At 33.6% G+C, this 72,089-nt stretch overlaps 1 protein-coding gene and 1 long non-coding RNA gene across 2 annotated transcripts in view; both read right to left on the reverse strand.

The window, feature by feature from the left end:
* The window catches only part of LOC127859003 (uncharacterized), a 7,145-nt gene extending 4,659 nt beyond the window's left edge, over positions 1 to 2,486 (reverse strand). The window contains exons 1-2 of the long non-coding RNA XR_008039233.1: positions 1,968 to 2,486; positions 1 to 808 (exon numbers count right to left, since the gene is read on the reverse strand). The exon at positions 1 to 808 is cut by the window's left edge and continues 206 nt beyond it. This is a non-coding gene — a long non-coding RNA (uncharacterized LOC127859003). The remainder of the gene's footprint in view (positions 809 to 1,967) is intronic.
* An 11,769-nt stretch (positions 2,487 to 14,255) lies between these two features.
* Positions 14,256 to 47,698, reverse strand: LOC127864050 (neuronal acetylcholine receptor subunit alpha-5-like). The gene is made up of 4 exons (XM_052403768.1): positions 47,566 to 47,698; positions 15,969 to 16,084; positions 15,646 to 15,744; positions 14,256 to 15,041 (listed from the first exon to the last, which is right to left on the reverse strand). Exons 1-4 carry the CDS (start codon positions 47,696 to 47,698, stop codon positions 14,256 to 14,258), a joined length of 1,134 nt encoding a protein of 377 aa, XP_052259728.1.
* Between the last annotated feature and the right edge of the window lie 24,391 nt (positions 47,699 to 72,089).

The following is a 72,089-nucleotide window of genomic DNA, read 5'->3' on the forward strand; positions in this document are numbered from 1 at the left end:
TTTTATTAACCCAGTCTGAAACGAGGACCTGCCTATCTGGGAGAGCACAGATGGCTGTGATAAAGCATGTTCCTGAATCACTTGGTATTCTCACAGTGTGCTCAGACATCCCCTGGACAGTGAACACATGGTTATGCAAAACAATTCTCACAAGACCTGATAGTTAAGACAAGTACTGTTCAATGTCAGTGTTAGCTTTCATACTCTCTGTCAGCCTTCCCAGACCTAATAATTTGACAACGTACTGCTCAGTGCCTTGTTTAGTCTGGTTTAATACCGAACATTCAAGTTTAACACTGTTCTCATTCAGGTATGATTCAACTTGTTGTATTTTGTCCATGCATTTTCGACTAGCTATAATGCAGAGTTTCTTTTTGTTGTTGTCACTGCTGTATAGAAGTAGTTCATAGAGTGCTTTTAATTCATGATGATGACGGATGCAGGTTTCAACACCAGTCTTGAGAGAATCTTCAAGTCTTAATAGTGTAATTTTTCTTCATTCAAAGTAATATTCTCTATATCAAACAAGGTGGAACGCATTATTTCATGGATTTTGTTTTGCTCAACTTTAGGTATTTTCTTTAAAGCTCTCCTCACAATTTTGTCCATAGAGGATTTAATTGTGTTTTTCATTTTCTGTACCATGAGTTCTTGCCCCTGGTATGAACTCTTCAGATCCTCGATTCCAGACTCACAGCAACTCTGCAGTTTCCTCGGTTTTCTCATATTGATCAGGAGCTTCTCAAACAGGTCTTGTAGGTCTGCTGCCTGTTTCTTTGCTGAGGTAAGTGTTACTTTTTGGCATTTTCTGAAACACAATAAATAATGTCAGTGATTTTGTGGAGGTTTGTTGGCTATGCTATATGGTATGTATTGTCCATGATGAAAATCGTGACCAGTTACTTCGGAGACTGATATTTGCCAACGGGTGTTATCCTCGAGGAAATTGTTAATAATATCGTAAAACAGTTATTATGAGAGGAAAAGTGTTTTAACAAATCATAATTATAATTGAATCAATTGCACGAAACTGTATTTTGTTATGAGTTCTCAAATGAGCATACTTTAATGTGTAATCCGAAACCCGATTTATGTTAACGCAATGGTAACAAGTTGTAGCTTAAATTTTGAAGCTGCTTTGTTGGTCCTTTGTCACGATAAAAAGAAAAGACGTATATGTTGGTCATGTATAACGTCTTATCTTGAGAATGGGAAACGTGTTTTTAGTGCATTAAATTAAAAATTATATCACGAATGATTTAAAAATTGACATTTCCTTAATTAAGTTCAACTCACACACTAAGTCTTTATAGTAACGGCCCTTTAGATAAGTTACTAATCAACCAGTTAATTCACTGTACGCTGATAAAACAGAAAATCCAGATAAAACTGGATTTACTCGATCAAAATACTCGATTAGACGTGCAATCCTATGAATAAAATCAATCACAGTCGGAGCGTCACAGTTGAACGCTGAGGCAATTTAGATGTTATCTATAAGGATGCGTGGCGGCTTTTGCCTTTGAAAAGGGCAAAGTGGCGCTTCAAAAAGGCGGCATGGCGAAGAGCAACGCAATAAGGGCCTGGAAAAAAACACTTAGTCTACTTTATTTTAAGAAACCTACAGAATCACCCTACAATGTGCCATACTACCTACGTTGTATGAACAGCTTGTCCTAATTTGGAGCCGGACCACAAATCTATTGAAAACCATAAGACCATACTTAATATAGCAAATTTAAACCAAGAAGCGCCATTAGCAGAATGTATGTAAACACAATACATACTAACCTCGCAGTTTCACACATGAGTACATTGTCAGTAATTTGACTATTAACGTCTGTATAAACCAGAGGAACAATTTTAATTCCTGAAGAATAAATGGACCCGAGCAAAAGATAACTAGTCTGACAAATAAGAAAAAACTCAAATTATGTTGTTTTCAAGGATTGTTAATGTTAAAATACCTGTGACTTAAGGAAACACATTTTGAGCAGCACAGCTAACTGTGATCTATGCAGACCGTCTCTAGTTGTTTATGACTGTGTATTCCACACATTAGTATAACAGCCTCCAACTCCTTTGAGACTGGCCAGTTTCTCATATTTTCCAGGTCGTACTTTAAATGTTCACTAAACAAATAATCATGATATAACTCATAGCACTCCCTACAAAAACACTGTTGTCATTTTTCACAGTAATACACTGCATATTCTTCGATATTCTTGTTTTTCTTGCATAATACACAACAGAAGAAGGTAACTCTATCAGACTGTGTCGCCATTTTGTTTACAAACTTTCAATTAAGTAATATAGAGCACGTGTATTCGACTTAAATGTAAATCTAAACTCCCTTAATGAAATAACATAGATGTGTTGTCACTTTCATAGCCCAGTGTCCACAGTGCAACAACAGAAGTATTTTAACCTCAATGTAACATGCACAATCTACAAATGACTTCCAACATTAAATTACCTCTAGATAAGCTCTGAAAACTTTATACCTGCTATATCACGTGACACAATGTTTGGTCAATATGGAGAGTCACCAAGGTTTAAAGGGATTTATTCAAACTTTTCTGTGTATCAGATAGACTTTTGATTTAAAGAAAAACTTTTATATTTTTTTTTTAAACAATGTGATATTGAATCTAGAAATTTGAATAATTAAGGGACTTGTATGAGATAAAGTCAGTCAAGTATATCCATTATCATTCACAGCTCTTAAAGGGACACACTAATAAACCCAGCCTACTTGTAGAAAATGAACAATACAATTTAAGATTTGGGGAAATTTAAATGTAAAAGACCTGTCAGCATTTGTCTTTTCTCTACTTTGAGGTAGTTATATTATAATATATTATAATATTGCTTGACATCAATGCGACAACTAAATAAATACATTTATATATTTTTTTATTAAAACAGAACTTTAGTAGATGTTTATAAAAACTAGACCGTCCTATTTCATGCTCATATCCGTAATCATATTCAACAAACCTTGTGTATCACAGCTCTGCTCTTCAAAGTTCCAGTCAAACAGTACGAATAGGTTTCTTCTTAAGAAAGTCTTTTGAAATACAAAGAGTTACAACTTTTTGAGGAACGATGAAATAAAGTTACGAACAAGTGTCAACTATATCCCTTCTTTTTAGAAAAAGATTTAAAAATATAGCCTCATACAGTAAATATTTCAGATCATCATTGTGCAAATTCAGGAAGATGCAGCAATAATGGGTGCAAAAGATCCATATTGCATAGCTTGGATGTTTATGTGACTGCTAAAAATATTAATCAAACTAGAAACGCCCGTCAGAGAGAAAATATTAATAAAGTTTAACAATATAAACCCGATGGCCTATGTATGTAGCCCAAAACAGTGAAAGTGTGTCGGATGACGTAATTTAGAAGAGATGAAAATCCAATATAATTAAAGGGACAGTACTGTGAAATAAACAAATGAAAATATTAAAGGAACAGTACTGTAAAATCAAATTGCCAATAAAGCCAGCTATGTCTATTTAATATTTTAGAATCGAACATATAAACATAATTAAATAAAGAGCAATTGGTTGAAATACAAGATGTCTATTTAATTGGACACTGAGAGTTGACAGAGGATATAGTGATTGCCTTTAGAAAGCTGGAGGTCCTGAGTTTGATCCCTATTGTGGGAGTGTTCTCACGGATTGTACTCTGGAAACAGACTAGAGAGCCTAACAATAAGCCTTAGGCTATCTATGCAATCAAGTTAAAAAATAAAATAAATTAAACTTACAGTAGCATTAGGCTATTAAACCTCATATGTTTCATATTCAGTAAACACAACTGTTTAAAATCTACTGTCAGATAGATCTCTTAAAGCAATTATATTTGACATTTTCATTGAATGGCTATAATCTGAATATAAAAAATAAAATACATTAATAATTGTTCGAATAAAAATAAGTTTAAACAAAATAATTTTCTTGCTAAATTAGATACCCAGTAGAACATAGCAGAAATTGTATTGATATGGACAGCAAGAAACAAGGCTTGTCACAGTTGGCGACTTACTACGCTTCCGAAGAAAATGCTTGTCAAAAAATAAGATGTATGTAATATCAGTTACAGAATACAAGTTATGGAGTGTACATGAACATTCATAATATTTAACCTTAAAAACCTTGACTATTGACAGAGGAGCATGTGAATTGTAGTGCTTTATGCCACAATTTGATTTTTCTCAATGGGATTAGTGAGAATACTAATAGCCCACTACATTGGGAGTCATAACACTTAACAAATTCTAAATCAGTACATTTCAAACAATACACTTTAAAATATTTTCCTGCAACAAATATTTTAATAGCAATGTTCTATTTTGCTTGTACTACCATTAAGCTTAAAATTACTTCTATAGGGAGATGTGTGACATGGAATGCATTCAATGCCTATTACCTTCCCCAAACTCTTTGCTTTGTTTCTAATTGACAGGTTAAAAGGAGCACTGATTGCTTTGTGCGTTAGAACTATTAAAGAACAATGTTTTTATTTATGCTTACTACCTTTTGTTCCCTGACGCTTCTTTTTCGGTTGGAATTTAAAACTGTAAAAAAAATGTAAGAAGCATACTTGTAATAACAACGTAATTTAAAAGCTATTTTTTTTTAACAAAAGTAACATATTCAATAATACCAATCAATATATGAATGATATGGGCCGATACAGAAGTAACAATTCATGTAGACTATATATTTGAAAAACTATTTAATGCCAAGTAAACATTACTCAGTTAAAATGAACTCAAACCTATTCAAATTCTCAGTGATTATAACAAATATTTTGACTTTTAAACTTCAATTTGGTTTAAGACAGATAACATTTGATCAACTCTGTGACAAACACATTTTAAACAGCAACAACATTCCTAAAAATTCAAAGTAAGGTGCTGCATGTGGACTCCGAAAATTAGTTTTTCACACACTATTTATCCGGGCCCACACTTCAGTTGTATGCATGTTATTAGCGAGCATTATTTAAAGGAGAAATGCCATTTTATAAACAAAAATGTTATTTTATAAATTCTCACAGAATTCTCAAGATGTGCAGAAACAAATTTAATGTGACAGTTACCTGTGACCTTTATCTTTGACCTGTTGCCCTCAAAAGCAATCGGAGCATTCTTGTTCTCGCAAAAAATGTCAGAGAATAAGATTCCTAAAAATACAAAACTTGTGTTGAATTAGATTTTTATCGTACACGAACTGTTAAGATAAAATTGTTTTTCATATATATTTTCCTAGCAATTCCAATAATATGGTACAGCGTTCATAAACTTTAATGCATACAAATGATATGCCGTGAAATGGTGAAGTCATAACAAGAATCACAATTAATACCGTTTATATGCCCCTTTAAGTGTATTGTAGACGTATTGGTTTTAATAAAACAATATATTAACCTAATACATCATTTATAATTTGTATTTTCACTATATTCAAATCTACATTTACATACAACAATAAATTAGTAAAGTCATGTCAAGAATTTTAAAAGTGGTATGCCCCTTCAAATGTATTCAATTATCTTGATTTTTGTTTGGTTCAGTATGAACTTATATTTGTTTGATATTGCTACACACAAATTGTGTTTTCACTTAAATTAAAATCTCCTTTTGCATTGGCATCCATAAAAACATTGGACTCATGTCAAGAATTTCACTTAATACCTTTGATATGCCCCGTTAATATATTGTATACATCTTGTTTTCAGTTCTTTACTGTATTATTCTTCTTTTGCTCTTTTTGCTACACATAATTTGTGTTTTAATTTACATTTTAATCTGCTTTTTCATTGACATACAGCAATACAAGTACTAGTATGCATTTTGACCTGCACCATGTACATGGTTTTCGCTGTGTTTTTAAATTGTATTTTAAAACATGCAGTGAAACTGCATTTTTGAAGAAACGACCCCGGTGACCTATTGTTTTCTTTTTATATTTGTATTAAGTTATAAATCATTAAACATTTTGGTAAATTTGGTACAAATCTAGGTGCAGGAAGGCATGTAAAAATAAAAATGGCATTGATGCATTTTATTTATTTTCATAAGTGAAATTCTATTGTTGTTGTTGTTGTTTATGTTTAAAATTTATTAAAAAACATTAATCAATCGATTCATGTTTACATAATTAATTTGCAGTCAAATTAAATTGGTATTACATATATTTTTTGAGAAAAAGAGGTTGTTTTCAACACTTTTCTCAGTGATTTACTCAAGTTTTTAGGTTATTGCCTTAGTGGTGAATTGTTCTTGTGCTGAAATATGCATGTTGTTCAAGTGCGAATAACACCGGTGACCCATGTTTTTTATTTTATTTTTCTATTCACAACAGATGGTTCTACCTAAATACCGAAAATTATCAAACTCTAGGTGCAGCAAAATTTGCATTGAAACTGCTGCGTACGTCCTTAAATAACAAAATTAAAAAAAAGTTTAGTGCAGATATGCACTTTTCAATAAAAAAACTTTGCCATGTTCTGACATCTTACACATTTTCGCTAATGAATATCTCCTGTACTAGTTCATTTAAAATCACACATTTCACAAAATTAATTTCGGGCTAGAGATTTTTGTTTTACCTTGCAAGCGATGTTTATGCCCCCGGTAGGGTGGCATATAGCAGCTGAACTGTCCGTCAGTCCGTCCGTCTGTCAGTCAGTCCGTCCGTCCGAAAACTTTAACATTCCCCATAACTTTTGTAATGTTGAAGATAGCATCTTGGTATTTGGCATGCATGTGTATCTCATGGAGCTGCTCATTTTGAGTGGTGAAAGGTCAAAATCATCCTTCAAGGTCAAAGGTCAGATATATGGCTTTAAAGCGGCGCAGTATGCGGCATTGTGTTTCTGACAAATACATCTCTTGTTTAAGTCATATATTAATATAAAATCACTTATGTTTTAGTCTAAACCAGATACATTTTTATAAAAAAAAATTCCTCTACTTGAAATCTTACTGAGTTTCGCTTATAAATATTTCCAGACCAATTTTAGTTAAAATCACAAACTTTATTTCGGCTATAGATTTTGCATTTCCTTTAAAAATAATATAAAAATAAAATATATATTAATTACGAAATAATACATGTTTAGCAAAACAAAGATATGTACTATTCAATAAAAAATGTCTGCCTGTCTTGTATGCGATAAATTTTCTAAATGAGTATCTCCGGAACTATATCAGATTTTTTTTAAAAGAAATAATAGTATTTATAACAAAGGCATATATCTGATTTTGTAATAAAATTGTGTACCTCGGCCACAAATCTGTCAAAGTTTCGCTAATTAAAATCTCTAAAACTATTTACGCTAAAAATCACTAAGCTTACTTCAGACTTTAGATGCTGATATAACCTTTAACATTATATTCGAATAATTACATTCAATACAAAAATAATTGTGTTTTAAGCACAGACAGAACTGAAAGGAGTACTTAACCCCCCCCCCCCCCCCAGCTATTTCGGCCTTAAACATTACTTGTTGTCACTGAATATTGTTGGAAATTGTGCGTGTTTTATTTTTTAGTTCACTGTTATTTGTTAACGATGTGAAATATAATTCAATAATGTTTCTAATCTTTGTTTATTGTTAGACCTTTGAACGCGGTAGTCTACCAGATTCTTCAGTACCATAATGTCACGTAGCCAATATGGCGCCGGTCAATTTATCGTTTCTGGGATTGTCTATTATTTATCACGGTTGTATAATACACGGTTGATATACTCTATAATACACTGGGGATAGAACATGACAGTGCACGGGCAAAACACAATCAATAAACCTTTCAAGTGAAATTTAATATATTAACAAATTGGTTTGTTGTAAACATGTATTCTCGAGAGTGAGTTGAACTTGATGAAAGGGTAAATCAGCAGTGCCTTCAGCGGATTGAACTTTCAAATCTTTGCAAAATGAGCGTTTTATGATCTGAATATAACGAAAATTAATCATATTTTATCTTTATTACTATCGAAAATGTAGCTTCTAACGACGATGTATCCAGAGACTTGCGGTAAATGTTACAAATCTCGTATGAGTATAACGAACGCTGTTTGATAACATGACTTAATGTTAAATATAATTATTAACGTCTCGAATATGTGTCTGTTTAAAGTACTCGGTATGTGTCGTTCTGCGATGAGAGGAAAAACAACTCGTGTATTTTATGATATTGCACGATTAAGTAAACGCGGTAAGGCATGGGTGTCACTCGATGTTTTATTACCGGTTTATCACAGCCTCGATTTTTATGAGTGGTTTGCTCTTTGTTGTAGTTTTAAATTAATTGATGACACGATTTTTGGAGACATAATTGTGGTAATAATCTTGGTATCAGTTTCGTGAATGTGAACAAAATCAATAATTTATTTAAAGTCAATTGACGGAGAAGAATACTTTGAACGTGTGTTAGCGGTTCTTTCGCTCAATACTTTTCTATTTCCTTATAGGGCTTTAATGTGATAATTTGTTTCATTCCGTGTTCATTATTCATGTTTTGGAAATCCCGTAATATTATACGTCTTGGGGATGATTTATCATACATGTTTATTAAATGTTAAGTTATTTTAGATGTCAACATGGCTGCAACATATAACTTGTTCGAGTGATAGCAATTGTTTCTATGAATCATACATGTAACATGTTTGAAATAGTATACAATCTTTATGTTTTAGTTGATGTATTTGTCCGTTGCTCTGGCTGGTTACATGTGTATGCTGGTTTAATGCTATTCTTGCGGAATCCATTGATATATACAATATTTGGATACGAATGATTTACGCATCAGTTTTATCGGTTTATGAATTTTATCACTAATTTTTTTACGTTTAATGCTTATTTAAGATGTGCACACAGGGTGCTATTTGATGTGTGTTATATATTTTTGCCGCATAGTGAATGTTGTTTTTTGTGCGTTTTATGCTTGTCTGAAAATAAACACAGTAGTTCTAAAATAAATAAATGCTGATTTGTTAATTTAACTCAAAAAAGAAGTTTCATTCACCATAAAATCTATGTTTTGTGAGGTAAGTCTCACATATTACAGTGTGTATGATATACATTCTCGTTACCCAGGAATTCTTCATATTGCAACTCAAAAGAAATGACAAACTGCGTATAGACTATAGACTATTTCCGTTGATGAATAAAAGTGTCTGTAATGTTTCTTTGTCCTAAAAAAGGAAAAAAAGCAAAGCTAGTTAAGTGCATACATAAACTGTGTCGTTATTGAAATGTATTGCAAACGAAGCTCTTAGGTATCGTATATTATCAATTTTACTATTGTGTTTTATATTAACAATAACTGTCCGGTCAGGTTATAATCTATTTATTTAGAACAATCAGACACATAAAAGCACATTAACAAAAAAAAAGTTCGAAATTTAAGATTCAACATGCAGTGTTCATGTTCGATTGTATTATAAGTTTGCCAGTTTTATGAGAAGTTTAAACGCCGAATATTTCATGTGATCATACAAACAAGATTTACAATTTCATGTGATTCAGTCCGGCTCATACATTTTCAATCATGAACACGACACAAATCACACATTAACAGGAAAAAAACCCTTTTGTTAGAGGAAAAATTAAATGATCTTAACACAAAATCAACAGGGCGTTAATTACATGTATACATTATTTATTGATTACAATCATAAGAACAATGTTAATTGGACTATCGTAATGCGACTATAAAATCTACACACAAATAACACAAAATACACACATTTAATTTTGAAAAAGTAAAAGGAAATACATTTGAAATTTTGAGAAATCAATTTTAATGCCTTTAGTTTTATGTCACATGATGAATACAATCGATCAACAAGATTGTTTAATGGAAGCGAGAGCCTGAATGCGCTTTCGTTATCACGAAGGCAAGTGTGCAGCATTTGTTGGACTCTCCGACAGCAAAACCGACTGGATGGAAACATTGATTTCAATATGGCCCGATGGTGTATTGAACTATTTTAATGAAATGTGTTGCAATTAAATGTTCCCACGTACTATTTTATTTCTTATTGTTTTTTAAAATTTTCATGCGTTGTTTTCCTATAATTTTGTGCTTAATAAGGTTGTTCATTGTATCCATTTTACATTGTAGGTAACGGGATCTTCATTAATTGTCGTATGACAAATTATTAAATTCTTAATAATTAATAGTTCTGTCCGTTCTTCGATTATCGGTCTTAATACCCTATATATATATATATGTATATATATAAATATAAATATAAATATATATATATATATATATATATATATATATATATATATATATATATATATATATATATATATATATATATATATATATATATATATATATATATATATATATATATATATATATATATATATATATATATGCAACGATATAGATAATCATTATAAATTAATAAATCATACAAGATACTATTTCCATTGTTCAAGCATTAACATTTTTCAAACATTAACATTGTTCTATCAAATCATAAAACAAAGAAATAATTAATTCATGAGAAAACAGTACTATTATTATTGCTAGTATAATACTTATGCAATAGCGACAATTATAAAAATATAATTTATATATTTTATTCGGATATTGTGTAGTTAAATAATTTTCCTAAATACCCTATATTGAATGCAATTAAAATGAATGAAAGTAGCGAACAATAGTTTAAGTATGAATATATTTATTTGCAGCAAACAATAATTTAAGCGTGAAAATAAATAAAAAGTTACAGAGACCTTACCTGAAAGATATACCAGAACAGCTCTGGGCCAGTCTGCCGAGAGCGTGTCCTTTAATATTCTTTCAGAGTCAATTTCTTGAAATCTGATCGGCATTTCCAAATACGTATCTCACGTGATCCCACGTGGTCTCACGTGACACGTTTACTCACTTACTTATTCATATTTATTCGGGTCAAAACCGTCGATCCTAAGTCATGGAACTTACCCGATTTTCCGGACATTTTCCGACGTGTTCCCAACATGGTAGAGAATTTTAGATCGGAATGTCTAACTAATTCTATGGTCGACTTGTATTTGGGTTTATTTTTGGTTCATTCATAATTAAAGTACACCAAGGTAACCTCCTAGGTGAAACATGCGATAGAGAAATATTTGTTTGCTGTTATTTTTCTTTTACATCTTTTGTTTATTTGTTTATTGATTCTATTTTCTGTTTACTTTCTGTTTATGTATTAAATATTTCTACAACTTCATAAAGTAAATGCATGATGTGAACTTTAAAATGGAAAATGTGTTTACAAAATGAGTAGTGCTTTGGGAAACCGGGTCTTAACGAACGTAAGTGTGTAAACTTCTATAAATTTGATATAATATTATCAGAAAATAAGCTGCACAATTCCTTACATAAAATTAAGCGTTTCTAACATTACACAATTACTATTATAAGATTTTGTTAATTGAAATTAATTAAAACTATGTTAATTAGGATTAATTAAAATTATTAAATAAGTTAAAATTAAAAATTAAGATATTACAATTATTTCATGAGATTGTAATTTTAATTGGATAACATCTTCCCCTCCTTAATTTAATTAGAATTCCTGTTCTAATATATGGGCTGTTTTAGTTTATTTGCTCTAAAACCATCCGATAACTTTTAGATGTATAGTATGAACGAATGCATACATAAATCTAACAATACGTTAAAACAGTTGACATATACAGATAGAATAAAACAAACTATTCTATTGATTCAATGTTAATACATTATTGAATCAACAATAAAAAACACAGCAAATACAACATAATTGTAAATGAACAATGATTACAATGACTACTAATTGGTTTATAACATGATAGTGTTTGTTGGGAAACAAAAGAAGTATTAAGTTCTATTTGTTATAATAAAAGAAGTAGTAATTCATTATTAAGCATAGCCAATTCTAAAATTCACTTATTTTGTTAAAATGTGTTCGTTTGTGTTCATACATACACTGCAATATATATTTAGCATATATACATACCTGGATTAACATCTACGCAAAAAGCCCCAGTCGAATCATTTGGAATAATATGATAGGAACAAAAGGAATGGTACGGTCTATTGCAATAATGGGTTCGCATTAATACATAGTACCAAAGGGTATTAATCTTTGTGAATTTTTTGCTATTTGGATAAAGACCTTCAATTTCTATTAATTTTGCTTTGCAATTTTTGAGGGATTCATTACAAACTCGACAATAGGTATCGTCCAAGTCAAAAGGAATCGACTAGCATTTGAGAGATCCTAGGTAAAGGTGAAAATTTTGTCTCATAAGTTATTTATTTGTTTCATGTCGGCTTGTAAAATGTCTGTAATAGAAAAGGAATATAAAGAGGGGGGGGGGGGGGTAGAAATTTGGATTAAATAAATCTTTTATAAGCTGGAATGGAAACTTTGGATACTAATCCAAAAATAGAAATGATTTCTTTGCATAACTGACAGTTTAAAGGGTGGGTTTCTTGAATGAGATGGTCGAAGATTTGGTAGTAAAGGATGGGTATGTCAAAATAGATTATCGCAAAAAGTAAGTTTGATACTAAAAGATTGGGATTGTTAAACATATAAGTAAATATTAATTTTACAGTTTGTTTTTGTATTTTTCTCATTTTTTAAATGGTTTTCAAGAAAAACATTATGTGATGTAATTGATTTGTTTTTTTATAACGGGATGGACATTTCTAAATTATCAAACGAATTTTCATTGTATTTAAACAATAATCTAAAGTAGGATGAATACAACATCAGAAATTGAAAAGTAATCATGGTTTCCATTCAAATTAATGTGTGTAACGACAATTATATGTAAAATTGACAATAGATAACAAAAATAGTTTACAATTTAAAATGATATTACATATACAATAAGAATTTAATAAAAATACAAAGCTAATATATAATTTTAAATTCACAATCTATAATGAAAAAAAAAAGTTTCGTGTCCGTCTGAAACAAAAACAGCAAAAATATGGTTTAAAAATGAGATAAACATGAAGCGTGTATGTAATGAATAAAATGGAAATATGTAACGATTGACATCTAAGATGAGAAAACATGTAAGATGAAGTATTTAATAACGAAGATTAAATAAATGCATTTCAATATTTTCTTAAGTGTTTATAATAGTTAAATGGTTAAATGGAAAAAATGACATCTAACATTAAATAATTGACATCAAAGTTGAAATCCATGCCAAATTTGACATCAAAATTGTAATATATGCAAACGTGTAAATAATTATCAATCAAACAAAACAAAAAGATAACTGATGTAATTATATATTTTTTAAAATAGAGTTTTAGTTAAGTACGTTCCTTAACTCCATTGTGTGTTAAAAATAATTCAGTGTGATAGTTGTTTTAAGCATTTGCCGAAGTTTGATGTATTGGTAAATGCCGATTGATAGATCAGATGGCATTTCCATAATTATATCTCCTGTAGTGTTTCGAAACTATATTTCCGAAGCGTTAATGAGAAGTTTTGGAAATAATCCAAAGCGTATGCCGTCAATATTCAGTGTGACAGGTAAGTCAATGATCCATTCTGATCGGCAAGAAGCTGAACTAACGATATTGTTATCAATACAATTTAAACAATTTGATATATGTAAAATCAAAAGAGTGCCATGTTGTCGTTTTGAATATTTGTAATATTCGAAGGATTGTTATCAGCAAGAGAACGTGAATCATGGCCAGAAAGACAATAAATGCTTATATCTCAGAGACTCATTAATATTGTTGGCAAATTCCTGAAATGGTGAGGGCGTGGTGGGATTGTCGTATTTGAGATGTTGGGCTGCAGCTGGTTTAAGCAATGTAAATGCAGTTAATAAGAGGCGAATTTTTCGTGAAAGGAATATCAACATTAGCATGTTTCCGATTATGAGTTATATACCTATGATTGAAATATTGAAAGTGGATAAACATGATTTAATTGAAATTTCACCGTTGATCATTGCTTCCGGTAGACTATGATTCACAATGTGGGTTTTCTTTACTCTTTTGACAAAGGTTTGCATGTCTATTTCTAATTTTTGTGGCCAAGTTAGTATTTCCTGTGTGTTTTGATTGAAAGTTTTAAATTCCGGTAATAATACCTTTATTGGATCCGTATACGAGATGTTTTCCATTTATTTATCAAAAAACCGTATTATTAAAGAAATGCTGGAGTAAAATGTCCAATTACATTTACAATTTTCCGTCTTACTGTCTAATAATCTGATCGATTATAGTTTATGGCTGATAAATAACACCATAGCGACGATGCGATGAGGATGCATGCAAATGTCACAAACAGCACGACGTCCAGAAAGTTGACGACTTCTCTCCACGAGTATTCAACGTCTCCCGTAGAGGCTGTATTAGACATTCTGCTTTCTGTAGCCTTTATTTCCGTCGGCACATATCTGGACGACTTTGCGCAAGATTTGTATCCAACGTCACCAGTAGAAGATTCATCCAACATTCTGCCGTCTGTAGCGCCATTGTCTGCCGGCACAACCATAGACGCGTTTGAACGAGATTTGCATTTCAAACATCGCATGAAGAAAATCATTATCCGAGGAATAGCCACATTTTCATCGAAACTGGACATGCGCAGAAGGGCCAACGCAAAGACGGTTGTAATTGTGCTGCAAGTGGTTTGGATTATGAGAAAGACCCCAATCAACGCTACGGAGTTTGAATTTTGTGGCAGCGATGCAGAGAAAATCGTAAGGAAGACAGCGAACGCCAAGAAGACCGAAATGGAGTAAGATGCTTTCTCTCCACTGTCATTCGGCAGCACGAACACACAGATGTTCAAAATTGCTAGCATCATCATAGGAAAGATGACAGACATAATAAAAAATAATGGTTTTCGTCTTATTGTGAGGGAAAAGCTTATTGTGCTACCCCAGTCGCCTTGCATTTCACAACTGACGTCAGTTAAATCCCAACCCGCATTTGGTTTGTAATATTGTGTCGCGAGTAGAGTAAATCCACATATCATTTCAACCTGAAAAAAACACAACAGATAATGCAAATGTACACGTTGTTTTCCGTTGTCATACGAAGCAAAATAATAAAAAAAACACACAGATAAGATATAGAGGATATGTGTTCATGTCAGTGTAAAATGCGCCACTCATGAAAATATATTTTCTATGATCACTCGTGAAATAACAAACAATCTTACACTGACATGAACAATTCTTTTATGCCGCTTTTTCAAGAAAATACTTAACAGCTGTTTCCCTATCGCAGGTGTCGTGCCTAAACACATTTCAATACACAAAATTCATTATACCAGCGAAATTCTCCGGTTAAACTATTTTACAATGTAAATTAACGGTGAAAAATCCATAAAACAAAAAGAAAATTTGTTGGATGCGATGGAAAATCGTTTTTAATTCACTCGTGATCATAAATATATATAAATCTTGAAGTAAATCTTGATATAATAATATAAAAATAGAAAAAGTAGTTCCGAAAATCTGTTATTTTCACCGGTGAAAATAACAGTTTGTTTATTTTCACTGCTGTTATTTCACTGCAGAAATGTTATATTTTATCATTAGGTATAAAAGAAAATTCAATTATATAGATTTCAGGCAAATTACCTCTCTCAGCGGGTAAACCCAAGACTTAAACTGCAGGTAACACGTCTGTGTATCGAAAGGGAAGTTTGTGATGTCCATCGAGCACGTTGATTCAAAAACCTCCAATTATGCAATAACAACACTTAACTTTGGTTCAATGATATGTCAACCGTTTGTGAACCCTTAATATTTATTTCTGATGTGATAATACCTGTTCACCAAAAGCAAATATTCACCATGATATATTTTATGTGAATGCCTTTGTCTTTAAATATTCATATGCGCACAAATATTTTATCATTAAAGTGTATGTATTCTTTGGTAATAAATCACTTAATACGCACCTGAAAAGGCTCCCACGTTACTGTCCCCACATAACTGTTGACAACATAGAGTGACGAAACACCGAGTTCCTTGTGCTCCAGATTGGAATTTTTCAAGGCAATGTCAGGCTTCCAGACTTCATTCTGTTCAGTGATTGATTAATAATTAAAATCAAAATAAATATAGTACACCATTTCTTTTCTTTTTTTTTATTCAATATAAAAACATACAATATAAATATGTGCATAAGCAAGAACAAAAGTGGTACAATACAACAGTAATCATGTCAAACACATATTATACATGATATGCTAGGATATACTGTTTTTTTTCTCTTGGTTGCATGTGGTGTATTCTGTTATTTTTAAATGTAATAATCAATCCTATAGATGAGTTGCGTAGAGTTAGGTAGAAGACAACTGGACTGGGTTATGAAAGGTTATGCGTTTCCATTTTTGTTCAAAAATATGAAGTTTATCGTTGTTGAGGGCTATTTCTTTTTCAATTTGGATCTTTAGTTTTAAATAGTTTATAAAACAGTTGAAAGTAGGTATTTGTTTTTTGTATTTGAAGCTAAATATAAAATATTTCTTTAATATGATAATGTGGTTCACAGTGTTATTAATTTCTGGTTTTTTAAAAGTATTCACACCGAAACTGATATTTAAGAGAGACAGTTTTAATTTTAATTGTTGTTTCTCTAGAAATGATGTTAACTAGTTCCATATAATTTGAATATGTTTGCATTCCCAGAAAAGGTGTTCTATTGTTTCAATGTGTTCGCTGCATATATCACACATTTGTGTTGGATAGGTTGCACTTAAAAAGGTATTTATTTGTAGCTATGATTCTATGGACATATTTATATTGAAAATTTCTCAGTGTGCTATCTATAGTTGTTTTATATGGCATGATAAATATTTGTTTCCAATTAAATTCTTGTTCCCCAAGAAGGCTTTGCCATTTATTTTGAATCTTGGAGTTTTCTGCAGGGTGTTTAATTTGTAGTTTGTAAAATATTTTGTTTGTTTTGTTTTGCAAGTATGTTTTCCGTGAATGATGTTTGAGTACATGGTGTGTTATTAGTATTAATTGTAGATTTAATATGTATGGGTATGCTTTTAATTAATGTGTAATACATTAGGAAATTGCTTGAAGGTATTCCGTATATATAACATATATTCTCAAAAGAATAGAAGTCTTTTATTCTGTAATCGTACAATTGGTCGACATATTTAATGTTTTTTTCAAACCAAAGTTTATAGAAAAAAGTCTTATTATTTGAAGTAATGTCTTTATTGTTCCATAAAATAGTTTTACTGGTGATTTGGGTTTCTAGATTATGAGTAACATTAGTCCATGCCGATAAAACATTAGATAGAAATATGTTTTCGTTTGCAATTTCATGCAAAATGGTTTTGCTGATGTTGCATTCAAAAAGTAAGGAGTCACCATATTTTTTTAGGATTTTCTGGTAAAATAATTTCCATTTACTTGTATTGGTATTAACTAGATATCTTTTAACCCAGCTGCATTTGATTGCATTCAAGAATGAGTCGATGTCCGTTAATTGGATACCTCCATTTTCTACAGATTGAATTAACTGAGTTCGCTTAATTTTATCAGGTTTACCGTCCCATATGAAATTAAATATTTCTGATTGTATATCTTTAATAATATCATTTGGTGGGTTTGGGAGAACTGTTAGTGTATAAATTAATTTAGGGAGTGCAAACGTTTTCAACACCGTGTTTTTTCCGATGAGTGTAAGTTTACGATGCTGCCATGATTTTAAACAATTTTTAAATTTTTGTAATTTAGGCAGTATGTTTTGTTGAACTGTTTCATTTTCATTGTTTGTAAAGGCTATTCCTAACGTTGTTGCTTCATCTGATGTCCAGTGGAATTTCATTTCTTTTTTAAGTTGAATATTACTTTGTTTAAATTTACCTACTCGTAGCACAGTGCATTTACTTTTGTTAAGTTTAAGACCCGATGCCATTCCAAAAAGGGTAAGCGATTCTATAAGATTATTGAATGAGTCAATACTGTCATTTAAAAAATAAGTTGCGTCGTCAGCAAATAGGGACTGTTTAATATCTTCGTCTGGTTCTAGCGATATTCCATTTATATGTTTATTTGATTGGATATAGTGTGATAGATACTCGATGCATATAATGAATAGTGAGGATGAGAGTGGACATCCTTGTCGTACCCCTCGTTCGATGTTAAAACTGTTTGAGAAGAAGCCATTGTTAATTATTATACTGTTAATATCGGTATAAAATAGTTTTACCCATTTAATAAGACTTTCACCGAAATTCATATTTTCTAAGCAAGAGAACATAAACGAATGGTCTAGTGAATCGAAAGCCTTTTCAAAGTCTGCAAAGAAAATGAGGCCAGAATTGTTTGGTTGGTTGAAATAATTTATGCATTCTTGTATCAGACGTACATTTTCACCAATGTATCGTCCTTTAATAAAACCAGATTGAGATCTTGAAATGACTGATGGTAATACTTTTTTTATTCTGTTTGATATACTTTTAGTTGCAATTTTATAATCATTGTTAAGTAGACTAATCGGGCGCCAGTTTGATAAGGATTCTAGGTTTTTTCCAGGTTTTGGAATGAGTGATATTATACCTTGTTTTTGTAGCGTAGTTAGGTTTTTGTTGTTAAATGAATAGTTAAGTGAATTAATTAAATGTATTTTAATATCGTTCCAGAATATTTTATAAAATTCAACTGTGATGCCATCAGATCCTGGACTTTTGTTATTTTGCATTTCTTTAAGTGCAAATCCACATTCATATTCATTAAGTAATCCGTCGCACAGTTGTTTTTCTTCTTGATTTAAAGCATGATGTGTATTTTTAAAGAGGGTGTTATTTTCAACATGTTTTCGTTTATAGAGGGTTTCGAAAAATAAACGTTGTTCTTCTAGTATTTGAGTTCTGTTTGTTATATCTTCGCCATTAACTACTAATTTGTGTACAGTTTTTTGTTCACTTCTACGTTTTTTATGATGTTTGCGAAGTATTTTGTATTTTTTTCATTGTGTTCAACATGCTGTGCACGTGCTCGTAATATAATTCCATTGAGTTGTGTATGATAAATTCCTTCTAATACTTGTTTTTTTGATGTTATTTCATTCTCAATGTCTTTGGTATCGTTTGTGTTTGTTTCATGTAATTGTTTTTCAAGTGTTTCAATGCTTTTGATGGTTTCAGTTTCAAGTTTGCGTGTTTCTTTTTGTTTCAATGATGTGTATCTAATTGTTGTGTTACGTATATTTCCTTTAATTACTTCCCATAAGGTGTTTGGGTTCGCATCTTTATTATTTTGAACTGTATTGAGTATTTCTTGTTTTATTTGCGTTTGGTATTGTGTATCTAATAATATGCTGTTATTGATTCTAAAGTATCCTGGGCCTCTTTCAGGCTCTATGTTGTGTATTTTAAGCTCAACTAGAGAGTGGTCAGTCATATATCCTGGTTTTATGTTAAATGTGTCAATAATGTTGCAAAGTGACTCAGATATTAAAAAATAGTCTAATCTACAAAATATTGTTGGTTTTGTGTTTGAGTGCCAGGTGAATTTGCTTTCGTTTGGATTTATTGTAATTTTCAATTATGTTATTCAAAATGTTTCTATTTTTAGAATGAGCATAAAGGTTTCCCCTCTTTTTATCTAATAATGGGTTAAGAACAGTATTGAAATCACCACCGATTATAATGTTTTTATCTTGGTTATTAATTACAAACGAGTGTAATGTTTCGTAAAATGTGGAATCATCTATGTTAGGGCCGTAAACGTTGATTAATGTTAATTGTGTTTCATGTATTTTGATATCTATACTTGCTAGTCTGCCAATTATTATTTCGTGAAAGTTATCCACTGTGATCCCTATATTGTTTTTAATCAGAAAGGCAATGCCTTGTTTATTAGTATGTTGCCCACTGAGGTAGATGTTTCCGTCCCATTCATTTTTTAAGGTTTGTGCTAAAGTATGTGTCAAGTGACTTTCTTGTAGTAGGCATACACTATTTTTTTTTTCGTCTAACCGTTTGAAGATTTTTATTCGTTTGTCTTTATTGTTTAGCCCTTTTACATTCAAAGTACATATTTTAATCATTTAAAAAGGTGGAAGGTGATGTGAATGATTATGTGTGTGTGCTTGTCCGGTTCGTTTTATTTTGAAAAATAGAGAAGAGCTATTCATCCTACACAATAGGTTAAGCGTAATGGAGTTATGGGTCAGATGAGTACTCTGTATGCAAAAATTCATATCCCAAGTCTCAGCAATGGATGTTTCATAAACAATACATTGTATTATGCTTAACAAAATCATACGTGAGAACGTATTTTTTCTCTATGCAACCATATATAGATTAAAAGAAGACAACAAAAAAACATTATATGTACAAAAACATTACCTGACGCCATTTCTTGTTCTTCCAGTAATTTATACATCCATTGGCTGCGGATTTGAGTCACTCTGCAGAAGCTTAAATTTTCCGTGTTTTATGACTTAGCCTACCGAAATCGTTCGATAATTTGAAAAAAAAACCTCTGTTTTTCTTTTATGCTGTGAGATGTTCTAATGGAATTACAATGGGACCATTTATCAGTGACGTGTTTGGGATTTTTAACGGCTTCTGACTTTCAAACCATTTTGAAAGTTTGTATAATTTATTGACCGATTTCGAAATGTTAATTTTATTGATATGACAACGTTTTATTTGTCTATAGCAGACGTAATACATACGTATAAAGATAATAGATGCAAGGAAGAGTACAGAGTCCAATTTATATATGTAGCTGGGAACGAGATTTTTTGGCGCTGACATCGCTTCCGAGAAAACGACTTTAACCTGTGGCTACCGTTTTGCATACTTTGTTGACCCACTTTTTGCGATAGTTTTAATTTGAAGCATAACTTAAAACAAAATGATTTACTCCGTGGAACGATAATTGTCCATAATTTCTTTTTCTATGGTTTACATTAACCTCAGCTTATAAAACAATGAATAAAGTGGGGAACTGTCCTACAGTGTTGATTTTCGGAATAATAATCCAACACCTAGCTATTGACCCTCCGGCTTGCTGGAAATTGCAACTGGTGACAGCATTTTCATGTAAAGTCTGCCGACACTTAAATAGGTAAAATGAGTTAACTATTTTCTGGCATAAATAACCTAAAACAGATCATAAATATATCCCTAATGCGCAAATTAAAACAACTTACTTGCTAGGTGTGCTCGCAGAATAATGATATTTGTTTCAAACACGTTAACGGTTCACAAGAGTTTTTGCAATGGAGTATTTTAAATTTGAAAATATGTTGGTTCGTACATCAAATAACTCCGGCATCCTCGGCAAGATAGATCTCGTGTCTAATCAACCAATCGCGCTACAACGACTATCTCCGGCACCTTGCCAATTGAAAACTTTGGCTTTCGGTCTGATTACGTTTTTTTTATCAACTTTGTTTTGAGAATTTATGCACAAACAACAGGAAAGTTAATGTCGACGGTAACAGGTGTTGTTAGGTGATTGAATTCGATTTTATTGACACACTTGAGACTTAATTTTTGACATAGAATTAGGTTTCGTCAGGAGGAACTTTAAGCTGTAGGTATGCACTCTTTAAAGCTCAAAGCATTCAAGAAGAACTATTTTTTAAGGTACGTTTTTTTCTTAGTTGTTGAGTTGTTTTGCTTCTACAAATTGCAAATTGTTTTCTGTGGTTATGGAATTTCAAGTAAAATGAATCTATTTCATTAATCATGGTGTGTGTATAAGCCGTTTTGGCTGTCATAAAGAAGATATTAGACGATATTTATTTGTGTGTTTTACCCGAAAGTTGTCAAAATCATAAACTCTTTTATTTTTATCATTTGTTGTTGAACTTTTTTTATAATGACAGTAATAACATTTTTCGTTTTAAAATTCAGTGCATATGTTTCCCAGAAAGTATTTTACTCTCACGTTATCAATTGCACGTCAATATATCACCCCTAAATTGTTGTATTAACCTGCTACATTTCGTTCATGCAAATCAACCCAAAGTTTTATGCTAAGAACTATATTACTTGGAGTCGTTCTTTAGTGCCAGTGTACTTGCAACGACCTCAATAAATTAATACTAACATAAGTATAAAATATATTAATTCCCGCCCATGAAGCAATATAAATCAATTGGAGCGTATCTAACTTGGTATACTTTTATCAACTTAATTAAATTCTGATTAACGTTCCCGAACAAAAACAAATAAAAAATACGAAACGCTCCACGCGTGTATTATTTATAATGAAGTTCAGTAGTGCTAGGTTGCGAGCTATAAATTCAATTAAAACCTGTAGATTGCGTCGGTTGATATCCGGTTAGCTTGGTTGGTACACGCACATCACACATAGGCGACCCGGGTTCAACCCCCGTTCCCGGCAGAAGGTAAGTTTGGTTGGTGGTCCCCATATCTGATAGAAGTGGTTTTCTCCATGTACTCCGTTCTCACTACACCACCTCATGATACACATCAATTGCAAATTTGTCAGTAACAACTAAAAAGCAGGAAATGGCAGCTAAAATTCTTCCCAACTCCCGCGATTTTAGTTAGTTACTTATTTAGAAAGGAGTCGTTGGACATACTTCGGGTCCGCAAATACTGCAGCATCAGGCGCAGAAAGACCTAATAAACTTCAAATTACACACACAGGCTGCTTTATTGAGTGGTTCCTGTTTAATGATTCTTATAAATGAGAAAGACTTATGGAATAAACAATAATTACCTGTGGCCAATATGCTTTCTCAATTCCATTATGATCGGTCCGATTCCATCTTAGAAACGAGTCCATCCAATTGAGAGACAGGAATGCCGATGATTTCATCGTTTGTTTGGCTTCGTTCAGCTCATTAATGGCAAGGAGATAAAGAAATGAGTAAATTTCTGTAAATAAACAAATCAAATAACGATGATGTAGACGTAAACGCGACACCTCTCGCAGCAATTGTTTTTTGTATACATGTACAGAAACCTACATGTATATAACACATAGCAGTGTTTTGTGCCAATTTTTGAGAAAATAAAAACAGCAATATATTATATTAAAGCCCCATTACAACTCAAAATCAACTCAAATTTCGTACGATATTTCGTAAAATAAAGTTAAACAATTAAAAATCAGTGTTCCTTATGGCAATTGCCGAAATTTCAACGCCAGATGTGGTCTGGTAAAATAGATGTTTGTAGATACAAAATGCTCGTTTTTATAATTATTTTGCATATTTAATTCCATTTTAATTTCCCGCAACGATATCTTTTCATACGACACATGAACACTAACATGGTACCATTTTAGTGTTTGTGTGTCGTATGAATGGATATATTCGCTGGAAATTAAAATGGAATTAATTGTGTCACACATAAATAAAAACGAGCATTTTGTATCTACAAAAATCTATGTAATCATACCACATCTAGCGTTGCAATTGTGGCTTTTGTTTAGGTGTTAACTTTTTTTTACGAAATACTTTACGTAATTTGCGTTGATTTTGAGCGTTGTAGAGGTTTTAATAATGATTTCTGTTGGTTAACTTCACAACAAAACCATGGGTTTTAAACAATTGTTAATATTCTGGAATAAAACAAAGCAAATCTCTTTTCTGCGTTTTATTTATGAAATTCATTTTGTGCGAAACTGTGAATACGTGATAATACAAAGTTTGAGAAGACGAATAATTGTATATGGGCTGTGCTTTGTGAAAAGGGGGTTTAATGCATGTCCGCAAAGGCTAATCAGGGACGACACTCTCCGCTTTTATATTTTCTGTTAAAAGGAACTGTCTTCTAAACAAAAATCAAGTTAAGGCCGGAAGTGTCGTCCCTGATAAGCCTGTGCGGACTGCGAATGAAACTCGGCGTTGTGCGAAGCTGTAAGACTATGATCATGATATCGAGGTTGTTCTTTATCAAACTCCATTATTCCGGGGATGTTATGATGCGTGCATTATTAAACACTATTACATTGTTGCACTAAACTAACTCGAGTATCATTCCTGTTGCGTAGTGACATTTATTTTTTACTTTTGATTACTTTTTGTATCACTTATTTGTTATAACTAACCATGCTATTAAGTCATTTGTAAAATGACCAGACACAAAGCGACTTTCAATGGTTTAATATATCTAACATATCCATGTTTTCATATGCTTGAGTTTGTGCATGGTGTTGAGCCCTTGAGCATGTGCCTGTCTTCATTGTTTGTGATTAAACTTTACCTTACCTTCTCGATGAACTTAAGTTTTCTGCAGTAGTGTGATATTTGCTTTGCAAACGTAACATTAAGATTACCAACCGGCACTTTAAGCTTATACTAAAGACAACGGTCTTTGGAGGTGGCCATAACTAGTCAGCAATAGACAATCCCAGAAATCGATAACTCCCTGACTTTCATCAAAAACTGGTTCACTAGAAAACGCGTGTGTACGCAAAGCCATAAATTGTCATGACCGTAACCAAGCCAATCATTTAATTAAGCCAGTATACGGTTAATTAAATATACAATATACATTCAGCCCATGATAATACATTTTCAAAACATAGTTACATATATATAGGCATGACATGTGATCAGTATTTAATTTTATGTTGTTAAATAAAGTATCAATTCACGAAAAGGTCTAGGATAATTGGATTACAGCATTTATAATCTCTTTACCAATTTTATAACGATAACATAAAAATCAACAAATCCGAATCTACAAGAGAGCGAGAAATTAAGTTTGAGTAATACATTATACACAATTAATCATTCTAATATTTATACGTTTTTTTACTAAATGCTTTAAGATTGCTAAGTTTGTGTTGAAACTTGAATTATCAGACTGAATTAATTCAATAAACCTTATCATGCTTGTTTTTTCCCCCTAATACATATTTATATAAAATGTTTAATATCAAATAAGGAACATTCTCATATAAAAGAGATATTCAGCCACAAGAACATTGCAATTTTTACATTTTCTTTCTTGAAAAGGTATAGATTCAGGTAAATGCCATATGCCCGATTCTATTTCTAATATATTAGGTGAAACCCTTAATCTATAAAGATCATGAACACACTTATTTTTACTGACATGTTTTAAGTAAGGTTGCAATGAAAATTTACAAAACTGTAACTTATTGTTCTTGAAAAATCATCAAATTCAGACATCCAATTTTGGATAAATGTATTATTTAATCTAGCCTTTACCAAAGATGAAAACACAATTTTTATCACCTACAACTTGGTTTGGCCATGCAAACTGTACATCTGCAACATATAACAAACAGATGTGTTCGTGGTTACGCCATGATTAACAAATACACTCGATATAATGTTAGCTTATCTTTTAAACGCCACTATAAAACATTTCTATAAAAACATGCATTTTGATGTGTTGATTATTTCTTGACGAAGAGTTATTTATAACTTTAAAACTTACTAAATGGTTCCCACGAGTTAGCTGTGTTGTTAGCACGAGTAACAAAATCGTTCCCACGAGTAAGCTATGTAAGCTTCCCACGACTTACTAATTCTAGTTTGCCAATATTAACCTGACACTTACCTTTATGAATGGATATATTTAAGTATAGTTACCAAAAATAAATAAGTTTCTGTAGAAGAAGTAATTTTAATTGATTTAATGTTACCTCATTAAGCATACTGTTATTTTCTCTTTAGACGCGTGTTAAACGAGCACGAACTTACACCGGATTGAACTATTGGAAACTCTCAAAGCGTATAATTCATTTTCATATAGTTAAAGACTGCAAGGTCAATTTTGTCAAGCGATGTCTCATTCTATTTCCAATACTGATTGTGAGAACGACAAAAATAAAAGCACGCACATGTAAGATCTGTGCGGCCGTGAATATCGACTTATATTTACAAAAAATCCCGCGTCCGCGAAAAAGCGCGCGTTTTATTTGTTGTTTCGGTATTTAAATTTCAGAATTAAATCATACAATGCCAGTTAGATGAGTATTGAACGTTATGTTATATTTAAGTGTACAGGTTATATTATATTTTATGTTTTTTGAAACACAGTCGATTATGAAATTGTATTCTCTACAAAGATATATTGTAGCATATTAATAAAGTGTACGTTTAGAATTCACTCAACATATTTGCATTTTTGAACATGTCATATTTTGCATAGATTAATATATTGTGAGTGTATTTCATAATAAATAAAAAAAAAAACAATATGTAGTAAATCATGCTGAGGCATGGGACTTGTCAAATGCGTGTTGCATTTGTTTGAGGTTTGAAATTAAATGTCGAAAGTTGATTAATTTAAACATCATAAATAATGAGCTCCAGCTACTAAAAAGAACATAATTTAACACTGGCAGATGTTTGGTCAAATAAAAAATATTTTACCTAGTCTACAGTGGATACATAGACAAAGCACCATATTTCAACCAAAACTAGTCTCAGTCTAAATTACTTTCTTTTTATGATGTACACGTAAAGGAACGTTTGAGCAAGAATCCACCGATAACTAATGAGGATTGGAACATATAAAGAATTTAAACTATATATCCAAACGTAGAAATATACATAATGCCTTATTTCTGCCAAAACTCGTCACACCCTATATTTCTTTCGTTAGAACATCAACATATTATTGTCATTAAACTTTCCAATTAGAGCGAGATCCATCTTGTTGGTAAAACGCAATGGAACGCACTATATATCTGTACTAAATATTCCACAGTCATAAGTCCTCATTAACGATCATGAATATTATTAAACAGTGGACTTTTTGAGCGAGATATATCCAGAAGTTAAAGAGAAGTAAAAAGAAAACAAGCATCGGGACGTTTGGACGTACAAACGGACGGTCGGACAATGCTTGATGATTTCAACTCCTTCGGGGCAGGGAGTATTTAAAACAAATGCTGTAAAAAAACAAGATTCGAACTTGAGAACAATTAATATGAAACCTTTAGCCTTAGCCTCTCGTCCAGCACAACTAGTAATATGCTGTTCTGCTAACTTAAAACTACCTTTGTTGTATTAAAGGTTAAGGCAAAATGACCGTTCACAGACAACTCCTCACAAACGTAACGTGGCCGAGTCAGGAACCTAACTAAACGATTCTTGGTTTTGTGTTTCAGCGATCTTTATACTGGACTAGCCAAAGAGTATCAGTAACAGGTCAACGGCTATTTTTTAAGTTAGACAACAAATTAATGACTGTATGACCGCTCTATGGTTTCCAAACTTTAGGAAAACTAATTGACATATAGTTTTACCCCTCAGTTTATTTTTTCCTTTTTATAACGTACATTTAAAGTTCATACAAGCGAACGCAACCAGTTTAAAAATCATATGTCTTGATTTAAAAATCATTGATCAATAAATAAACTAGCTATCACAAAAAGAAATCTGTAAAATATATAGATTATGTTGGCATTTGTTTAAAATAATTAACATGTTCCAATATATAATCGTGAAATAAATTGTAACGAAAAGAAACACTACCGGTTTTCTTTGACTGGTTGTATGCGGGTCGTATCCTGCAGTCGTATCCGTTCGTGACAAATAACTTTTGTTTCAGAGCCTTAACATCTTCTGTGGTGTAACAGGTTGCGTTTGGCTCGTGCCCCATCAAAATAATCGCAGCGAACATGGTTCTAAACATGTTCTGAAATCACGATGTATGCACACTAATAAAACACGGAATACAATTTAAGACGGTATCGACAATTTGGTAAAAAAAAAAATCAATATAAAATCGATTGTAGTGATCACGAAACGTAAAATACGTGCACTCATGTAACAACATATAAAATTGGAACAAGGACAAGAGGTGCAATATTTGACATGTACTATCATATAGTGGTCTTCTTTTGAGTTTGTTAAAATCCGGGATGGAAATGGATCTGCCCGCGTTTTTTTTAAATCGACCTTTTTAGCTTTTTATTTAAAAAAATCTAAATCCATTTGGCATCAGATTGTAATCTAAACAGATTAATCATAAAGTGCAATTGGATTTTGAAATCGACCATGCCTCATTCCACAGCTGAGCGATTGACGGCCACTTTGTCATACTTAATTAAAACAACAATTCGTGCAACATTAATTCATTTGTCAATTTACTGAAGTTATTAAATAAAACTTAACATTGGTATTCAGGTTCTTCATAGTAAAATACTATACTGGCCGATACCTATAACTGACCAGCTTTTAAGCATACTTATTCACTCTTTTTTATTTATCAATGTCCACTTAAGGTTTGCTTTACATATTAAAGTCACGTAGAGGTATGCAAACTTAAATTATGGAAAGGAACGTAAAAATAACGACACAATATGTTGTAATATCGGACGTAATCGGCGATTGATTATAAAGTCTATGCTGAATTCAAACACCACAATCGAAGATGTAAGGGCTAAAACGGGTTGGTTATGTCATGACGTATTAGATGCTACGCCGGTTGGTGTGATAATAAGCAAACACAACAAAACGATTGTTTTCGTATTTCAATGATCGCGCAATTTTCCAATAATTTTATCAGATTGTTTTTATTTGAATTACGTTGACATCATTAAGGAAGCTTAATCGTAATAAGGATAATTGCGCTATACCGGTTGAACTGTTCACAAGGGGCACTTGAAGTCTCTTCCGCAATTTGAATAAAACAGTTTGCATCCCATTGTTTCCAAACAACATGAAAATGTTCGCAATAATAATATCTTGACATTTCAGTTGTGTCTTTCTGTCTGTGCATCCGTCCGCCCGCCCGACTTTCCAACCGTCTGTCTGTCTGTCTCTCTGTTCGTCCGTCCGTCCGCCCGCCCGACCTTCCGCCCGTTTGTCTGTCTGTCTGTCTGTCTGCTTGCCTGCCTGCCGCCTGCCAGTCTGTCTGTCTGTCTTTCTGTCTGTCTATTTGTCTGTCTGTCTGTCTGTCTGTCTGTCGGTCGGTCTGTCGGTCTGTCATTCGGTCTGTCGGTCTGTCATTCGGTCTGTCGATCTGTCAGTCGTGGAGTCGTTCGTTTTGTCGGACATAAGTTCATCCATTAGTATATATATATTTTTGTGATTTTTTTGCTCAAGTTTTGCGTCCAGAAATCAATGTAGGCTTACCATTAAGAGCACTATTCTGTTCACGTAATTAATTATTATGACAGTTATAATTTAACTTACAATGATATATTGCTATTTATATTTGAAATCAATCACATAAACACTTTTAAGATAATTAGAATGATGCGGACACAACAAACGCAAGTAGGGGATACGACTTCTTGCATTTGAATGTACAACTCGTTATGTATTGGTTGCAGAAAATTTATAGAACAATTACTTTTTTATTACTTAACATGCTAAAAATAAGTCAAGTTAATATATTTACAGGTAGACATATTAAATATATACAAACAAACTTCATGTTTGCATTTGCATTCATAAAACAGTAACTTTCAAGAAAAAAGCGCATGTACTTCTTCGTATGGCCATCTGCCGAGACACACACGATACCATAACATCACAATAATGCAGTTAACTACACGTACTTCTTTTACATCGAAACACAAATTTCCATTACATTTAGAAAATATATTTATTCAAATCAACGAAAAAAGTATGTGCATTGTTCTATAAAACATGAGTTATAACTTATGCAGTATGTGTTATAAAGTAATGTAGGAAGAATACAACATGTACAAGATATTGCAGTTTCAATAAATATATATCATAATGCATAAAAAGATGTTCCAAAAATGTATACACGTATGCTATATACGTTAATTTAATTAATTGACTTAAGCATTTGACGATCAATAGCTTAACATTACAGGATCAACATACACTTGTCTGTTAATCATATTTACATTTAATATTCTAATTATTTTCTCAATATGTTATTTCGTTATATTAACGAATATTAAATCAGTATTAATTTCAAAGCCTTGTCTTTTTTTAAATCAAATTCTTGTTTCGCTTCGTGTATATTCACATTACCATCTAAGCATTAGCCTCGTACAGGAAATTTATCAATATGTTTATTACACGTTATTATTTAATGCAATGTTCAATACCCGCATGATTAACGACTGCTCGGATTTTAATGTTACTTGATTTGTTTTTAGTTTTATCTTGTCATTATAGTGTGCATGAATCAAATCATTCATTTGAGAAAAAACACGACATCATTAAATAAAATGATTAAAATACAATTCATTATAAATAATGCGTTCCTTTTCATTAATCACTATCCGTGTTCGATTGACAAATACGCTTTGCAGAATTATACTTTAAAACAAAAAGAAAACTGAAAAACACACACAATAAATCAATCGTAACAATTAATTCAAAACGCAATGCCATTCATGTCCAAATTGATGATTTATTGACAGGCGAAAAAGAAATCAAACATACAAACGATTACATTGACACAGACAGATCGACAAATGCAGACAGATAATTAGACATACACAGGCATATTATGCCCAACTGAAAGCCGTTTATATAAAATAGGTGACAGTTAGGGTACTTTTGGTGATTAATTTATTTAACAAGCAAAGTTTGAGACAAAATACAAAACAACATTTAAACGTACCGATACATTTACGAATGGACGGACTGATGCCCGACCACTCGGGCTGACTCACGAAGCGACAGACCGACCGATTGACAGTCGGATGGACGGACGGAGAGACCGAAAGACAGAAATAAAGACAGAGAGATGGAAAGAAAAACAGTCAAAACATGCTGTTTCAAGATATCATCAGTTCAAATAATGTTATGCACAAAGTTCGATTTAACCCTTTGAGTGTTGGAACCGAATTTTGAAGGCCTTTGCAAACAGTTTGGATCCAGATGAGACGCCACAGAACGTGGCGTCTCATCAGGATCCAAACTGTTTGCTATTCTGATAGTATTCTTTGAAAAAAATCGAAGAAAATGCTAATTTTAGAAATTCAGCAGAAGACATTTTAGCAGACGACAAATTTCCCAGCATGCAAAGGGTTAAAATTCGGAAAGGCTGAATGTGCCCCTTGGGAATAACTATATTGTAATAGCGCAATTATCCGTCTGAAGAGAAAGCTGGTTCCGCGAGGTCGATTAAATATTTTTTAACAGTTCATGTCAATTATTGGAAGATAACACGATCATGGTAATACAAAAACAATCGTTTCGTCAACTTGGCTGTCTATCACATCAACCGTAGGATATACTGATATGGTTTATTCAAGATACATTAGACATTAGTCCATGAGTACACATGTATGTTGACTATATTTATACAAACAAAATGCATGCAAGTGGTCATCAATAAATACAAGTTCATGACATGATTGATCATATTCAAACTATATTAAGTTCTATACATACATTGTTAAAAGGATACATGTATTTCAACATAATGTTAACATAAATAGCGCTATTGACAGCGAGAAGTCAACTTTTCTGACATGTAATTTACTCAAAATAATATTTATAGACATTTCTTTGAATAAATGCTTTATGAACATAATTTGCTAAATTTCTGTTAATTGTTTGGTTATCAGATTGCATTAACTCTATAAATTTTGGAATATTTGGTCTTTTCCAGTAATATTGCTTTATGTATTTTTTTCTAATATCATTGTATAAGGAACATTCAAACAAAAAATGAAATTCATCCTCGAAGACATTGCAATGTTGACATTTTCTTTCCTGGAGTTGTATAGATTCTGGTTTATGCCATCTGCCTGACTCTATTTCTAATCTATGAGAGGATACTCTTAGTCGGCACAGACTAAACCTAAACTTATCAATAGTAACATCATTTAAATAAGGCTGGAATTCAAATTTACAAAAAAGATTATAACTTACTGCTCTTGATGAATTACTCAGTTTAGACATCCAATTTTGTATAAAAGCATCATTTAATCTGGATTTAACAAGAGATAAAAAGCACTTATCATCACCTACTCCTTGGTTTATCCATGCATAATGTAATCCCAAGGACTGCAACAAGTTACAAACAGATTTAGCCCATGTGTGCATATTTGGTTTACTTATCAAACAGTTACACATATGTAAATATATACACTTAACATATTTATGGTTTTCTAACTGGGTAACTTTTAGCCAATACCTTATTACATTAATTGCACGTCTCACGATTAAGGATGTTCTACCAAGTTCTCCATACACAAAATTATTTTGAGTTTGAATTTTCACACCTAATAATTTTTTACAGAAACTTAAATGTACTCTCTCAAGTGTCATGGATTCATTTAAGCCCCATCTTTCTGAGCCATAATTTAAAATGGGTAAAACAAGTTGATCAAATAGCTGTAATTTGGTCTGAATATTGATTGAAGGAAAATTAAGTAAATATGAATTTAATTTAAAAACCGCTTTTGAAGCTTGTCCAGCAAGAGTTTCAAAAGTACTTGTAAATGATCCTCCCGTGGTAAATACAATTCCTAAATATGTAAAAGATTTTACAATTTCTATAACCTCGCCTTTATATGCAAAATTCATAGTTCTCCTTAATTGTCCCCCTTTTTAAAAAATCATAACTTTAGTTTTATTTGAATTAACACAAAGTTTCCACCTATCACAGTATTCTTCCAACAAGCACAAACCTTTATTAAGTTCTTCCTCCGATTCAGCCATAATAACAATATCATCTGCATATAGTAACAGAAATAGTTTCAACATTCCAATATCAATCCCATTAAAACCATTTAACATATAATGTTCCTCAATATCATTCAAATAAATAGAAAAAAGGAATGGTGATAAAGATTCACCCTGTCTCACTCCTCATAAACAAGAGAAGTCCTCATTACTTATTCTATTACCTAATTTGATTCTTGGTTTCACATTTACATACATAGATTTAATAATATTTATCATTTTTCCTCGAACTCCTAGTTTCAAAAGTTTATACCAGATAATATTTCGAACCAAATAATCGAACGCTTTAGTAAAATCCACAAAAACAGCATACAATCTCTTTTTTTCATTATTAAAGTAAATAATTAATAACACCATGTAATACAAAAATATTATCGATAGTACCCATGTTTTGTCTAAAACCTGCCTGTGATTCTATATATACATGATAATTTTCTGCCCAATTATTCAGTCTGTTGTTAATGACTTTAGTAAATAATTTCCCAAATGTACTTAATAATGTAACCCCCCTGTAGTTGTTAACATCATTCTTACTTCCCTTTTTATATAATGGTACAATAAAACCCTCACTCCACATTTCAGGGAAATGCCCATTTTCAAACAGCTTATTAAATAAAGTACACACAACTTTTAAAAAGCTACAACTGTGAATCCCAAATTTAAAAAATTCATTGAGTAGATAATCAGGACCACTTGATTTTCCATTGTGTATTTGTTTACAGGCTTTCATAACTTCCTGGTCAGAAAATGGTACATTTAATTCATCAAACATGATATTCAGTTCACCATTCAAATATCTGTCTTCAAAAAATAAAATATCTTCATCAGGTTGATAAAATGATGAATTTGGATCATTTATTGATTTAAAATAGTTTAAAAAATCTTTACTTTTTATTTGTGTTTATTATCTCTAACACTATTATTTCTTAACATTTTCCAATATAATTTTGCATTACTTAGTCTTGCATTTTCTAGTTTCATTGCCTGATTTTTGTCATAAATATTTTTCTTTTTTCTAATTGTACTTTTATAAAAACTGCTTGATTCCACCATATTTTTTCTATTTCATTTGTAGGAGAGTTTCTGTATGTATTCAGAGTTTTATAATAACTCCGTTTTAAAAATTTACATTCATCATCAATATATGCCGCATCCTTATTGTTTCCACAACATTTTTTGTCAGTACAATTCCTTTTAAATAACGGTGAGCTTATATTTTCAATAACTTCACAGAATGAGCTTAAACAGTTATCTAAATCACCATTATTTTGAGACTGTTCAATATTAATACAAAGTGTATCAAATGTATTTCTTATACTGATATATCACGACATACCAAGTCATGTTACTCTTTAAATTTTCATTTGGGGTATTTGCACTCAGCATTTACTTTATAACTATTTGATGCAATTACATTATAACATAAAAAGGTACTGGAAACGCCCGAAATAACAACATAATGTATTGTTATTTTTTCATTTTCTATTCCATCATTCAAATTTAATTAACGGATGAAAACAATGACACACTCGACTTGTTAGTTAAAAAATGATTTTCGTCATCAGAATATAAGCAAAAGTCATTCTCGTTGATAAACAACTGACATTGTCAGTTAAAGTCATGTGTTTTACGTCCATAGAAATAACTCAATACGATTAAGATTCTATTGTAAAATATAAAAAGTTAATTAAATGCATTATTATGGATTGTTAACCAAACGCATATGCATACTTTCACTGTCCTTGTCATGTACTGTGCAATAACGAATTATGTCGCAACATCATCGTAAAATGTTCAATAAATTTATTGCCATCGAACATATTGTAATGCCTGAAGATTTATCTTAAAACATTTGTTGGTGTTTAAATGGCTTAAATTCAATTTCCTGACAACTCAGAAACGACGTCTATCATTTTTCAAATTAGTTACCCTTCAGATATTTCTAAAACAAAACACTCACCATTGTGTAACGAGTCGCTCTGTTCTCACGTGGCTACTGTAACAATTATTTGGAAACTTTTCCAATTCCACACTATGCAACTGGAAAATTTGCGTTTGCATCCTGGTTTATAGGAGCGAAATTAAGATAGCTCCGCCTTAAAAATGTGGATATAACCTGTGCTATTCTAATTTGTCGGGCAACCACAGACAAGGTATGAAATGGAACCTTCATATTGGCTGACATCTTTTGTTTATCGTGGGCAGAGACTAATACTTGGTAATTGATGCAAACTAAACTTCGTGTAGCTGCAAATTATTACTTGAAATCGATTTGATAATGCCTTATTCTAAAATAAACGCAGTTCGATTCAAACTTAACAAAAGAACATCTAAATTGCGTATGTTTGTGCCTTTTGTATGAATAAAATATCAGTGTTAGTAAATAATTTATTATTGAATTCATGTAATTATTTGTATGTAATGTATTATTTCGATTGAGTTAGTTAATGCCAATCACAGAACAGTTAATTATTTCTTTCACGTTTATTCACTACCGCAGAAAATTGAAGGGTTTCCAACACCCTATAAAACGTGCAATTTATTATAACATTAACGTTCTTTAAACACTCGGAACAGAATTTCTTTACATGCATATGCAAACAATTCGTTTGGTTGTCATTTAGTTTCTATTTTTTCTTTCGCAACGCATACCAGCATGCATATTCCAGATGAACACGTTTTTTTTTTAATTTCTTTTAAACAGGGGTTTACCATTATATACTGAATTTAACTATCTCAATTATGAATACATGTATATGTACAAAGTTGCGTACTAAATGACGTAATGGCTACTTTTGCAAATTATAAGGGGAAGCTTATTATGCAAAGGCTGCACAAATGCGTTTTCCATCATGCACATCATGCACATAAGCACTCAAGTGAGTTGAGAAGTGAAACACGTGGATACAATGTAAAATCAGTGCATTTTTAAATTAAAACAGAAATCACCCGAAAACTTTGGAACTATCATTTGAACAATAAATGTTCTATAACATTGCACATATTAAGCAATAAATCGTGTTGTCACATCATTTTTAAATCTACGAATGCATGGTTTTCGTTTCGGATTGTATTTTTTTTATTAATTTATAATAATTTATGTACTTGTCATAATTTTATATATGTTTATTAATGTTGTTATCAAATTGCATGCATTAAAATGGATCCGCATGGGTCATAAGTTTTCTTGAAATGTTTAAACTCTTGAATCTTGAATCTATTTAATACTTAAACCATCTTTATAAATCTGTTAAATTTGCAAGCTGTAAACAGCTGAGAGATACTGCCAATATTTTTACTACATTACAAGTTAATACGATTCGTTTAACAGAATACAATACGACATCGAATTAAATTTGGAAACCACTTTTAGCGACTAAATACTGACATTATCTATCATTTTTTATTCTGCAATTGTTTAGTATTGGTAACACTTACACATCTTATATGGCATCGAAACTGTTGCTTTGATGATGGTTTTAAAACCGATCGGCCCCTGCATATCCCCTGGGATATGTTTGCCTACCGTCTAGTGGCCCTTTTTAAAGGTTTATGTGGGTTTGATTTGGATTGTAAATGATGTTTCAATTACACAAGTGTTAGTTTGTAATTTGTTTGCGAACTGTCTATTAATTTTCCCAAAATATATAATAACACATGTTTTATTATGTAATTTAGAAATACAGATTAGAATTGTTGGATTGCCATACACGACATAATAACCAAGTGTTCGTGCATTAAATCGCCCATAAAAAGGTGACAATTTATTTTGTATAAAATTATACGGACGACATTTCAGTTACAGATAAACATATATTGCATTTTAACATAAAACAGCAGATATTAAACATTTTTTTTTCTCTTTTTTATGTTGTGAACAGGTTCAACAGATATTGTTATAGTGAATTTAAAAAACCCTAGCAATTTTATTGATAGATACAATCGTGGCGTTATTTTAAAAGGTGATCATACGAGGAGCCAATAGTCCATATTATCTGCAACTGGAAATAATTAATATTTCACAACAATTTGCGGTGTGTGATATCTTAATTCGCCTCAATCATAATGTAATTTTCATTCCTTGTACAGATGACTTTCATTAAGTGGGTCCTTTGTCTTATTGTTTTTATAGTCAGTGTCAGAAGGCCCTTCTTGTATATACGTTGTCGTTTCAAAAATAATCTGCATAATGCTATTTTTTTTATTTGTATTTGCATTAAGTTCTTCATATTGTAAGGTAGAAACTACTCGATGTAGATATACAAAAGTAATTCGAACACGTCTTAACGTTTTATTTGCTCAACCTTTCACAAAAGTAAATCGTAAACAATCTTTCATTTTCACTAGTTTCATGTTAAATCATTATAAAAAATTCGGCATCTCACATGGCATATATTTATATCATTTAATATACGGCACGCTACAATGTCTTGCATATTTGGTGCGTTTCTATTTACGCATCTATTTACGTGGGCTGAACATATTTGTATAAATTTGTGTGTTTTATCTTATCTATCAAGGTGATATATTTTTTCTTTTTGTGTTATTTGATTGTGATCTTCTGAAACGCAATCAGGTCTAAAGTACGGAATCATGACGTTTCCATGGTCAGAGCGTGACTAATATTGAACTTCAACTTACCTTATGCGCCGCGCTAACCCAAATTGCTTAAAGCAAATAAACACTGTTATAAAAAAGGATTGTTGAGGGTCAGCATAAAATTGTGGATGTATTTTAGTACGATTGTACATAGGCATTGGGTTCAATCTTAAACAATATACTAATATACGTCGTAAGTAAGGGTCATTTGTATCCATTTCAACTTTTTGTAAAAACACGTTTCGATAAACTTTTCCATTCTTAAGAATTGTCCTTAGATTTTGGGATTTATTCTCAACAAAAGATCTTAATGTATACACTTATTTGAATATGGAGTGACAAACGTTGCGAAATAGTAAATGTTTCCCAATGAATGTAGCATACTTGCATATATGCTTTAAAAAAACCTAGAGTGTTTATGTTGCAAATCAACCGAACTATCAAGCATTCAATCAAAATTTGTTTCAAATTATTTCTAATAGACAACGTTCGTGAATCTGTTAATGCTCTCAAGGGCTCTTTATAGCCGTCTATAGAACCGATGTCGCAAAACCTCAAGATAAACTCACACATTCCTAAGGACTGTCTTTTAATATTTAGATAACTAAATAGGATTCGATCAATTTGCTGCAGAAACAATTACATAACACAGCAGCTTTTATACTCCAATAACGAGTATGCTACGGTTTATATTAGTAACATAAGTTTTTTATGATGCGTTTACTCTGAACGCAATATTATAATGTTCTTGACTTATAGATATATATTTTCATAAAATCTATTATAAAATTAAATATATTATTCATAAAAGTTCGTCGCCGTAAGTCTCTAGTGTGCTTTTATTTATCTTTGAAGTATGTTTTTTCTTTATTAATTTTCATCAAACATTTATCATATGCATTGCCGGTGGAGCCACTTCAACCCACCACAAAAACCTCCCTAGCAGGTCTCTTCCCCTGAGCCAGAGCACAATTCTGGAGAGAGACTAAGATCATTACTCTGACGCTAATGACACGAAAATATTGGAGCGCCGAAGGACAAACCAATCAAGCGACGGCACTACGGTGTTCAGAAGGCGGTGTAATGAATATTAAGAATCTTCTGGTCACCTGAGATCATGTCTGCCAATTGTGCCCTGAAAGCCAAACTGCATTAATCTAAAAGAAACGATGATTTGTATCGAACACTTGGTGTCCTGTGCATTGGGGCATCGGTTGCGGATTTAAAATTAAAACGTTTTCATGTGATTTGAGATCAACTGAAAGCATATATGCTCCCATCCTTCTCCTAAACTGTACTGGTTTCGCAATTTCACTAAGCATAATTTGTGATCGTGATAAAGCATTCTTAATTGGGTACTCACGCCTTCCGGTTGAATAAGCCCAAACATGTAATGTTGTAATCAATATTTATAAAACATTTAATATCATCATATCTGCGTAAAATAACATGCTTGTTACAGTGAAATGGCTTTACATTCGATTTATTTTTTATATCGACAGAAAATAATCCACGTTCTTAATATGCCTTTGGAATAGCATCCATACGAATACCTGTGTATCGTTGTTTATTGGCCGATAAACAAAACTTTATCGCAAGTTAGTTTTGTAAAATACAAAAATTGATCTCGGCGTGTCTGTCGTGTCTGTACTTTAAGTCAGCAATTTACGTCTTTACCGTCGAATCCATATTATACACAGACCTGTGCGTCACCATAGCAATAGTTATTTTATATTTGAGTTTTATCTGTTTAAGCACACATTTATCGAATATATATCAAACCTTTAAATTAACATAAACGGTTGCTTTTTCATACTGTCGTTTCCTTGCTTGAACTTTTACCTATCAAATTACAAAATAACAAATGTCCCGTTCAGATGCGCTTAAATTTACAACACAACAAGTATCAACAAGTGCGTGTTAAGTGTAAAGATCTTAGGTCCACATGCCTTCGACAGTTTTAAGCTCACACATTTGATTGATCACGGTTTTAGTTTAAATATTCAAATCAATCTTGAAGAACATTGAATGTTCATATAAATTAATTTTGCGCGTTCTAATCACAATAGCTTTTGCTTTATTTAAGCAAAATGTATTGAGGACATTATTGCGGAACATGCGTTTCTTCAAGTAATGCCTCAAAAGGTATTACACCCCTATAAAAGAATTGTGCGAATAGTTTTTTTAGGTGTGTAATACCTTTTGATGCATTACTTGAAGAAACGCATGTTCCGCAATAATGTCTTTTGTTAGACAAAATCGTAATAAATGTATTTTCTTGCATGCAGATCACGAGGATAATGGCTATCCAAGCAATGTCCAAAGAAGCCTACTTCTGTACAGTGATCCAGATCCATGACAAGTTCTTCCATTATGGCACATCTCTTGAACTGAACACATATTTCACATTCCCGATCATCCGATATGCAGATATTATTGTACCGGGTAATTCCTTTTGTGTTTGGCTTTGAAACATCGCATTGACCATGAGCTATAGGCTTGAATGCTTTCCTATCTTATTGTACACGTTTTGTGGGACTCAAGAAACAGTAGTAAAAAAAACAACACGTGTTTGTATATCACCTAGCTTGCAAAACGCTTACCCAAAAATATAGAATATATAGTATGAAAGACATCATTTATTGTTTTAAGTTTGTTTTGTTGAAATGTAGGAGCTGAAGAAATATGTTATTTTTTCCCTCTTATTATAAGGTTTTAATGTTAACACACAAATAAGATTAATATGAAAATGGTTGTATTTTATGAATCTTTCTACGTCTGATTGAATAGTTTTAGCATCATTGAACACATGATTTACTTGCACATATTTATAATTTAGAATTCATGTAAACAAGTTAAGATGACTGCGATTTGAACGCAAGTAATTATTTCACGTGGCCTAATAAGTGAAATAACAAAAACACATTTCATAAAGTTGTTTATCTTGAAATTTCAATGACCTTAGATACCAGTACAATGCCCTAAAGCAAAAAAAAAATTTACCACAGATTCAACAAATATTGTAATCGACTGATATCAACAAACAAAACAAACTCCATGTGGCTTGGTTCATACAATTACTGAATAAATCAATAAATTAATCTTGTATTGATCAGGCTATGTGGAATATAAGATCAATAAATCCTTACTTCCACCAACCGATTTTTAGAACTGCGGTTCTTCTTCTGTTTGTGGAAATGGATCTGTTGTAATGCTTTTTTTTATTTATTTAATATATGACATACAATGTATACATGATCATAAAACAAAGTGATACCGTGTAGCAGCAATAATGTTCAAAAATGTTATACAAGATATGCTAATATATACTTTTTTTACCTTGTGGTTTCCTTTTGATTAAAAAAATGTATTTTTTCTTTAGTTGTTTGTGAAAGGTATTAAAAAAGAAGAAAAACAATGAAAAGCAACAGAATAGTTATGACTAAGGATGAGTTGCATAAAGTGGGTAGAAAGCATACTGGACTTATGAAAATTTAATGTGTTTCAATTTTTGTTCAAATATATAAAGTGTATTATTGTTAAGGGCAAATTCTTTTTCAATTTGAATTTTCAGTTTTAAATAATTGATAAAACAGTTCGTTGTTGGTGCTTGTTTTCTGTATTTCATGCTGAATATAAAATATTTCATCAATATAATTATAAAAATTCACAGCGTTATTAACCTCTTTTTTTCAATGTATTTAACCCCAGACTGATGCCTAGGAGAGATAGTTTAACATTTGTTGTAATGTTGTTTGTTGAAAAATTGCTTAGTATTCTGACCGTCATTCAAAGCCCATTAATAGATTTCAACGTACAGAGGGGGTAATCACGTGATAGTCAAGATGGCGACGTCCATACCGAGACATTTATTTTTCGCCGTTTTAAACCCTTTATTACTTCTGTTTATTTTTAAATGACGCTCACTTTCCAGCCATATCAGTAAAAAGGTGATAAGCGTTTATTTCGTATTTAAATTCGCTGTATATCTCAATTTTACTCTCCGTAATTTTTTTTAGTGGAGCCCTAATTAGATCATCTCGCTAAGAAATTTCGCACCGAATAAAGTCGAGATATAGAGCGAATATTACTATAAAATAAAAGCCAGTAATTTTCTTCCTTAAATGGCTGGAAAATGAGCGGAATAAAAAATAATAATACAAGTAATAAAGGGTATAAAACAACGAAAAATACTTGACTCGGCATGAACCTCGCCATCTTGTTTGTCACGTGATTACCCCCTCTGACGTATATGAAAGTCCTTATGCCTATTGTCCACAATACTTAGACGATAATCTCTTATTTTGTTATACACACGACTGAATAAAAATAGAAACAAGATACTATAACTGTTCTATTGGAAAAGTAACAAATGTATAGTTGTCACAATATAATGTACTTTATAATGTTGACACCATCTATCATACTATTATTCAGTGACACCAGTCAGTGACACCAGCCAGGGGCCTTTTTACGTTTTGGTTAATTTGACAAAATTCAAAAAAGTTGTTTCAGATTCGCAAATTTTCGTTTTAGTTATGATATTTGTGAGGAAATAGTAATACTGATCATAAACCATGCTCTAAAATATCCATTATATGCATCTTTTGATGATTTGAAAACCTGAAAATTATAAAGCGTTGCAACGCGAAACGTTTGAATAATTTGGAAAGTTCTGTTGTTGTCGTTATATCTTGGGAAACTACGAGCATTGCTCATAGCATGAGCACGGGTGGTCGAGTGGTCTAAGCGGGAGACATTTAACTCCAGAACTCCAGGGGTGAGTGGTTCGAGCCCTGTTGGGGGTTGCATTTTTTCCTTGTTTGTTTAATTGTATTCTTGTTTTTTTTTACTGGAGAGTTTTAGGTCCAACGTTTAAATTTTTCAATATAAAGCATTTAATGACAAGCTTCAATACATGCCAAAATCTGTGAAAAGGCCCCTTTAAGACACTTTCGCGTGTTCGTTTATTTTATTTCATCATAATTACGAAAATACATTTGGATTCATCAAGTTAACATATCTTATTAATTCAAATAAATCCATCAAGACATAAAACATATACTTTCGTATTTCGCGTCGCCTCTATACGTGTACATAAAACGTATTTGAAACCCTATCGTTGTTCAGTCTCGCTTAGAGAGACAGATAATTTACCAGGCTAACTTCGCTAGTGCTACAATGAAATGTGTTCCAACTGCGATATAGTTTGAGTTTTGCATATTTGTTGCAAAAGAACACACTGTCTTTTCAAAGTCGAAACATAATAAGGCATTGCAAAATTCGCGAGCGGTCTTCAGTAAGAAATGTGAAGTATGCTTATAATTTTAATAATAATCAATTTCTTGTATATAGTTAAACTTTTTTTATTAAGTTTAATGTATCACTAACGTTTACAAAACTCGAGAAAATATAAATACCAGCTAAGAAAATATAAAAACGAATAATATATCGTTTTATTCTATATCCAATAAACTCATCCAATCGGCATTCTTCATATGTACCACGTGACCGTCCAATATATTCCGGTATTGGATCCAAAAAGTCTGTATTTTTTCCATATTGGACAGTTGAGTACAAGTGCACTAAGCAATTGTTTTATAGCGTGAAAGCCGTTACCGAGAAAAAGTATCCGAATGTACTATAATCGACTCACACGGTCTTGAAAATAGCATAGATGCAATTAAAGCATTTTAAAATCAAAATTAAAATGAAACAAAGAGCTGAAGAAAGGGATATAGAATAAAAAGCTTATTAGACGTTTAAACTGTACAATACGTGATATATTTGGACTCGCACACAGTTTGAAGTCATATTGGACTCGCCTTACGGCTCGTCCAATATGACGTCAAACTGTGTGCTCGTCCAAATATATCTCCGTATTGTACAGTGAAACGTCTAATAACCTATAAATATTGTACATTTAAATTGATTTACATATTTACATGCGAATTAAGTTTATTAATTTTGTACTTTCTTCTCAAAATTTCATTTTAGCAAACCAATCACTGAAAATTACAATATCAATGTATGCAAACATATTACATTAAAAAATTATGTTATTAAATTGAATAATAACTAAAATTATTGTTTATGTTGTTGCTGTCACTGCTGTTGTTTATAATTATCAATCAATCAAATAACTCGATCTTCGGAATGTTAAAACTGTATGACCATTCATTCAACTAAATATAAAATAATATACAAAACATTTATGCTACGCTCTGTCGATAACACTGCCCGAATATTAAAATTATTAAAATAAGCATTTATTATATATAATGTTCTCAACGCAGCTATATATTTAACAAAAATGAATTATATTACCTTAACAAATTAAAAAATTAGTATTTATAGACTGTCTGAACAAATGCTTAAAATCTAAAGATGCAATATGCAAAACAGTAATTTTCACAGGAAATGTTATTGCATTTGCGGCCTAATTTGAACTTAACATTATGAATCTTAGTATAATATTCTTCAACACAATTGATGTATATATTCAAGTCGTACTTCGACAGTCTGAATTTATATTCCAACATTTTACTAATGTAGTTTTTGTTAGTTTATATCTCTTATGAAATATCGTCGTTTTTCGTACATCCGTTACGAATTATTTTACATATGTCATCTGAAATTAGTTCATACCATCATTAAATGTATTAGTTTTTTTTCAAACTGTTCAACTGATTTAATATTCGTAAGTATCTAAACATATGATGTATCTTCTACACCTACAGCGGTTATTTATTTTCTGTGTTAGTAACTGTAATGGGAGTGTTCAGTACTATTAATGTGTCTAGGTTTTAAGTTGATGAAATAAAAACAACACAGCCTTAATACACCAAAATAGTGAGTATATATGCAAAATTGCGTGATAAGCGCAGTGGTCAAATTATGTGGGACAAAATCGAAAATTCGTCTGGAATAATACATGTAAAATTATCGGTGTGTAGAAATACCAAATCCCCGTAATTACCGAAATCCCCCGAAATCCCCAGAAATCCCCCGAAATCCCCCGAAATCCCCAATAATATTTATTATTTATCAAAATACTGCGGATATTAAGATAGAATATTGCAAAATACAATCAATTCACTGATGAAAATTGTTTTTATCCATGTTTGGTAGTGAAAAACTAAAATATATACATAATTATTGGGATTCCGAGTATGAATTCATAGTGCATGTTTTCACAAGCACGATCAGGTAAAGAAATACCCGCTGTTAAGCTCTTCAAGTGTCAAAAAATCATCTGGGTGGCTTTTTGATATTAGAAAGAAGAGGAACAGACAAAAACTTAACAACAATAGCCCACTTCTTTTGAAAAATATTGACTTGTAGCGGGGATTTCGGTAATTCTACATTCGCCCACAGAGTACCGAAATCCCCCAAATTTACATCTGAAAGTGTCAAAAATATCATTTGTATTCTTGGTTTTTGGCTTTGCTTGAATGTTGACGTGCTAAAAATAATATTAATGTTAATTATTAAGCACACTTGACAGCATAAGTAACCTCTTAGGGGGGATTTCGGTAATTCTACATTCGCCCGCCGAGTACCGAAATCCCCCATATTCACGCCTTATAGGGTCAATATGTCATCGGTATGATTGTTTCTTGGCATCGCATAACTGTTAATGTACAAATAATGATATTAATATTAATTTTTAAGCACTCTTGAGACCATACGCTGCCTCTTAGCGGGGATTTCGGTAATTCAACACAAGAGCATAGACGCGCGCCGGTACCGAAATCCCCACTGTACAAACCTTCAAGAGTAAAAAAAATCATTATAATGCTTACTTATTGTAGAAATCAGTCAGACAGACAAAAAACTATCAACAATATCCCCTGGTGACTTCTGTTGAAAAATTATCACTTAGGCCAGGGATTTCGGTAATTCTACATTCGCCCGCCGAGTACCGAAATCCCCCATATTTGCGCCTTATAGGGTCAATATGTCATCGGTATGATTGTTTCTTGGCATCGCATAACTGTTAATGTACAATTTAACAAATAATGATAAAAATATTATTTTTTAAGCACTCTTGACACCATACGCTGCCTCTTAGCGGGGATTTCGGTAATTCTACACAAGAGCATAGACACGCGCCGGTACCGAAATCCCCGCTGTACAAACCTGCAAGAGTCAAAAGAATAATTATATTGCTTACTTATTGTAGAAATCAGTCAGACAGACAAAAAACTATCAACAATATCCCCTCTGGTGACTTCGGTTGAAAAAGTATCACTTAGGCCAGGGATTTCGGTAATTCTACATTCGCCCGCCGAGTACCGAGATCCCCCCCATATTCACGCCTTACAGAGTCAATATGCCATCGGTATGATTGTTTCTTGGCATCGCATAACTTTTTATGTACAAATAATGATATAAATTATCTATAAACCTGACGGTAACAGTTTAAGTTTGTGTTATGTCACCTTCAAATTATATCTGGGGGATTGAAACAATCAGTCACATGCATTGTATGATTTCTTTAATTCATTTGTGCTTTAAAATGATAGTTTCACAACAATCAGTGTGTAAATGCAACCTGCCTCACAAGTATTATTATTTAAATGCAACCTGCCTTACAAGTATCGTTGTTTAAATGCAACCTGTCTCACACGTATCATTGTTTAAATGCAAACTGCCTCACAAGTATCATTGTTTTAATGCAACCTGCCTCACAAGTATCATTGTTTAAATGCAACCTGCTTCACAAGTATTATTGTTTTTACATACTGGTCACCGCTCTCCAGAGCGACGCCAATAACCAATGCAAATAAACCATACACTTGGAAACTCGACTTAATGCACGTGTGTAAAGTGTTGTTTAATATTAGTATGTGCAGTCTGCATAGGATAATCAGGGACAACACTTTCCGACTAAACTAGATTTTAATTTAAAAGAGATTTCCTTTAAAACAAAAGGCAAACTTTAATTAAAGGGGACACTGATTGCACATGCACAAAGCCCTGTTTTCCCAGAGCGCGGCTTAAATATTTTTTACGTTATACATGTGTAATAAGCAATATATTAGACTTTTTGTTTAGCTGACTGATTGTGGTACCTTATTATGCTGATATGAGGATGCAATGTCAAGTAGCATTACACAATGTAAACATTTTTCCTGTGAAAGCTTACTTAACCATTTATTGTCTTTGACTATTTAAAAGCATGTGACCTTAATTGTAATTTCATACCATGATAGATTAACTGAAAAACCTATCCACGAATATTTTGTAAGCTTGCAAACTCACACATTTTTTGACCTCATATAATGAAAAAATGGTATGAAAATGCATTCCGTGTCAGATCCTATATATATGTTTTAATTTGGGCAATCTAAAATTCCCAATTGAAGATTTCCAAACAAATAAATAATAAGCACATATTTTTTTCAAACAGATTGCAATATTCAGTTCATTTCCTTAATCAGCTAGAATTTTAAGTTGAACCTTGGTTTTTATAATATTGAACACAGTTTCATTCTCAATTTTAAAGAATTTGTTAGCAAAGGCAACACAACATCAGTTTCCCAATTTTAATCAATACATTGCTCTTGTTTCCATTTCGAAAGGCCTCCACATTTCCCAATCGATGAATAAAAACAACAACAACAGACACACCAATTTCCCCAAATCAAATGTTTGGATACTAACACAGACCTTTACGTACAACAGGGCTGGATTAAACCAGCAGAAAATCTTCTTTTAATACTTGAAAAAATCTTAACTTCTTCAAAAGTTGGTTGCAATAGAAATTACTTTCTAGACGAGCACATTAACATGAAACAGTGTCTATTCTAGAAATCCAAAAGTAAGGGGAAATTATTCCCTCACTTTGAAAAACAGGGGGTTTTCAGAGAGTTTTAGGGCACTGACTTATCAAATCCCATTTTAATACATTTAAATTTTAATGTTAATTTTCTTTAATAAAAAAATAAACGTATAGTCAGGTCAGTAAAATACTATACTAATTGCTGTTAAATATAACAACACTTTTTTTATAAAATTGCACGGACTTGACTAAAAAAAATGAAAATATTTTTTTCACATTACATGTTTGTATCATTTTAAAATAATAATAATAGTAATATTTACAGATCCGTTTTCATCTTTTTCTACATCGGGTAAAAACAGAATCACGCAATTGTTCTACAATAGACATTTATAAAGGTCCTTCACCTGTCAGTCTAGAAGAAATCAGATAAGTACTTTAAAAAGAATAAGGCCTGGCCATAATAACACATAAATCTCTTAAACAAAGAGAATCAAATGCATACCAATGCATATGATGCAGTTTAGATTTCCCTTACACTGCCGTTCAAAAGAGCCCATCTCGCACACATGCAGTTTGAGACGGCGGACGTTCTCCGGCGTAACATTCTCTGGATATGTGGTATCCGCCCACTGCCAGCACACCTTGTCTAGACTTGGCTTGGCGCGCATGCTGAATAGTGGACAGGTGTTTTCAACTCTGAAATCATATCTTATATGAGCCTTATTCTGAGAAACCCTGGTTTTATACATGTGCATAATGTTTTGACCACGATAAACCCTTGCTGATTGCACAGGCTAATCTGGGACGACACTAACGGCATATACAATAAGCCCAGTTTTCTTTTCAGAAATGCTCATACTTTTAGCAAAAACCGGTTTCAGAAATCGTTTCTTTGCTGTAAAAAGAAGCTTCTCTTTGAGCTATTATGAGTACATTCGTACAGACTAAAGTTATTATTCGTAAAGAGAAAAATCATGTTTATATATTTAAATGTTGAAAGTATATTTTTCATGTATGTGTATTAATGCAAGAACCACTAACTAATTGATCGCAACAAACGCAATATCCATTAAAATCGACATTAAACTGTGTGCCTTTTATAGAATAGTACCCAAAATAACAACCTGATAATAATATTTTGCAGAGCAAAAACAATGAGTTTTGAATTGACAATCAAAGCAATGAAAAGTAAAAGGGTTATGATGCACTTATTTCTTGACCCTAGTGTCTGGTGGCCTGGTCTTATTCTGGCAGCTGAAAGTGGGTAGTGTATAACAGTGTTATTTGGCTTAGGACAAATTCTTGTAACATTAGGTTTGTTGCTCAACCGGGACGAGGGACATGAAATTCCGCCGGTGTACAATTCTGTCATCGTGCCACGAGACCATCCTACGTCACGTGACTCGCTCAAATGACCAGCACTTCGCTGATGAAGACTATGTGATAAAGTCGAAATATTCGAGTAAGCAAATATTGCTCTGAGTTATGGAATTTATTGACTCAAGCGTTAACTGATTTATGAGGATCATAATAAAAATTAGATCTCGAATATATTGAAGCAAATAAAATTCAAAATAGAGATTTAAATCGGTATTAATGCTTAACATTTTAGGCGGGTTATATGAACCATAATTCTGTTTTGAAAAAGCTATCGCGATTTGTGGTAAACCAGTCTGGGACTATGGCTTATTCCCTTAAGGCCGGGAAACAAAACAACAGGAAGCAAATCAAATAAGAGCAAAATTCGTATTTGTCAGTGAAAAACCTATAATGCAAGAAAATAGAGAACACTGCGCTTTAAAACAATGACTTTCCTGGCTTATATTCGTCTTGAGGTTTGCATATACGGTTGATATAGGATTTGTCGGAGTGTCTATGTAGCTAAGTGGCCCATGATTTGCATCGCGAAAATATATGACGTGGACAGAAACAAATTGAGTCTGATAAATATGGGTATTCTATGTTAAAAACTGATACACAAAGTGGACAACGCACGCTACTGCGCGGTGGGCTTATGCCCGTATCATCAATTGCCTTTTGGATTCTTTGTAATCAATATAAAAGAACACATTTGTTATTATATTTTACTTAAATGCGTGTCTGTGCAAAAAGACGATTCTAGACTGGCCGTGCAGTTGACTACAAGCAGTACCAAGCAGTACAAGCAACACATTTATTACAGATACTTATCAATCGGGTATCAGAGCAATGAGTTGTAAATGTACTTAGTAATCACGAATGATTACTTATTTAATGCATATTTGATTGCGATAAACTGTTATGGTTATGGTGTGAATGTACTTATTTCATGTCTCAGTGACGCTCGATTGGTCAATGTCGGCTCGGGTACTACTTACACCGGGTTCTCTTTTGTTTTTTGTTTTTTTACTTAAGTTTACTTAAATGTTCCACCGGTACGAAAAATATACTAACACGTACTCGGCTTATATAGACTGTACCAGAGTTTTATTCCCGCCTAAAATCCGATGTCGTCAAACGCGCTACGGAATACGAAACACAATTCTTTTGTGAAAAAAACATGCCTCATCATTGTTGTTTTTTAGTAAGCGTTTCGATATAAAGAGGTCAATTTACAGAATATTGAACACAATTAATTTGAAAAAAAAATCCGACAACGACCAATGTAACGTTAAAATTCCCGGGTTAGTTTCCGTACCCGTAATGAACTTTTATTAAGGCCGATTTTTTCCCTGATTTGCAAGCATAAAAGTCAGATAAAGGATTGAGCACAAAATCTCCATCTTCGTTACTACTAAATGTAGCCAATTAAAACTTCGCACACGTGTTCGGGTCACATGGGGTCTCTAATTAAGAGCAATAACTCTGACCTGCAATTTATTGTCATTCACCCCCTTTTTACCTATGCCATTAAAATTAAGATTTGCTTGCATAAAAACGTGCATTTCTCACATTTTTTGTGCACGTTTTAATTGCATTATTTATGTAACGTTAAGAATTTCATAAGATGATAGATAATAGCTAATACTTCTGAATGATAGCCAAGTCACACGGGGCTTCATTTTCAAAATATTGTACAAAAGCAAACCTTATTTTTTGTCAAATCGATTTCTTGCAAATTACGATGGCTCTACCAGCTTACGTGAACAATAGCCAGAAACAGACACAAATACACAATAAAATAAGGACAATTCAATTGTAAGACAACATGCAAGATATTTTTATTACACAATTTTAACAAAATATTTTAATACAAATCATTAAAAAAAATCAACAAAATATTTGCAGTAAAATTCGTCAAAAAAAAATATCAGCAGGACATCGTGAGGACACGGTAACTTATGACATACAACGATGCATATGTCAAAGCTGAAGGTCACAGGAGCTTGAATCATGAAATTGAGTGAACGCTATAACCTAAACTGGTAGTTACTAGGGAGAAAACGATGACGTTGTAATGTTGAGGTCACCAGGTCATATGTGAAGGTCGAGATGAATCTTATGACCATACGAATCTTAAGATAAATGTGTTCGGTGTCTGATTTTAAAATGTTGTCTCATACTCATAAAGTTAGTGTGTTTAATGAATATTAAATAAACTACACATAATACTCATCGTATAGTAAATCACTCAGAAGTTATAGTCATAGAGTTACAAAATATTAATTGATTCGTGTTCTGAGAACACTGGTCATTATGCAATCCGCATAGGCCAAACTGGTATGACACTTTCCGCTTTAATGCCATTTTTCGTTTAAATGAAGTCTCTTCTTAGCGATCTGGGACGACACTTTACGCACATGCATTATGCCCAGTTTTCTCAGAACGCGACTCAATTAAAAGACTACTGTGTCGTGTCTGGAGTCGGAAAAATTGCACCAACATATATTTATTGCACACGTTTACGAAAACAGGGCTATATGCATGTGCATAAAGTGTCTTCCCAAATTTGCCTGTTTAGTTCCGCTTTTATTGAATTTCCAGTTTAAAGGAAGAATCTTCTGAACGAAAATTCAATCTTGGCGGACAGTACGGTCCTTGATTAGTCTTTGCACTGGCTAATCTGGGAGGACACTTTAACCACATGAGTGGGAGGACTTCTATAATGGGTTTACATCACTATTAAAATGATACTTTAAATAATTGCACTTGACGAGTTATGACTTATGCAATTATTCGCTAAAATAAAATGTAATGACGTCGCAGCTGTTTGAAAAACTGGCACACAAAGAAAACAAACACAATTTTTTTAATGTTGCACATTGTTGTTGTAACATTTGACGAGGCATAAATAAACCATGGTTGAAATCTGGACACACATGTTTATGTCTTCAGTTGGATTGACTCCGCTATGGAAGCTAGAATCTGTAGAGATAGTCTCATAAAAAGTTCCGATTTTTTTTTATCAAATCTACTTCAGATTATTAAAACACAAAAACACATAAACATATGGTGCAAATTCTTTATTTATATATTTGCATTCCCAAAAAATTCAATTGTCAAGATAGTGTATTTATACGTTTATCGCCCTTTCAACAAAGTTACCTATGTTGTTTATAATTTATATTAAGGTTAATAAATGTTGTTGTTGTTGTTTTTAGACAACAAAATCCAACACGTATCACACAAACTGGTTTGTTTTCTATGATGCTTAACGCGGATTGGTTGTTCACTTAAAGGTGGCACTTTTGTTGTTGATGGGGAGCTTTTTCACGCTATCCTTCGCTAGATACTCCTTTACTTTAGGCAGCTGGGAAAAGCGGGCCATGAAATCTTTGATTCTTGGGTAGGAGTCCAAACTGTCTGCCTTCATGCGAATGTGCTGGTCCAAAAGTTCGTACATTGGGAAATCTGCGACTGTTACCTAGCAATATAATATATGTATTTGATTTAATTGATATCGTTCATTTATGTATGTTTACATAAGTATTTGCCAAATACGAAAAACATAGGTGTTTAAAAACTCATTAGCACTGAAATCAATCCGTACGCTAGAGATAAGAAACGAACATTTTGTAATAATAACATGTGTGACACACTTATTCATCGCTGGTGCAAGGGTTTTAAATATCCTTTAAAATGGCTGTTCTAGTTGCATTAATTGTGAATGTATGAAATAATGAAGATTGACTAAAGAAATTATACTAAGCATCATTCTACATTTACGGCACATGTGAGAATCGTTCTATGAAATCAGGACTTTATGCGTAAACTGCCGTCCTAGATTAGCCTGTGCAACCATGTATTGTCTTGGATAGGCTGAGATTTATTGAGACCATATTTCAATTACCCAGAATATGTTGCGCGGCCTTACACGAATCAGTTGTTTTTTTACTTTTTATGTGTTAAATGTTGAACCATACTTGCAAAGAAATGTTAGTGATGACTTGTTTTTAAATGGACTATATATTTTTTCGCGTGGTTTCGAACCTTGTTTCCTCCGAACCACTTTCGTCCGTCCAGCCGCTTTTCAAAGTCTTTAAAAATTCCCTGGACGTTCTTAAAATAATCTGCCTTCAGGTTTTCCTAAAACAGACGCATAATTAACGCGATAATATTCAGATACCAACTATATGGATAGAATATATTGAGCCTCGCTTTGGGAAAACGGGGCTTAAGGCTAGTTTGTAAAGAGTCGTCACAGATTAGCCTGTGCTATCCGCTCAGGATAATCATTGACGACACTTTCCGCGTTAATAGTATTTTTCGATTAAAGGAAGTCTCCTCATAGCGGACATCTAGTGAAGGTGTAAAGTTAGATATTGATGTATTAATCTGAACTGACCGCTGACATACGATATTTAACAACGATGTTAATTGTTCGTATCATAAAACACGCGGGGCGATTTTTGTTCAATCGTTTTTATGAAAGGAATTTATTTTTTATTTAATATAAATAAGCAAAGCAAATTTCACAGTGCAGACACATTTTTTCTAAGAGAGTTTTCTAAAAATGGGCCGATCTCTGGGAAAAAGGGCTTAATGCATTTGCGTTAAGTGTCGTTACAGACTAGCCTGTGTAGTCCAAAGTATAGTGTTCGCCGCCACGAATAATTGCTTATTATAGCATACAAAAAAACACAATTATTTCACCTCATCTACAAATACATTAACTGTGTCAGATTAAATAGTAAATGGATAGGTACAAACATAACATAAGGGAGCTCAGAGACAACTTTAGCCTGTCCGAACCCCTAGGTCAAATATGCACGTTGGGTAGTTCAACGCACATGTATTTAATATAAGATATGAATAAACCATTATGCTGCATTCAGCACGCGGTTCCTACATAATCTTTGTTGTAGCAGAGGCGCACCACGCCGTTCCTGAGGTCCATTGCCTGGTCCAGCATCATGTCCACTTCCGCTTTCTCCTGCACACTCTCCCCGTCTGCAATATAGGAATCGTCAATAAGTGGAATTGTTGTGACATTTTCGACATGTTAAATTGTAGACGAGTGGTGAGGCACCTTCATTTAGTAATGTTTACTATATATCATCTCGTGTTGGTCAGCATAACAGTTTTTTTGCGTAAGCATTGCTAACGTAAACAAAGCCCACGAAAACCAATTTCGCTATTTATGTGTATTCCGTGGTCTATGAGGTCCTTCCGCGCCTGAGGATGTATTATGTGTCGACCCGGAATGTACCCAAGTCCTACCCAATGAACGTACTTGAACCACGAAAGTTAGGGACTTTGAATTATTTCTGCAATTTTCAGCTATTTCTAGTTGTAACTGAAATATTTTCCATTTTTGCGTGGTTGTGTCGGAAAGCCAGAGTACCCGGATGAGACCCCACCTGTCCGGTATGGTGACAGCCAACCAAACTCATATGCTTCCGTGAAAGGTGATTGAACCCGGGTCGCCTAGCTGTAAAGCGCGTGTTCTAACCAACTCGCTTACCGGACAGCCATAACGATTTCGCTATAGATCTCTCCATCATATGAGCCTTGTTCTGAGAAAACTGGGTTTAATGCTTGTGCGTAAAGTGTCGTCCCAGATTAGCCTGTGCAGTCTACACAGGCTTATCAGGAACGACATTTTTCGCCTAAACTTGATTTTCGGTAAGGAGGGACTTCCTTGAAACTAAAAATACCATACAAGCGGAAAGTGTCGTCCCATATTAGCCTGTGCGGACTGCACAGGCTAATCTTTGACTACACTTTACGCACATGCATTATTTAAAGTTTTCTCAGAACACGGCTCATATATATACTGACGTAAGAAAGGGATGAACATTTGTTGTCTTGGTTACCCAAGTTGTGTTTCCGGGCGATCGTGCGAAGAATGGCGTTGCTCTGTGTGATCTTCACGTCTATAGTCCAGGCCACTTACAAGAAAAAAATCCAAAACCTAAAACAAATTGCAAAAGAAATGCCGTAACTATTTTCGAACGGTTTAGGATAAGTTCTACCGCGTATTAAAATTCGCCATCCGTAGGTCGAGCGCAAATTTGATTTTTTGCACTTGCAAAATGTTACATGCGAAATTAATTAATTCATCAATTATTTCAGCGAGAAGTAACACTCTGTTGCATTAAACACTTTTTAAACCAAAACAAACCTCAAAAAGCGTTATTAATCACACAATGTTACCTTAAGATAGAGTAAATACATGTTAAATGCTAAAATTTGCTTATAACTTTGACATTTCTATTAACGTTGTACCGAAAACAACAACAACAACAACAACAACTTTTATTAGCATATAAGCATAATACAATGCTTTTTTGCCACAAAACAGAAAGTTACGCAGTGTGTTTAATAATATCAATACATTGATTTAATTAGAGAAGTTTACAAAAAGACAGTAATACATCAATAATCAATATAATATATCTTCAACTGTAATACGAGGAAATCGTAGAATTATTAAATTATACAAACATGAAAATCAAATAACATGGCTATAGTCTTGTAAAAGTTAACAATTATAACTGATTGTCTATATTATTACGAATTTACGAATTTCGTTAGCATTAAACAAAGCAACGTTGTGTGTGTATTACAAATTCTATGGAGTAAAGCGGCGACGCGCTTTAGAGCAAGTTTAAACATGAATGGTATACAGTTGAATCTCAATAGCTTGAACAAATTTATCTCAAACTGTTTTTAATAAAACGGGGGTCATACTAAGAACCGCTCAATATGTTTATTATCGAGTTCGAGCAATTGAAATGCGACTGCGCATTCGCTATATGATAAATATAAACCTCTGTAAACCGGACAATTGGAGCCTGCGCATAATAATATGGGTATCTAAATGAGCCTGGATCCCAACCGGATTGTTCATACATAATCATCTGAAGTGATGTCACTTGGGGGGCAGTTTGAACAACTTGAGCCTTTGCATTCCTTGCATGCAACGGAGCACTCAAGCCCATGCTTTCTGCATGAGCATCGACGGGTGTCACAGTTTAATTTGCAGTTACACCTCACTATCGCGAGAAGATTGGTTGGAGCGGGTGGCATATCTGTTTTAACTGGAACGTATAGTCCGTTGTCCGACTTCCAGCCCCACATAGTTGGCTCAAAATCGGAAGTCTGAGTCCATTCTCGAGCCTGAAGATGAGCGCGAAGAGAGTGGAATTTTGCTGCAGCGGATGTTGGTGGAAGGGTATGTATCTGTACACTGTTAATGCCATTGATGTTTTTCTCAGTGAAGAGATGTAAACGCAGGCTATTTAAATCAGAGAAGCTCGATCCGCCGTAGAGGGCCACAATGATTCTCTCACCTGCTTCTGTCACATGCGCCTGTGTCTTCCCTTCTTGAAATTCTGCGAAATCAGCCTGCAGAACTTGACTCGACTTTGCTTTTTTGAATGCGATACCCTTTCCAATTCCAAAAATACGCGAATTGGTATCGCACCCTGTCAGCGCATGCAAGGCAGGAAGTATATGACACAACTGCGTACCGAGAACTGTTTTCGTTTTATGTACACTCCAAATTTTCGGCTTTCGATTAGTTCCTGAGTTCTTTTCTGACATAAAGACGATGTCATGCGTTTGCATGTTGGCATGGTAGCAAAGAAGTACCAATAGGTCTGTGTCTTCGCCAATAAGTGTCGTAGGCTGTGTAGAGGCAGATTCGATGGCTGTTTTTACAATAGAAACATCTGCATCTGCACTAGCTTGTACCATTGTGCATCCAATATTTTGAAGCATTTCAGTCAGATGATTGATGAAGGCCTGTTTGTTTGCCTTGTTTGCCATGAAATGGTCCTTCCTTGAGCGAAATGGTGTTTCTTTTGTGAAAACAACATGTGTACCCATTACGCCCTTGCTCCTACGTTGATGTGTAGCGTCTTTGGTTGAGGGCTCGTCTGAATATCCATCAAAGACTACTGTTGGCCTTCCATACCTGTTGGATACAAAATCAGCATATATCTGACAAATTCCCTGGAATGTGTATCCTTTTGGCCATGGGATTCTATGAAGCAGTGAGCCGCCATCCAACACGTATGCCATTTGTCCGTCCACCTCAGCACTTGCAGCACAATCACCCTGTGCCCATATTGTGTCTGCAAGTGTTGCTTTTTGTGCTTCTCTCATGCAGCCTGTGTCATCAAATAAAGAAGCTGGAACCGGACAAAGTTCGTGTGTAAACACGGTACTCATATCTTCAGTTTTCCCACTGGCGGCTACCGGTAAACGCTGAAAGAGAAGCTGTGGGCTAACCTTCAAAACCTCACTGCCAATTTGCAGTGTGGACTGCGAATTCATTGTAACTACCTGGTTCCTTTTTTTGAATGACACTTCCATCACATCTTGGCCCTTCAGATTGTCTACAATCATTGGAAGAAATGTCACAGCTGACTTTCCTGGAAACTGTCCAATGTCAACAGATTGCATAAATCCCGACCAACCAGGGTTTGACAACTTCAGTGGCCTGGCGACTTTTACTAAGACATCTAGATACGCTGTTGGGTCTTGAACATTCCTGGATTTCAAATCTTTGAGTATAACACTTGAGCGCTATTGTTTAGGCCGGTAGAAGTGTACATTGATCCGTCCTGCTGAGACTATATCGGCATTGGAAACCTTTATTCGAGGAATGTTGACGTCTTCTGTGACACCTGGGGTAACGGCTGAAATAATACCCATGCCATGGAAAGTGCCATACCCGTCCAAAGTACATATATTGTGGTCTACATTATCGGCCACGAACTGCAAGGAAGATGACGACGTCACTCCTGGAATGTGCACTCCATTTGTAGCAAAAGCGCTGGTTTCAAATCTCATCACTTCTTTGTAACTTGAACAAAATCCCATTTTATTGAGTACATCAATCAGAAATCGTGAAGAAAATTGATTGTGGAGTTGCACAGCAAGTCCTAGTCACTGTGCAGAGGCGAAAGCAACATACGCGGCCTAGCAGTTTGTATTATAGCTTGTCATATTGACGCCTTCCTGACACCATTAGTGTTTTTCGGAAAAAGTGTGGACAGAAATGCGCTTAACGAGCCAGGTAAGAAACCTGTCTGTTCTTCTAGGGAAGAAAGTGCAACTGGGGACGGTAATGTGTCCTTACTAACAGGCATTTCTTTAATCTCACTTTGTATGAGCTTTGCTGCTGCTTTGATGATTGACGCCTTCTGTTCTGCTGTGTCCATATTCTTTGGTTGGTTGTAAAAGTCATTCAATATTGACGAGGCGGTTTCTTTGAATGTTACAATATTGGAAACACCATTTAGTTCAGTAATTACAACTCGATCTTTATAATGTTCCTTCAACCTTTTCTTCATGTACACGGCACTGTCCGCACATTTTGGAATCAATTCTTCCATTTTTAAAACTAAGTCATGTACACTGGTCTGTTTATTGTCATTTTCTTCGAAGAACTGCATAACAGATAAAAATGCAGCATTTTGCTCTAGATTTTCTGGTCTGCCTCTTGGAGATTTTACTGTAGCTTCCGGGACAGTCTGTTTACTAGAAGGTAATTGTCGTGCAGTTCTAAAATTGACATTGCATGTCTGATGACAAATTGCATCTGCTGCATGCAAATCTTGTGCAAATTCCAGTCTTGCCAACACCTGATAACCCCACTCATCCTTTCTACCTTCACACACTTCCCTGATTGTTGCTTGAAAATCAAACGTTCGCACAGGATACACATCATGTCCTCTTTTGCAGCCCTTAAGTTTGGCAGCTTTGCCACAAAATAAGCAATGCTGACCAAAGTCGAAACCGCCATTTGACCGAAGACGTCTGTATTCTTCTGAAAAAGCCTGCACCACAGTTTCCTAATTGCCTTGCTTCCCTCGGTCGACAGAAATCACGACGGCAGTCTTTGTGAACAAGTTGTCCAGTTGTTACTATGACGCTCAAACCCAGGGAACTGGCGAGTGTGTTAATCGTTACGCACCCCTTTTCGCTGAGCTGTGTCGTGGGTTGGCCATCGCCCAGCTCCTTTGTGCAGAATATACAGCAGCTCATGGTATTACCCTGGAAATTAAATTAAAGTAATTAAAAAACTGATACGAAGTTCCTGTTTTCATAGATTAATAAGGATAAATTACTCTGTAAGATAAACTATTTGGGATATTACACAATTTTAACATGACATCTTTCTTTTACTAACTAGACATATAGTAAACTAATAGATACAATTACTAGCTGTGTTTTTTTATAAGCACTTGGTGCGTGCTGCTTTCAAAACATCTAATTAATATAGCACATGTAGAACTAGATCCATGTTATGACTTTATTCATGATTTGCATCAGATTCATTATATAGATTATAGATCTATCTGAATAATTTATGAAAAACCAAACAAAAGTGCACACCAATACATTAAACATTGGCTAAAACGAACTTTAAAATGAAAAATTCGTAAATTGAATTTTGACTAGAATGGTCTTCCGTAGTTTTTTTTGTCGAGCGTAAGTCTCCCTTAGAAAACGAGTTATTTTTTGTTATTTTTTATCAAACGTGATTCTTAATATTTGTTATACATGATTTTAAATATCTTTTATACATGATTATCACTATAAAGAGCACAGAAATAACAAAAATTGGTAAACAAATTTTACAAAGACTATGACGTCATGACATGTTTTCCAGCGGTCAATTTCAATCTATTTAAAGCACAGACACAGATAAATCGGGTTTTTATATAGAGGAATGCATTTGTCCTGTATTAATGAATATGCCATTGTATCATTTTAGGTTTTAATAAAATATAACTCACCTTTTAAGACCAAACAGCGTCGAAAGTTACGAGTCTCGGCATTTTGTTCTAGAATAGTTGCAACTTCCGGTATAAACATTGTCAAGATATATAATAGGCTATGGAAGCCAAAACATGCCAAACAAAATTATAGTTAAAACCGGACGGTGTATCGCGGATATCTGAAAAACCGCACGGAGGCATGATGGCGAATTTTAATACAAGGTACATATTGCATATATCTAGGTTACAATATACTAAATCTTTTTGGAGTGCAATGCTATACTCTCTAAAAACATGAACATCATTTATTTGAAGACACGGTTCTCTGTAGGGTCACTTGCCATGACTTTATTTTAGTATATTTCTGTGTGCATGTGGCAGGGAAAACATTGTTGTTTACTAGAAATTCACTCTTTTATCTGAAGATTGGAGACTACATAAGACTTTGACAGATGGCGGGAAACCCTCAATGAACTGGATAGAAGCCGGTAAATAGATGGCCGTAAAACAGTGACTTTTGATTCGTGGCGAGTTCTTTCTTACATGTCGCGTGACCTATCTTTTTTATTGCTTAAATCAATTCGGCTTGGAATGCTCTTCGAGAAAAGGTATGGTTATGAGGGTCTCTATGCGCAAAAGTTTGACTTTATTTTTCGTTAAAGTTATTGCATTTACATTGAATTTGTGTAGGAAATCTTTTACTATATTGTTACCTCTATGCGATGAACGTTGTTTCATTTCTTTTGCAATTTGTTTTAGGTAATTTCTTTAAGTGGCCTAGACTACTATGTAATATGGCAGCTGTAAAACGGAACAGACTCGCTCTACACCATGATGCTTTTTATTTAAACCTCGTAGAAATACCATGTATATTTACATTTCGACGACAATTTTGTGGAACTATAAACGATTAGCACCAACGTTCATTCTGTCTTAGCCCATTTATGCCTAGCGGACTCTCCCATCCTTCAAAATTGGATCAATTTATTTCCAAAATAAGGGATGTCTAGTATGTTTATGTCTATATTTAGATAATTTCTTACAGAAATTCCTTTAAGCAAACAGCGCAGACCCTGATGAGACGCCGCATCATGCGGCGTCTCATCTGGGTCTACGCTGTTTGCCAAGGCCATTTTTCTAGACGCTAGACATAAATGGGTTAATTGTATTCATGGCCTTGATATCTTTTATGTTTTTTTTCAATAAAAACTTATTATACATGTAAACAATATGCCCATTTCTTTAAAACACTATTTGGTCGCACATTTAACGAATTGTAATATCTTTCGTAGAACACGACTGTGGTTAACTTATTAATTCAGATGTAACGTGCTATTTCTGTTGTCAAGCTATAAACTTGATGCGTACATCCTTATTCACTTCGTATAATATCAAACCACATGAGAAGAACTGTGCACATATGACTATTTGCGCACTGAGAAGTAGTATATACACTTTATTTAAGCGCATGTGTGATTCATTTTTATTCAAGACCATTTGAGCCTTGCTTTTTTTTAAAGAGGATATAATGAATGTGCGTAAAGTATCGTCCCATATTAGCCTGTGCAGTCCGAACAGGCTAATCAAGGACGACACTTTCCGCCTAAACTGGTTTTATGCAAAGAAGAGACTTTCTGTAAACGAAAAATATCATAAACGAGGAAAGTGTCGTCCCTGATTAGCCTGTGTGGACCTCATCTGGAAGGACACTTTTCGCTCATGCATTAAACCTAGTTTTCCCAAAGCGCGGCTCATTTATGTTACAGCGATGGTGTTTACGTGTCACTTACGTTTGGGAATGACAGGCTGTCGGACATTGAGGGCTTCACGTCGTTCCACGCTGCACGGCTGAATTCCGGTCCTGTAATTGCCAAGTTGTATTTTTCATAAGTGTCAGAAACGATTTCTAACATTCAATAACGGACACATGTGTCTTCATAGTTTTGTAGTTGTTGTTTTCCACGTGTTTTTGCCACTCGTAGACATTAAAGCTGCTTAAATCAGTGGAAAAACTCCAGTCGAAAAAAATGCCTTTTCCATCCCGACAAAAGTCAGTTTTTACACCACATTCAAGCATCCCTATCCCTTCCCAATACATTCCCACAGCACATCGTCTTCTCGGCTACTGGAAATATTTTTAGAATTGAGCTTTTATCAGTAATTTTGACGGTTGACGATTTTAAACTAAGAGTTCGTTGATGAACAACCATTCAACAACGTTCTTTGTAAGTGTGTCATATACTTTTACGTTTATGAAAGCGAAACAATTATGACATATTTTATTTGACCTGTTACGTGTTATATAGGCACACACAAAAAGATCAGAGAAACACCATTGAAGCCCATTTATTTTATTCAACTTTGAATGCAATGTCCAAGAAACAGGCATAAATGGTCTCGGATTCCATTCATCGAACTAGTTCAACAAAGACTTATAACCATTTCTTTAATTGTTTGAGGTTACATGACAAAAAACAGTGACAGGTGGGAGTAGTTCCTCAATGTTATAACCCGGGTTAGAACAAACATGGTATATAACTTCCATGTAACATCTTATTTCCTATATTGCTATCGGTGTGACGTAATTTCCTACCGTCTGTGACCTCATACTGGACATCTTCAAACTCCTCCCCCGCATACGTCAGCAGCAGACGAATAGGAGCCGCAAGCTGAATGCGGAAAGGAAATAAAACAATGTGTGAAAACTACATGACAATCGGTAATATAAGAAAAGAAGAATAATTCCATTTTTGGCAAATTGTATGCAACTTTTTTCTTGCTTTTGTCATTATTTAAGACTAGCTGTACTCTTAAAAACTCATTGACCAACGTGCGACAACCGTATAAATGTAGATATCTATGAACATTGCACAATGCAAGCAAGTCGAACGTATCTTATGTACCATGTGCATTATTTTGAAAATCAACAAAAGTGCGTCAAACGTGTGGTGGCCGAGCATCGGCCTAATACTTCCTGTGCGTTATGCAATTGAGTAGCGTTCTGAGAAATCTGGACATAATTTATGTGCGTAAAGTGTCGTCCCAGATTAGCATGTGCAGTCCGCACAGGCTAATCAGGGACGACACTTTCCGCTTTTATTGTATTTTTCGTTTAAAGGAAGTCTCTTCTACACGAAACTCCTGTTAAGGTGGAAAGTGTCGTCCCTGATAAGCCTGTGCGGGCTGCACAGGCTAATCTGGGACGACACTTTAAGCGCATCCGTTATGCCCAGTTTTCTCAGAACGCGACTCAATTGCATATGAGCAAGGCAGCATATTGATAATGAATAAATCCAACTTAAGGCAAATACATCAAGTGTTGTTCTGAAATAAATGACATTTAATTAAAATGAATGTAAACTCACCCCTCGAATTTTCCAATACCCTAAAGTCGGCATTTAGAATAAATATCTATAAATCGATTTCACACGAGTTGTATATACACACCGCTGTCTTCTATTAAGCGATACAACTATGCGTACACACGGTTTAAGATTAGAGATGTTCTAGCTTGTGTTCTAGCTTGTAACATAACGACGACATTCTTTCTGAGTGGGTGACATTATTTATTCAACAACGCTTCTTAAATGGACAGCGCGAGTTTTATTTCTACTTTTCGTTGTATGTTAAGTTCTAGTTTTGATTTAGTTTTAGCTTTAGTTCTAGTTTAAATTCTAGTTTTAATCATATACATGCATTTGAAGTAAGTATAGACGTACAAATTTATTCACAATTTCAAAATACTCAATAAATTGGAACAAAGATCTAGCAATAAACATTTATTGGTAGATCTTTGTTTGGATAGTAATCCATTTTTTTCAGTATAGTAGCCGTTTGTACATCTGATAAGATGGGGATCTCCACAAGGTTTTCATCTCGATTGTTAGATGGGTTCGAATGATTAAGTTATAGTCGGCTAACGAGTCACATTTCAAAAGTTTATGACAAACATGCATGCTTCAGGGGATGGATCGCACGCAAGTAACTGACGTGGTGTAAGTGAGAAAAATAGTAAATGGTGTTCAGAATGGCGGTTAACGGGTGATTTTTGAATGTTTTGGTCGGAATTTTTGAAAGGTTTGTAATTTACCATATTTATTCGACATTGTCCGTACGCGCAGGATGATCTACTGATACTCATTTAACCTCGGTATAAATCCTGTAGATGCATTATTTATATTAAAAATGTTATTGAAGACTTTATACGCAAATGCCTAATTGTTTACGATTGACATGGTTAATTTTATGTGCATTTTTAAACCATATATAAGGGTTTCTCAGCAGTTTTCATGGAACAGTGGATTCAAGAATCATCATAGTTTACCTTGTATCAGCACCAGGATGCAATGCTTCCAACAGGCAATCGCAATATATGCATCAAAATTCGAAAATTAAACCCCATTTCAATAACTGGTGAGCACAGTACCCCTACTTTCAGTAACTGGTGTTTATTCAGAAGTCGGAGTTCACAGAAAAAAAGAAAACATAATAAAATACGCATGTTTATATTTGCTTTTTTAATAAGTGATGCGCTACTATAATTTGTGAAGTCACAATAAATTGCAAGGTGGCATAGAAGAGACATGGTGGATTTTTTTTTTCAATTCACATGCGGACGTATTGGTTTCATTTGTGCCCGAATTATTTCGAATGCTCACGAATGGATTTTATCTCGCGCAAATAATAGTGAATATGTGCGCACGTATTCACCTGTAAGTACACACGCACAAACGCTTACGTGCGCGCCTATAAATGTTTATGTGCGCATGGAAGTTCTGCGTTCGCTCGTTATGCTTTTTCATTGATCTATTTATCACATGCGCACGTATTTCTTTCTTTTTCGCTCGTATTGCTTTTAATTGCGCACATATTGATTTCTAGTGCGCATGTATTCACTAGAAAATGCCTTCGTATTTATACACACTTCCGTGCCGCAAGTATTCATTTTAGTCCAAATAATTAGACGTAATATACCGATTACGTCTCAACGGTTTACTATATTTTTCTATTGCAAATTTATTTCAACGTGTTTTTCAGTTTTTCTTGTTAAGTCAATGCTAATGCATAAAATTATCATTTGAAAGACTTAAATGAGAACGATTACCATTTACATGTGTGAGAAATGTTCAAGAACACCACTTGTGTAAGTTTAGAAAAATGGGCTATTCTTTAATGCAGAATTACTTTGAACGAGATCAAATAACACAAGGGGCTACACATGAGTCATCCTGATTAAAACACGGCAAAAGTATCCAATCATATAGAGAAACAAGTTAATTATAACCGGCCAATAACGTTACACTATGCAACATTCAACTGACACAGTGCCAAGCCTATATGGCAACAAACAGTGCTAGTGTTTTCTGACATTGGATAGCTTTACTTGTAAGTTTTAATTAACATGTTTCTTATGCGATTAGAAAAATATTGTCTTTTTTACGTTCAATAATTTTTGCATGATTATTTTGCGCTGTTATATGAATTTGCAGTCGTTACAGCTACCGACATGAAGTTTCCGACATTACTTCCTGTCGGAACTATACAAATGACGTAAAACGAAATGAGGTGGATGTATATCATATTTATAGGAGTAGTTTTCACTATTACGTGCGCACGTGAACACATAAGTAATGCGTGCGCAAGTATTTGACAAAAAAATACCCATGTGCCCGCTATGCCGCCGTGAAATAGTTTAAACCTTCCAATAACACAAAGAATCCATATCGTTCACATTTTTATTAATTGTAATACTACACACAATTAAGACACACTTATTGTTCATGAACAAATGCGTCGCGTTCTGAGAAAACTGGGCTTAATGCATGTGCGTAAAGTGTCGTCCCAGATTAGCCTTTGCAGTCCGCACAGGCTAATCAGGGACGACACTTTCCGCCTAAAATTGATTTTCGATAAGGAGGGACTTCCTTGAAACTAAAAATACCATAAAAGCAGAAAGTGTCGTTCCTGATTAGCCTGTGCGGACTGCATAGGCTAATCTTGGACAAGACTTTCCGCACATGCATATGCCCAGTTTTCTCAGAACGCGGCTCAAATATTGTGGGAGTCATTGAATGTGTATTCCACGCAGTCTAACAACGTCATTTTTAAATCCGTGAGACTCAAATCATATTTAATAGGGGATTTATTTTATGTGTTATTACAGATGGAATCGTCCAACGGAGATCAAATTCAATGCGAAGTGTGCGGTGTTGCATTATCATTAGCATACTTTATAAAGCGGCACATGCAGCTTCATAGTGATTCCACATACGAGTGCGATTTTCCAGAGTGCGGATTAAAACATTCAAGTGTAAAAAAAACCTCTGCAGCGTCACATCCGTTCCCACACCGATGGTCCAAAAGTCTGTCGTCAGTGTGGGAAGGAGTTCACAACGACGTATTGGCTTAACAAGCATGAAAATGAGATTCACCGAGGCAAGGCATCGAAGTATTCATGTACAGTGTGTGCAAAGCCATGTCAGTCAGGATACGCACTTCAACAACATTTGAGTTCACATTCGGATGAAAAAATACACCTTTGAAATATGTTCGAAGTCATATAAAACCCCATCAATTCTTCGAATCCACAAATGCAGCCCTCCGGACGATGGAGAAGGAAAGCATGCCTGTGCAACATGCACCAAAACATTTAAGACAAGGAGACTGTTGAAACAGCACATGAATAAGCACGATGCTCCCAAATTTTCTTGCCAAGCCTGTAGAAAATGTTCAAATGGAAGCATTGCATGAAAAATCATATTAAGCATGTGGTGTGGAAATTAATCAAGGGAAATTTTAACACCCTTTCTTGTAAAACTACAACTTTTGCCAGTGTTTCACTGTTTATTATTTCATTGTTTGAGTTGTTTGTTTTAAAGTTGAGTGTCAGTTTTTGCTTAATTAACGAAATTCCTATTCAAACCAAAACTCACAATGTTTGCTTTAATTAATTTGAGCTTCATCGTCTTTTTAATGTTAGTAATCAGGAAATCAACACTGACAGTCTTTTTGAAGTTATTTTTCTCGAATGTTTTGAAACTTATAGGCTTGCATTGTATGACATGTTTTAGGTCATAATTTTGACTGTATTTTTAATACACATCCGTTCTTTTATAAATAGGATAGGAAAAATAGATTTTGATAATTAAGTTATCACAGTTGATTTTTATTTTTTTTTGTTTATAAGCTGTATGTTCTATATTAAGAGTAGACATTCTGGAAATGAGTGTTTGTTTTTGTATACACGTAGTTGTTTTTGTTCTTATTTCCCAATATGTACATTCCAATAATATGTGATTTTATAAATTTTTCAGTGATTATAACACAAGGACACATAGATAATCAAAAAATATGTATACATTGTGTTCGGATTTCGGCATATTCATTGTTAATATATTTAAAAATATTTTGTGTTGGAATTCATGCAAAGGTTTTATATAGTATGGATTTTGGTGCTAGGTAAGTTTCATATAAGTGACATTAACCATACATTAATAACGTAATATACTTTTCTAGTCGTTTAAAGTTGGCATGGAGTCTGAGTGTGCTCACATTTTATTGTGATAAATTCCCCCCTCCCCTCCGAACCGCTGATTATCATTACAAATAGTGTAACCGGGTAAAAACCTTCATTTCAATTATAATGTTCTTTTGTTCTGTTTTAATGTAATTACTTCCCTTTATCTCATTATGTTAACATGGTTTATTTATTAAGCTGTTATCCTGTGACCAGTCTAAATAATTAAAGTCAGTCAAGCATGTGATTATGTCAAGGTTAGGTAAATGTTAAGTCGTGCTTGACCAGTGAGTTTTCCCGCTCTTGCCTTTGTCTTCTGGTCACTTTCCACTTGGCCACTTACTTGTTCAGATCTACATTTAAGAGTTGCCATTACTTCAAAAGGTTAGTTCTATTTCTACCTTTTGCATTTACTCTTTTTTGTATTTGCATTGAGTTGTATTTATGTTGTGAGTTGATATAACTCACATTTGATAAGTAATGAGGTTAAATTCAGAAAAGCAGCATTGTCATTCTAACGTGCTACGAGTCCTATAATTCACAGTTTCCCATACTCTTCACATTTATAATCTTATTTGCAGCATAAGCACAGTATCCGCAGAGATTGATTTTAGAGAGAGAGTTCCGTACACATTCCTCAAATGGTAAGCGAGAACGAGAAAGAGTTGAGATATAATGTATTTGTATGTTTATGTTGTATATGTACCATTTTGACATGTTACCAGATCTTTATTTATATTTCATTGTAACTTGTGAAAGGCCACACATGATATGTGTTATATATATGTTACTTTGCATATAATGACATAATGTCTGATACCATGTTTATAATGTTTTAGTGACATGGAAATCGTATAAATATACAAGGAATCATATATTCGGGTTGTTTTGAGCCGGGTACTGCCCGGTTATATTTGGCGCCCAACGTTGGGCGCCATACTCCATGGTTTTTAAGCTTCAGATGTTTAGTAATAAGAGAAGAAAGCACTTAGAAGAAACCAGAATTGTCTGGCTATACTGAGATGTGCTACTGAGCAGAAGATTACCATAGGACCAAATGAAACCAAACCTATACCAGTGACAGCTGATAGAAAACTACCATACAGTGAAACGAATGCATTGATAACAGAGACAGGAGATTCATCACTGCCTGACTTCATTGACATAGGACCAGCTCTCGTGAATTATGACATTAAGAAGAATGAGTATGTAGTTGAGCTGTCTAACGTCACCTATAATACAGTTACAATAGCACCCAGAGCCACCATTGCAGAGCTGCAGTCAGTCGACATTGAAGATATGACAACAAGAAGACACCTCAAGGAAGAAGAAGACTTGAAGAGAAGACAAGAGGCATTGATAGAAAGCTTGGACATTGACAAAGACAACATTTTAACACCTGAACAAAGAGAACAATTAAAAACACTTGTTAAAAAACACAAGGATTTATTTTCAACTTCTGACACAGATATAGGAACCTGTACGCAAACCAAACATAGAATCAATTTACATGAGGAAACGCCATTTAAAATGAGACATCGTAGGATACCATCTAATATGGTTGAAGAGGTTAGAGAACATCTGGAGCAGTTACTTTCATGCGGTATAATAACACCATCCAAATCACCATGGGCGTCACCAGTAGTTTTAGTTTGGAAGAAGAATGGACAACTCAGGATGTGTATAGACTTCAGAACTCTTAATGCCATGACTATTAAAGACTCGTATGCCCTTCCCAGAATAGAAGACGTTTTTGATTGTTTACAAGGGGCGAAATATTTTTCTACGTTGGACATGAAAGCAGGTTACCATCAAATTGAAATTGAAGAGGAGCATAAGGAAAGAACAGCATTTACAGTTGGAGCACTAGGGTTTTACCACTACCGAAAAATGCCATTCGGATTGACGAATGCCCCAGCAACATTTCAAAGAAATTCAGAGGAAATGCTAGGAGATTTGAATATGAAGATATGCGTAATTTATTTGGACGACCTTATCATCTTTAGTAAAACATTTGAAGAACACCTACAGAAAATAAACACCATTTTTAACAGATTAAGGGAATTTGGATTGAAGCTAGCTCCTGAAAAATGCGAATTCTTTAGAGAAAAGATTACTTTTCTTAGGACACATTGTAAGTAGTAAAGGAATTGAAACTGACCCAAGTAAGATAGACAAGATCAGAAACTGGCCATCAACAAGCACACCAGAAGAATTGAGAAGTTTTTTGTCATTTGCCGTTGAATGATCTGTTACCACCAACCAAAGCAAAGAAGGGACAGAAGAAACCACTGAAGGAATGGAAATGGACAGACATTGAAGAGGACATATTTACCAATCTGAAAGTAATTCTTTCTACACCACCAGTTCTGGCATATCCAGATTTCAACTTACCATTTGAAGTGCACACAGATGCCTCACGTAAAGGTTTAGGAGCTGAACTATATCAACAACATCACGACAACACCAAACACGTCATTGCATATGCAAGCAGGTCACTCAGTAAAGCAGAATCAAACTAATCAGCATTTAAATTTGAATTTTTGGCATTAAAATGGGCAATCACCGAAAAATTTTCAGATTACTTAACCAAAACTCACTTTACAGTACTCACAGATAATAATCCACTCACGTACATTCTCACTACAGCAAAATTAGACGCAACAGGGCAAAGATGGGCATCAGATTTGGGCAACTACAATTTTGACATCATATACAGAGCAGGCAGAAACAACACAGACGCAGATGCACTCAGCAGATATCCACACCACAAAATCATAGACAAACAACAACATGAAAACATCAAAATAGACAACAGCTCAGTGAAAACAATTTGCAAGTAAATAACACCAGCACTTATTGACACACTACCAGCATTATCACTCAACATCATAGAAGCTACGGAAACACCATCGCAACCTTTAGCACAGCTTGAATTAAGAGAATTTAGGAAAGCTCAGAGACAAGATCCATTAATTTAAAAGTGGAGAATAGCAACTATAGACAAGACCATACCAAACTTAAATACTCTACCTGGAGATATCGTAATGAAAAAGAACTTTGACAACTTTATCATAAAGAGAGGGATTTTGTATCGGAATTTACATAAGAATGAAGAAATTATTCAACAAATTGTTATACCAAACTGCTATAAGAGAAAAATACTAGAAGGATACCATGACGACTGTGATCACCCAGGAAGAGATAGAACACTACGATTACTGAGAGAACGATATTTTTGGCCAGGAATGACAACAGATGTCGAGAAACATGTCACAGGATGTAATCGATGTAAAAGGAGAAAGACTACAGTGAATACAAGGGCACCAATGATTAACGTGAATACAACTTATCCATTGGAATAAGTGTGTATTGACTTTCTGTCAGTTGAACCATCTAAAGGACACAGTAACATCCTAGTGATAACGGATCACTTCACCAAATTTGCCATGGCCATTCCGACAAAGAACCAGACGGCGAAAACAACCGCAGAAGCATTTTATAACAATTTTGTTGTTCAGCACGGTATTCCAACAACTTTACATTCTGACCAAGGAGCCAATTTCGAATCACAGATAATCCAAGAGCTCTGCAAATTAACCAATACAAAGAAAACTCATACATCTATCTACCATCCTCAAGGAAACGCAACTCCGGAAAGATTTAATAGAACATTACTAGGCATGCTTGGAACATTAGAGAATGATCAGAAGAAACATTGGACTGATTACATTAAACATCTTGTATATTGCTACAATTGTACTCCACACGAATCGACAAGAGCATCACCTTTTGAATTAATGTTTGGACGTAAAGCAAAATTACCTATGGACAACAAGTTTGTACAAGTTACATCAGAATTCAAGACCAAAGAAACCAAAGATTACATTGAAGATTTAAAAATGAGGATGAAGAGGACAAGAGAAATAGTTGAACAGTATGTAGAAAATGCCAAACTTAAGCAAAAGAAGTATTACGACATGAAAGCTCGAGCAGCAAGAGTTCAAGTAGGAGATAAGGTTCTTGTGAAAATCCTAGCCCATACTGAAGGAAAACACAAACTGGTTGATAAGTTTGAAGAGGAAGTTTTACAGTCATAGAACAAGTAAATGACCATATACCAGTCTATCGTGTCAGGTCAGAATCATGTAAGGAGAAAAATCTGCACAGGAATCATCTGCGCCTGTTGGTTTCTCAGGATGAAGCAGAAGAATTTAGGGATAACCAGAAGACTACTTCAGGAAACAACATTCCTGAAGAAGTAGCAGAAGAAGTAGTAGAAAAATTATCAGACAAAAAGACCATGGATGCATCCAAAAAAGTAGAAAAGATGGAAGACGATGATGATGAAGAGTCTGATGCAGAAGATCATGTATATTTTTCAAGAGGTGGGGACGCCCAGATCCTGGCAGACGACGTAGGCATGTCTAGAGAACAATCAAGGACTGACGACATAGGCATGTCTAGAGAACAATCAAGGACTGAAGACAATATTTCTAGTGAACATCAAGTAGAACAAAGAAACGAGGATACGGAAGTTTTAATAGAAGCAGAGGATAGAAAAGATGAAGTAGTTGAAGATGTTCCTGAATCTACAGCAGGAAATGAAGAAGTGAACGATGAAGATGAGATACCTGATAACTTACCTCATCAAGTAGACTTGCCACAAGATGCCAGTACTGAAGAACCAGAGATTATTGAAGACCCGAGGCAAGACCATAATGAAGAAATTGAAGTCCCTATTGAAATGGGTGAAGCACAACATATAAGGACAGGGATGTCTACATCGAGAGCTCCCACACCAACGCCAAGACGATCGGTCAGAGAGAAAAGACCCACAGAACGGTATAAGGATTACCAAATGAACGCTTGTGTGGTACCAAGACCACAAGATGCCAGGTTTGAGGCATTAAATAAACTGATTGCCTCTGGTGTTTTAAATCAAGTAGATAGTAAAACAGCTGGACGTATGGTTTCCAGTATTTTTCAATTATATGTCAGTATGTTTTTTTTTTCATATTTTAAACAATATTTTGTATGTATTTTGTGTGTATTTTATATCAGATTTTTTTTGCAAGTTTCTCGCAGTATTTGTTCTGATGGATAATTATCAGATACATATTAATATCTGAAATAAATTTCAGTTAAATTTCAGTAGAGTGAGATGATGTTATTTTTTTAATTTTTATTAACAAAGTGAATTACTGATATTGCCAAAAGTATAAATTCATTTGTTTGTGATTGTATTATTTTAATGTGGGGACACATTTCTGTGGAGCAGGAGGAAACGAGTCCAAATCACATATACTTGATAAAGTATGTTGTTCTTGTACAATGTTGTAATTGTAAACAGTATATAGGGAGGTGGATAGGTATTGCGTATCTATT

This window comes from Dreissena polymorpha, chromosome 1 (assembly GCF_020536995.1).
Source record: "Dreissena polymorpha isolate Duluth1 chromosome 1, UMN_Dpol_1.0, whole genome shotgun sequence".
In the NCBI taxonomy this organism is placed as follows: Eukaryota; Metazoa; Mollusca; class Bivalvia; order Myida; family Dreissenidae; genus Dreissena; species Dreissena polymorpha.

What these genes read in the sequence shown, in the direction of transcription:
- LOC127864050 (XM_052403768.1), bottom strand. Translation starts at nt 47,698, where the DNA reads ATGCGCGCCAAGCCAAGTCTAGACAAGGTGTGCTGGCAGTGGGCGGAT. An exon ending in GGGCTCTTTTGAACGGCAGT is followed by an intron (nt 16,085 to 47,565) that starts GTAAGGGAAATC and finishes AACAGAATGAAG; the next exon opens with TCTGGAAGCCTGACATTGCC. An exon ending in TAACGTGGGAGCCTTTTCAG is followed by an intron (nt 15,745 to 15,968) that starts GTGCGTATTAAG and finishes GCATAATTGGAG; the next exon opens with GTTTTTGAATCAACGTGCTC.